The following is a 72,089-nucleotide window of genomic DNA, read 5'->3' on the forward strand; positions in this document are numbered from 1 at the left end:
TCTTTCTATATTTGATTTACGCTGAAGCTCTTCTTATAACTGTTATGGATCACAGAAGTCTCAATTCAACAATTGACTCCCTGCATGGTAACGCCATTACATCTAAGGTTCATCATTTTGAACGGGCACGCTTGCAGGTCTCAAAGTTGAAAACAGATCTAGCTTTTCTAAAGAGGTGCAGAGATTCAGTAGTTATCCCGTTCTTCGCGCAGATCAACCATCGCCTTCACACTCCTTCTAACCATGGGGTGTTCGTAAAAGCCATCCTTGCGCTTTTGAGGTCTGAAATTAACAGGGTCAGGAGAGACCTCAATCGTTTCTCTCATGATCTTCTGGGTTTGCACTTGGAGCTTTCGAACTTGATCTCCCCCTCCCTGTGGGCCAGAATAGACGCCTGTTCTGCATTAAAATCGGTGCGTTTGGAGGAGATCAGGGGACAAAAACAAGCTGCAAAGTTTCAGAGTTTAGCTCGGAAATCTGCTAGTGGTGAATCAGCGAATGATTTTTCCTTGAGCCGCATTTCTGCTGGTCAAAAATCAGCCCTCCGTTCTTGGGTGTCTTTCTCCTCTCCCGTAGCAGGTCAAGGGACCTCTGGGGAGCGCTCTGCAATTCCTTCGCCTCTTCCTAGGCAGCCTGCTCATTCCGTTTCGTATCGCTCTCCTTCGGTTGGCAGTGTTGGGCCTGCCCCTTCTTCAGTTTGCGAAGCGGATCCTTCTTGCGTTTCTCGTGTGGCTTATCCACCTGTTTCTCTGGATCAACCTGTCATCCAGAAATCTGGCTCGTCTGAGACTGTTCGTTCGACGGTTCAGGTTTCCATGGCGGCAAGCGAGTTGGTTGGCACTTTGGTTCCTGTGTGCATGGCTCCCTCAGGTTCTCCAGTTCTTCATGAACGCAAGGGTGGTGCTGCAGACCGAGAAGGTTTTCCCTCTCAAAATCAGGGTTTGTTGAGCTTAGCCCGCTGCTCTCCGATTGCTCGGAGGATTATCGCTGCTGACCGAAGTGATTTGTCGGTTGTGCCTTCATTGGATCTGCCTCATTGCTCGATTACCCAGAATGGTGGCGTGGCTGACCAGAGGGATGGTTCTGTCTCGCCTTCGAGTGAGTATGATCCACCTCATTGCTCGGGTAACAAGTGCAGTGACGCCTGCAAGTGGCCGTCTGTCAACAAGAGCTCCATTGACTGGTGCTGCGGCGTTGCCAACCGTAATGATGGTTCACCTTCGATCTTGCCTGGTCGTGCGCATTTTTCCGCATGCAAGAAGCAGTCGATCGGAAGGGTTAATCCTTCCAGTGACTGTAATATTCCTACGGATAATAGTTATAACCTATTTGATACTAACGATAACAGATTTGGTAGTATGAATAATAACGATTTATCGAACAATGGTAGCGTAAATAGATATGGTAGTATGAATAATAACGATTTATCGAATAGTGGTAGCATAAATAGATATGGTAGTATGAATAATAACGAATTATCGAATAGTGGTAGCATAAATAGATATGGTAGTATGAATAATAACGGTTTATCGAATCGTGGTAGCGTAAATATGAATTATTCTATGAGCATGGATGATAGGAATATTAACATTAGTATAGGGGTTAAGAATAATGACCCATATAATTATAGCGTTAACAATAATATGAAACATTTATATAATGATAATAATGAGGTATTGAATCATAACATTAATGAATATAATAACATTATTAATGGTAATTGTAATATCATTCATGAGGATATTAAGGTGGATCTTATTAACAATAACAATAAAAATGTTATTAATTATTCATATAAGGTTAATAACAATAAAAATGTTATTAATTATTCATATAAGGATAATATCAATAAGAATATTATTAATTATTCATATAAGGATAATACCAATAAAAATATTATTAATTATTCATATAAGGATAATAACAATAAGAATAATAATAGTAGGAATTATAATAGTTGTAATGTTATACATGAGAATAATAATAGTATGAATAATATTTGTTCTATTAGTAGTATGAATAATATTGGTTCGGATAACAGTTTTAGTGATTCTAATAATAATATTTTATTCCATGATGATAAAGATTTTCTTAACAATATCAAGGATAAGGTCTCGGTTATTCCTCCCCCTTCTTCTCGGAATAATAAGGTTGTTAACCTTTCTAGTTTTTCTTTCTCCCCTTCTGTTTTTAGCCTTTTAAGCAAGGGTTTAAATTTTGCCCTTGCCCCTAGAAGCATCCCGGTGGATGACATTATTTGCGACGTAGAATACGGGATTAGGGATCTTCCGGATAATATCAAGGACACTATTAGGCAGGATTGTGCTGTCGTCCTTAGAAAGGCTAAGCCCCCTCGGAAGAACCTCAGCAATGAGGAATTCTCTGCCCTGAAATCCTTAAATCAGAACGAAGATATTGTCGTTCTAAAGGCTGATAAAGGAGGGGCTACGGTTATCCTTAACAAGGATGATTACCGTAAGAAGATGTTAGATCATCTTCACAATAGTGGCAGTTATAAAAAACTGCCCAAGAACCCTCTGAAGAAGATTTCTAGGACAGTGGCTCTCGCCATCAAGTCTAGTAGCTCGGTGAGTTCCCTTTGCCACAAACTCATTGAGAGCAGTCCCATTGCTCCTAGGATCTATGGGTTACCTAAGATACACAAGGAAGGGGCCCCTCTGAGGCCTATCGTCAACACCATTGGTGGCCCAACCTACCTTCTTGCTAAGTTCCTTGCTCTCAAACTTAAACCCCTTGTCGGCTGCAATGAGTCCTTCGTTAAAGACTCTACTTCCTTCATTAAGGAGCTTAAGGATATTAGGCTGGACCCCGAGGACATTCTTGTCAGCTTTGATGTGGTCTCTCTTTATACTTGCATCCCTATAAAGGAGGCCTTGGAAGTGATCTATCGCCTAACAGATCCCGATACCGCGCATCTGGTTGAGATCTGTCTCACTTCCACTTTCTTCTGTTTCAAGGGTGAATTCTTTGAACAGACTTGTGGTGTTGCCATGGGCTCCCCCCTTTCCCCAATTGTTGCGAATCTTTTTATGGAAGATTTCGAAGCCAAAGCTTTAGCCTCGGCTTGTCTCCTTCCGAAGCTTTGGAAAAGGTATGTGGATGACACTAACGTCATCTGGTACCATGGCCAAGAGGAGTTGGATCACTTCTTCAATCACCTCAACAGTCAGTCCACTGCCATTAAGTTCACCATGGAGAAAGAGGTCAATGGTTGCCTCCCTTTCCTAGATATTCTTATTTATAGGAATAAGGACGGCTATCTCTCCCACTCTGTGTTCTGGAAGAAAACACATACTGAACAGTATCTTCATGTTGATTCCCATCATTTCCCTGCTCAGAAGATGGGTGTCCTTAACACCCTCACTACTCGTGCCCTTAAGATTTCTGATAATGAGAGCTTTGATAAGGAGAAATCCCATCTCCTTGATGTCTTTTTGGAAAATGGATATAGTAGGCGGCTAGGTCAGAAGGCTTTCCTTAAAGCATCTAGAAATGCAGTTATTAAGAAGGAGCCTAAAGAGCGCCGACTAGGTGTCCACCTTCCATATGTCCAAGGAACCACGGACAAGATTGCCCGGATCCTTAAGAGGTATGATATTCCCTCTTCATTTAGACCCCTCAAAACTATTCACAATTCCCTCTGATCGGTTAAAGACCCTGTTAACCCCAAGGACATGAAGGGTGTCTACTTGATCCCTTGTTCGTGTGGGACCCCCTACATTGGGGAAACAGGGCGCTCCATCCATCAGAGGATTAGCGAACATGCAGCTGACCTAAGACATGGGCGAACCAAGTCTTCAGCACTAGCAGAGCATGTGGATAAGACCAAGCATCACGTTAGTATTGAGGATGCTAAGGTTGTTGCCAAAGTTGCCATGTTCCATCATCATAAACTCAGGGAAGCTATTGAGATCGAAAGAAGGCCTAACAATCTCAATAGAGATGACGGCTGGAAGATCAGTAGATGTTGGATCCCTGCCCTTTCATCTTAGTCTCCCCCCCCCTCTTTCATCTTTTTCGCTTTCGTCGTTCCCCTGGAGCCTTCCTACCTCCTATGGTTCATCCTTCTTGCTCTGGACTCTTTTCAATCCTTCTCCTGTGTATTTTGTGTCGCTCCGTTTTCCCTGATTGATATTGGTATTTATTATCATAAATAATAATTTCTTTTACTTATTATTATTATTATTATTATTTATTTATTTTTATTTATTTTATTTTATTTATTTATTTATTTATTTTTTAATTTTTTTTTTCCTATTAACGAAGATATATTATTATTATTTATTTGATTTAACTAACCTCTTTCATTTACCTTGTTTGTAAAAAAGTTAGGTCCTCAATTTAACTAATTCCCACCTAACTTTTATCTTAATAACCTAATATTATTTCTTTAATATATATATATATATATATTAGTAAATAATTTAAATAAATAAACTAAATTAAAGTTTTTAAAACTAACCACTAAAATTATTTTATTTACCTATATATTTCTACCTAATTTAACTTATTTCCATAAATAAGAATAATAATAATAATATTAAACTAATAAATAATAATTTGACTATTAATATTATTAATATATTAATATCAAGACTATATTACCAATATAATATTAATTATACTTAATAAATAATTTAATTAAAAAAAATTACCTATATTAAGACTATATTATTAATATATAGTAATAAATAATTTAATTACTTAAATAAATTACCTTTCTAACTAACCATTTAAATTATTTAACCCTAACTTTATATATATATATATATATTACTTGAAATTATTCTCTTCCTTAACAACATATTATTATATAATAATTTAAATAAATAAGTAAATTATCTTCTTAAACTAACCTCTAAAAGTATTTTATTTATTTATTTATTATTTTTATTTTTTTTTATTTTTTAACCTAATTTTATAACTTTTATATATATATATATATATATATATATATATATATATATATATATATATAGATATATAAAATTATTAATTAATTTTTTTTAAAAACTAACCAGTAAAAATATTTTTTTGTATTAATATTAAACATAATAATAATATTAAATTAATGAATAATAATTTGACCTGGGTCCTAAGGTCAAAAGTAGCCGTTGTTCGATTTAGCCGTTGGAGTCTCTGCTCATACTATTTAACATGCTAAGCTGGATCTGTTTCTTCAACTTGTCCTGACGATGAACCACACTTGTTGGTTCGAAACGCGTCGACAAAGGTCTTTCTATATTTGATTTATGCCGAAGTTCTTCTTATAACTGTTATGGATCACAGAAGTCTCAATTCAACAATCATTTTTCAATTTTTTTTGGGTTTTGGAACAATTGGTTCTACTTAATATATGAAAGTAGAGAGGAGAAGCATTCATTCTTTTTAGAACAGAATGCTGAGAGACAAAGGATTCATTGGGAGTAGTAGTTGATTAAGGGTTTGAGGATGACCAACTACAAAAATATTTTGTGGAGAGTCATCCTAAAAACATTGTTGCGGTCAGTCGAAATGGGATAGTACAACCATTCTAAATTATCCAATAAGAAATATTATCACTTACAAGTAAGTCTTTTCATTTAATTATCTCTTAAATTATGTGCTAGTTAGATGACTATTTATGTGTTGATATTTTTATAACATAGATTGATGTAAACTCTTTATGTTTAATTCTGAGTCATTACATCACTACTTTTGTCTACCCAGACCTTTCAACTTAGTGTCCATTTTTCCCACAAGGTAGTCTAAAATACATTGAGAAATCTTGTGTCCATGTCTACAACAATTCTTCTTGGTATCTCAAAATGCACGAAGATCTATCCAAAGAAAAAATTTACCTCTTCTTGCCCACTAATGGTATTTTCACAAGGCACCAAACACACATTTTATTGAACCTATCAACTACCACAAATAGCTAGTCATATCCCTTCCTTGTTGTTGGAAACTCTCCCATAAATTACAGGGAAATGTTTTTCAAAAGATGAGATGTTTTTCAAAAGATGAGTGAATATAGGTAAGGGATGATATAAACCATATTTCTTGTTCTTAGGCTTGTTGGTACATCAAAACATGCATCGTCTTATAAACTTAGCTGCATCTTCTTACATCTTGAGCCAATACACATACCTTTGTATCTTCCCTACACTAAAGTGCCCTACAACTTTGGAGGTGTGAGACTTCTAATCAACCATACTCACTCACCTTTAGGAACACATAACTTATCCATCATTTAGAGTAACTCCTCGTGAAGATGGTAGTCAACAATGTCGTGGCCATAGTGCATAGGACTTTGACATTGCCATTATACTTTACTTTCACCTTTGATATGCTAATTAGCGTATAAAAATGACATAAATCTATATTTATCAACCATATATAGTAATATGGTTGTGCTAGTTATACATATTACCGAAATTTCTAACTCTCTAATACTTGTATAATTACAAATTTTATTTTGATCCATCTACATTCTCCATTGTTTGTAATTTCCACTAATAAATCTCTAGCTAATTTATATTATTATTGTCTTTTCAACTAACAAGTATTTTTAATTCTATTATATCTTTCTATTTTCTTATTTATATTTTATAGAACCTTGAGAGATGAAAATTCATATGGTTAAGATCCTTAAACTTAAAATCTTACAACTTAAAGGTGAAATTTATGTATTGTGTTATACAATGAACTCATGGTATTAGCTCAACGTTTCTCTTATGGCTAATATCACTCGAGATGTAACATGAAATTTATATTTCAAGTAAGAATTACATTGGAACGGTGTTTGATATCGTTTGAATTCGTTCGCTATGATACCTTAGTTTATCGAGAGAAGAAACGTGATGCTCACGAGGGTTATTTTCTTCTTTATATTGTACATTTTATATTTTCAAAGATGGAAACTGTGGTCTCCTCTCTTATATCAATGGGTCTAGTATTGGATCATATTTGAAAAATGAAGATTCCACATATCTAAGATATCCTATGACTTTATTGAACCAGTTTTAGGAGCAAGGCATGAGTGTCCATCTGGTGATGATGTGGCCTATTCTATGAAACTATTTATTTCCATTGATTTTTATTTGCCGTGGTATTTTTGAACCGACTAATAATTTGTTGATTCCTAGGTTAAACAATAATCTTCAACCCTCAATGATTGATTGTAGAATAATAGTGCACTATCAATGATTCTAATCTAACTTGTATGACAATGTTGACTTGAACAACAGGATAGGGGTTGCCTTTATCAATGTGATTTGCTATTAAAAGGCACGTATACATTCTAGTGGGAGGTTGGAAAAGTCTTGTAACTTCGAAGATGAAAATGAATGATGAGACATCATGGAGATGATCTCCAAAACTATTTTGATTTTAGTGATTGATTCTAGGTGTACCTGATGGAAATATTATAGTGTGCAAGGACAAGTTTATTAAATTCTCTTGGACTTAAATAGTAACCATTGACATATTTCATGTTACTTCTTAGGTTGTTATAGGTTTTGAGCTAAATGAAAGGGATACTTATGTTCATTAAGTTTTCTGTTATATCATTCCATACAGTAACACCATCATAACCAATTAAAATAAATTGTTTATGAAGTCTATAAATTCTACACAACATTATTAATTAAAGGTGTTTGAACATTGAATTTGGACATTGAGAATATCTATCTCTAATTGGTTGATACTAAATTAGTTCTTACATTTACGTTGGAGTCCAAGAGAATAGAGAGAGCGCAGTACTCTGCTGCAGTAAATAATTGGCACTGGGTAGATAAAAACAACTGTATATTCGAATTAACAACGATACTAAGTGGTTAAAATTTGATGATAGTTTACATGCAGATTTTGCGTTATGAATGATAACAGGTTACAAATAACTAATATTCCTACAAATGGGAAGAAACACTAACATGATATTGGTTTACTTATTAGCGTAAGGGACATGAATCCAATACATCCAATGATCAGTGGTGATCCAAAAAATAAGTGATGAGAAGAAAACAATCTGAAAGCACTAACGAATCGTGACGATGGCACTCGCTCAATATTGAAGTGAGAAGGTATCTGTGTATGCCTACAGCGAGGCCATGGCGAATAAAAGAGATCCTCCAAGGAGGACAGCACCCATGCGGTATGAAGGGGAGGCTGTGCTCGTCCCGTTTGTCGACGACGATGGTATTTGCACTGCAGTCGGCGTAGCTGAGGATGATGGGGAAGGCGTTCCAACAGTTGGCGTTGTGGGAGCGGTTGATGACGGGGAAGGCGATCCAACAGTTGGTGCGGTGGGAGCGGCTGATGATGGGGACGGCGATTGAACAGTTGTTGTAGTGGGAGGGGCGGATGATGATGGAGAACGGGCGGGCGAGGGGGATGGCGCTGTTCCGTTCTTTGAAGCGGAGGCGGCACCAACGGTGATAGTGACCTTCATGCCGGCAGAGCAGTGACCTGTGATTCCGCAGATGTAATACTTGGCACCCGTGCTGTCCAATGTAATGCTATCGTTTCCACTGGTGTGTGTTGCCAACGGATTACTAGTGGTGCAGGAATCGTACCCCGCCTTGTTCACCACCAGCACAGTGTGCGTGCCGGGCGTGTATTTGAACACTGCAATATATTCAACCATCACTCGTTAATATATATCTTCAGTTGCAACAGTATCATCAAATATTTATTTTGGGTCTTGCTATAATTTGTGATTTTACATACCGAGTTTGTCGCCTACAACAAATGTTTTGCCAGAAGCCCAGGTCTTATAGTTGACGCCGAGATTCCACTGTGCACTGTCGCCGACGGTGTAGTCAGTAGCCAAACAATTAAATGGCAAAACCATCATCGCCATTGCCATCACAACTACAATCCACAGTCTCTGCTGCTCCATATCTCCCGCTAAAATTACTGCCAATATCCGCAATGCGAACAAACAAATTAAAAAGCCATACACGAGAATTTCTAAGAAGATACATCAGAAGGTCACTGCGTTCTACCATCAAAAGTAACAGGTTATGCAACAATACAGATGGGCATATGTAAACAAGAGACCATGGCAATATCATTGAAGAAAGATCAAAGACCATACGATATATTGCAAAGAATTGTCGAAGCGATTTTGATGGTGCAGCCGCTGCTGGTTCCCAGATAGCTCTTTCGATGAACTAAACGCTTCATCAACTTATTGAATGGGAAGATTGGATATATAGCACTCCCGACGCGTTTGGTAGCCGGCTTAAAGTCTTCCTTCCAAAGGCAACCATATCAATGGTCAAAAGTTGGCATTTTAATATAATGGATATCGCACAGCCCTCCCACAAAATCTCTGGAACATACCCATGAGGTTCCTGGCTTATGATTCCCACGAGGAAAGCTCCAATTATCTTCCCACCCAACCAAGTTTAACCGCGAAAGGAGTCCACCAAAAACACGTGTAAGCATTTTGGTTTGAATACGTCTTCCTGTGGTCATTCATTTACCGGAATAGTTTAGGGAGGTTCCTTTATATGTTTCGCCAGAATAGTTTAGTGTGCTATCTATCTTATAATATTACAAGGAAAATGTCAACAAATGGCGACCACCCATGCGTTGCCAAGAAATGGTGATTGCTCTCTATTGCAAATGGCTACCCGAGTAGCTTAGGGCGTAGTCAACAACATTTTCCCTTTGAATCTTTCTGGTTACACAATCATTATAGAACACGTATTCATCTTACGTCTTCCCATCTAACTTATGTAAATGCTATTCTATATTTTGTCAATGGGTAAATGGTGTGTAAATGCTCTTCTATATTTTGTCAATGGGTAAATGATGTAAATGTTATTCTATATTTTGTCAATGGGTAAATGGTGTTTGGGGTTTTAATTTGATTCCTTGGGAGTATGGTTGGTTTACTTTTCTATTTGTCCAAAGGTAAAGTGATACGTTGATCCTTTATAAGAAACGGTATATAGATTGCTTTTCTCTCTGCCTTTTTCCAACTAGATTCGATGTGGCAAAACACGAATTTGAAAAAACCTTTGTTTGGGAAAATGAATATAATTTAATTTCCTTTCCATTTAAGAATATTATATCTAATATAAATTATTAAATTTAATATATATATATATATATATATATATATATATATATTTAAGTGAATTATATATGAATAAAGATTTTTGTGAGTAGCAATATTTAAAAAGAAGTATTTTGAATCTATTACATAATTGAACAAGTGCTGCATGCAGACGGTAGTCCGTGCCTTAAGAGAATGTTTTTTTTTTGCATTTGTGCATCATTTCTGGTGCTTTTGCCAAAAAGCTCGCTGACATCAATTCATGTGGGTGTTGTATCATAGTGAGTTTTAATTTCAAATTCGTTTAGAGAGGAGCATTCGTAGGTTGATTCCTCAACTCCTCTCTGCGTTACATTACTAATGAAGAACGTCAAACAAGCCAAGCCAAGCCAAAACCACAATGTTAAAGAAGCTGAGATGAAATCGCTGCAGTGCTTGTTTGCTTTTGGGAAGGGCTTTAAATAAGCTCAATTTCCAACTGTCACCAACTCCACACATTTAAATTAATCTAAATTTTTTTGTGGGGCCGCATTTTTCCTTGCTGAAATCCAGATTAATTTTTTTAGTAAATTATGTTGTTATTTAGCAGAGAAAACATTTATGTCACCATTCACAAATTTTTACCAAGTTTAATTTAGTAAATTATGTTGTTATTTAGCAGAGAAAACATTTATGTCACGATTCACAAAATTTTACCAAGTTTAAATTTAGTTGTTCAAGATTAAATTTAAATTGTTGCACTAAGAGGACCACATTTAAATTAATCTAAATCTTTTTGTGGCGCTGCATTTTTCCTTGCTGAAATCCAAATTAAAATTTTTAGTAAATTATGTCGTTATTTAGCACAGAAAACATTTATGTCACGATTTACAAATTTTTACCAAGTTTAATTCAGTAAATTATGTTGTTATTTAGCAGAGAAAACATTTATGTCACGATGCACAAATTTTTCCAAGTTTAAATTTATTTGTTCAAGATTAAATTTAAATTGTTACACTAAAAAAATGTAAAGTTCGCTAAATATGGGTTTATTAACTCCACACATTTAAATTAATTTAAAGCTTTTTGTGGGACCGCTTTTTCCTTGGATCAAAATTTATATTAAATTATGTTGTGTGGCCGTAAAAAATATTTAGCCGAGAAAACAATAATGCCATTCAATTTAGTGCATTAACCATAGCATTACACAAAAGCGAACAAAACCCACGAGTCTTCATGGATTACACATGGATTACACTTGCAAGGGAAGCCAAGAAAATTCATAAGTGGAATATGAGTCCACTTGGAAGGGAGTGCCGAGAATCTTCGTTTTTGTTGTGAAACAAAATCATTCGGCTGATGTGAGATTAGTTTAATCCACTTCTAGGGGAAAAGCCACGTTGACCCAATTTTGTGCATGCACTGAGCTCTGTTTTATTTCAGCCAAAAATAAAAGAGGCAGGGAAGAGCACCTACGGTATGAGATAATCCCTGATTTGGCCGTTCTATCAGCAGAGTTACAACATGAAAATATTGCTACTGCTCTATTCCCCCAAAAAAAAATGGTGATCACCCCGTGGAGGCTGCATCTTTATCCTCGATTAGGGTTTTGATTGTGCAGAGTTTGTCCGATTAAAAAAATAGTGGAGGAAGTGGGAGACCGGTCTGTCGGAAGATGATCGCAGTGATGAAACGTTGTTGAGACAGTTCAGCAAGTGAAGAGAAGTACGATGGTAAAGTTGAAGAATATTTTGACCTCGGACCGAGTCTTCCCCATAAAGAACAGGTCGGATAGCTTCTGCCCCTCAAGAAACATCTCGAGAAAGACCAGGTATAATAATTTTCTTTTCTCCTTTTTTCCGGACATTGTGGCTCTGAGATTGTGGATTTTTACTACTTAATATCTGAAAATTGTTCAGAGATTGCGGATTTTCGAATGTGAGGATTTTCCAAACAAAATTTATGAATTTTTTTTTAAAAATTGTAGATTTTTGTCATTATATCATATAAATTTTCTATCAGATAAATTTTCCTATACAAGTATGTGTCAATGTCTTGTATATGTCAATGTCAACTAGCGTTATTTAATACGGAAATGGTAAGTTAGGAAACCTATACGTGCTCATCTCCGCTAATTTCAGTCAACAAAGCTACCAAATCTTTTAATCCCTATGTTTAGCCTCTGGCGCTTAGTGAAATCAGTAATTTTGACTTAATCATGACAAGGCTTACTGATCACGCAAATAAATTTCAATTCATATTCTTTGTGATATCTTACTAAAGACCGGTTATAAATTTCAGCGCATATTCTTTGTAATATCTTATTAAAGAGCAGTTATGTCTGATATTACTGTAAGAATCAGGTCCAGTAACTAAAAAGTTACGATTCGATACCATGATCCGCGGATGGATAAAAGCAATTTCTCCCTTTATAAACAAATCTTGGCCAGAGTCGATTAGCTTACTTTAGTACGTAAAGGACACGTTAGGAATGATATGTAGGAAACAAGATAACATATATAGTAAGTTGTTAATGGGGAAAGAACAAAATTCTCACTTCAATATTGCAGCACGCAAACATATAATATAGTTGAGGGTTAAACAATACTCTATTCAATCAAATTAAAATATCAGTCGCGGTAAAAACTGTAGAATGTCATGAGAATCTGTAGCAGAAATAACTCTTTTTCTTCAAAAATAAAACAAGAATTCAATGTATGTTCACAATTAATAAACAATATACAAAGTCATGTTACACAGTATGAACAAAATCACATATACTGTTAAACGAAACCCTTCGCTTTAATGGCCACAGGATCAAAGTTAAAAGTTATATAACAACACTTTATTTAAAATTATTTTCGACAGAACAATGGGAAAAAACAGAAAGAAACAAACTTTTAATAGTATGAAACCCTAACAATTCGACAACCCATGAACTGGGTTTTGGTCATGGTTACAAAACCCTCAAAAAGAAAAAAAAATAGTCTATTGAGAATCTGGAATTCGACGAATAAAAGTCATGAGATAGAAAAAAAACCCTCGATGACAGATTTTGTAGAAGTTATTCCTTCCCAAAGAACACTAACCAATGTTGAACATCACTGCATAGCTCAGAGTTAGTGGTCAATCGAAAACATAATAGTCATAAAGTGAATCACAGGTTATAAGAGACAACCGTAAGGTCAGATTATACCTTTAAAGGTTATTGAAATCAAGCGAAGTCAAATTATTGTCGTGGAATTCGCAGTAGGAAGATAGGAAAATTAGGAACAACATGAAATTGTAAAACAGTAGGCAGCCCCAAAATCCTTAGCTTGCAAAATCGGATAGCCAGAGACCGCTTGGTACGTATCGAACCTTGGATAAACTTTACCTACATCAAGAGCCATTACAAAGAAAAAGTCATTAAATTATCACTCTGTGACCAGAAAGAGGGATTAATTCCCAAACAAACATACGCAATATTAACCCTTGTTACAACTTTACCTACATCAAGAGCCATTACAAAGAAAAAATCATTAAATTATCACTCTGTGACCAGAAAGAGGGATTAATTCCCAAACAAACATACGCAATATTAACCCTTGTTACAGAAAACAGAATTACCTGACCTGAGCTATCCAATTTACCTGACCTGAGCTATCCAATTTGGCCCTCTGGGCTGGTGTTCTCATTGTAAGCCTCAATATTAATAACTGTGCACGATGCGGTCATATTACATAAAACATAAAAGAAACCATTGTGATGCCAAAACACTTGAAACATGAACTATAGAACCTTGTTTTTTGTGGTGCGGGTGCCTCGGTGTAGATTAAAAGAACTCACGAGAGACGAGTACACAGAGGTGAAAGGCTCCTCGCAGGGTTTTCTCTGCTTGTGATATAAGCTTTGACAGAGTTCCATACGCTGGGTAAGCTTGGGTGGTAAACACGGGCTCTGACAGGTGGCCAACATGCAAATTAGGTGCTGGCTTAACGTGGAACCTTTGCTTCCACAACCTACCACAACGTACTTTGGATAACATAAGATTGCCTCAATATTTTTGCATCGGGCAACGTGAAGGCTGCAATAAGACCTCAATTGTTTGCGGAACCAAAAACTTTGGGTAAAATTTTGTTAAATAAAATTGGGAGCATCAAACTTAGGTTAAAATGCGAAAACACCGAAAAAAAACCATTCAAAGTATCCGATAATGGTAATTCAACGATCGATCGATCGCTATTAGTCCCAGGCAGGGACTAATAAATTGTGCATGCTTTTGTGGTTTATCATTATGATGATTTAGAATAAATAAAAGCTTATAATTATAAATGATAAAAATATAAAATATAAAATAAATAAAAGCTTATAATTATAAACGATAAAAGTCAAAAATATAAAATAAATAGATTAAAAACCAAAATATAAATAATTAATTAAAAATAAATAATAATAATAATATAAGAAATTTATTCCAATAAAATAAAATAAAAAACTATGAAGAATTTTTGGATAATTATATATGTATTTAATTTCTAATTCGATTCTAAATTAGTATGATTATTGATCCCTATGTATATAATTTTTATTTATTCTATATTTTATTTACCTTATAATTCCTTATAATTTTATTTTATTTAGAATAAAATCTTTCTTTTATTATTACTATTTTAATTTTTTGCCTGTATCTTTGACCTCTAATTTGTGTTATATAATTATTGATTTATTATTTATGTAATTATATTACTTAATTATTTAGTTTTAATATTTAATTATTTACTTTATCTTTAATTTATTTATTTTATATTTGTTAGTTTTTATTATTTACATAATTATAATTATAAGGTTTTTTCTCATTCATGATTTAGAATATTTTTAGTCTTTAATTTTCTTATTACTTAAACTAATTGATTTATTGTTTTCTAATAATTTTATTATTATTATTATTATTTTATTTTATTATTTTCTGCGATTACTTTCTAAATTTAATTTTAATAGCTACTTACTTTAAATTTTAACTTTACTTTTTTTCTTTTATACCTTGTTAAATATTTTTTTTTACATATTTCAATTAGCGATTAAAAACTTAATGACATGTAAATAAAATAATCTCACGTTTATCAATATTTCGATGAACGAGATCATTCTCCTCGTTACATAGTTACGAGATCATTCCCCTTGTTACATAGTTATGTGAAAAATGTTCATAATTTTTTTTTTTATCGGTAAAACTAGCTACTTATATATTAATATGTACAGCAAAATAATTTACATCTTGATATGTTGGCTGCCCATGGCCACAGGCGTAACCATGGGTGACATTGACCGTTTCATGGAATTGCCGCGCAGGGCAATGTTAACAAAAGAAACAAAATACTTGACCCTGAGAGCTATTCTAAAAACACTTTGATGGCCTGCCCAGGGGCATCTAACACCATATTTATAGCTCGAGACACACTGTGACAGAAATTGACAAAGACTCGAAACATTACCACGCGCCTGCTGCGTTAGTGGAAACCGCCCGCAGGACTTGGCTCCTAGACACAAGATTAACATAACAGAAACATGAGATTGAAAATTAACCTGACACCCGAACCCAGCATGAAAGGACTCGACCTGAGCAAAGAAGACAAGAACAGGAGAGCGATGGTGTGATTTAATCCTCGGTCTCTTCCTCCATACTTCTGCTACCTCCGTCTCCTTCAGCCTCGCTATCTCCCGTGGCTGGTGTGCTTTGCGAAGGGGATGACAGAATGTGATATGGAGATTGGGGGTGAGGCGGCAGATATGCACCTCCAGAAGTGCCCACAGCAGTGGATGACTCCCCCAACACAGCTTTTCCTTTACCCTTCTCAGAGGGGGCTCCCATCGTTGACGACTCCCCCAGGGGGAGTTTCCCCTTCTCTTGCCCTGCGACTTCCCCCATAAGAACCAGCGAAGACCCATCATCATCCACCTCAGGAGATTTGGTGAAAAGCACAGAGATGTGTGCGTTGACCCCTGCAGAGCCCTCAGAGCTGCCCAGTGAAAACACAACCGAACCAAAAGCTGGAAGACTGGGTGCCATCTCAACAGAATTACCAACTTCCAGAATTTGCCTTGCAGGAATTGGGTTGGCACCCCCCCGGCGATGGCAATAAACACAACAGCAGTGATGGTGTAAGTTTGCTGTGGGTGGGCGGGGGAATTGGCCATTCCCACTTCCCCTCCTGCACGGCATTCTTTCCCGAACCATCGTGACTCCGGCTCCCCTAAACAGTAGGCGAACACCCTCCGTCTCTTGCCACTTCCTCGATACAGCCAGACAGAGCTCCGGAGAGCGTAGACACAGGCAAAGGTGCTCAGGGGGGGACCTGTTTTCACCCCTGCACTTCGCCACTCTAATGAAACATGAACAATAAACATTCCCTGAACCACAATGCAATTCCTTTGCCGGCCAGCATTCATATTTATTCTCTTGCCCATTTCTTGATAAGATAACCACATTGAATGCCTTACGCAGGCCTGCCATCGTCCTCAGCTGCTCCATTAAGGATGCTCTGGGGCGGCTCGCTTGAACCAGAAATCCGCCGGCTTGAGTATTTAATACCCCCGTCCTCTTCACGTGGCATCGAGTGCTTGTCATGTGGCACCATGCCGTCAACCTTCGAGGCACCCGCATCCGGGAAAAAATGTTCATAAATTATTATTATGGTCATTATAATTAATATTTTATTAAATAGTTTAATGTAAGAATAATGTTTCTAAATATACGAGATCATTCCCCTTGTTACATAGTTATGTGGAAAATGTTCATAAATTATTATTATGGTCATCCTAATTAATATTTTATTAAATAGTTTAATGTAAGAATAATGTTTCTAAATATATATTTAATTTTTAAAATAAAAATAAATATTTAAAATAAAAATAAATATTTATAAATATAAAGATGTATATGGAATTTATTGAATTTGAAGATTTAGATGACTATTTATTTATTTTACTAGTTTAAAATAATTTTATATATAGTAAATTGTTAAATTGTTTTTATATATTCATATTATTAAATTGAAAAATGTTCAGTATCTTTTATGTTTTTTTGTGTGTTAATTTTGAAATTTTTGATACTACGGCTTAGCAAAATCCTAAAGTGTGGATTATGTTTTGTAACACTTTAATAAGCATTGTAAAAAGAATGTGTATGTAAAAGTTGTGGCTAAATGAAGTTGACAAATTAATGAGTCTTTTAGGTGCACTTTTTTTTTATATCAATTAATAAGGTTAGGGTTTTGGATTTTTATGATTTTATAATATAGGAAATCATATTTTATGTTAGAAAAATGTTTTAATTTTGTAATTTTTTCTTGTTAATATAATATAGGATCACATTTCATTAGATAAGTTATGCTCATTCTAGCTGGGATATATTTCCTTGTAATTGTTTTATTTTTAAATAAAATTTGGGTTTCAATGTATTATTTTGCTTTATACAATATCTATAACTTTTCTATTTATATTTATTTCTTTAGTTCATTCTCTAAACAATTTAGATTAGTATTATTATAGCAACCTTTTGTTTCTCATTTCTTTGCCCATGTCACAAACAAGGTAGGGTATACAAATTGGGTTCTTTAGTTAATTAAACTTGGGGAATATTACTCTCCTCATGCAAAGTGGCATTTGATGATGTAAGAAAAAATAATTAGTGGTTTAATAGATTCTATCAAGTTGCTACTCACGAAAGCCCTTTGCGTGACATAAAGAGATAATGAATAAGTTCAGAGGGCTACCAATAGTGGTAGAGAAACCTTCAACAAGAAATCATCTTAGAGGTGTTACACCTCTCAAGGTACATGTTAATATTGACCTTCCTTTATTTGAAGTCTAAATAGACACATATGCTTTGTGTATTTGGTTAAATTTCTTAGTTGGTTATTCGTCAGCATGGTCATCTTTAGTTACCTATCATAATCCATAATCAATAATGGTCAAGTTTAGTTAGCCTTCATCAGCCATAATCAATAATGATCAATGATAATCAACCATAACCAACCATGGCCATTTTTGGTTTACCATACTCAAACTTAAAAAAAGAAGGTCAACTGTGCTCAACATGGAAACCATGGTCAACACAATGGTTAGAATGGTAAAACATACTCAATTATGCTCACTATGGTCGAAAATGGTCAACTACGACCATCCATTATGAATATGGTCCACCATAATCTATGACAGAAAACTATGGTCAACCATGGTCAACCATGGTCTACCATGATCAAACATGAAAAACCATGGTCAGCTATAGTTAATCATAATCTATCATAGTCAACATATGAAAATAACAAACAATCACCTCTATCAACCATATTTACTAATCGGGTTGAGCTAATTATAAATATTACTGAAATTTCTAACCCTTTAATAATTGTGTAATTACAAATTTTATTTTCACCCATGTACATTTTTTATTGTTTGTAATTTCCCATACTAAAAATCTTTCTAATTTTTGTTACTATTGTCTTTACAACTAACAAGTTTTTTCAGTTCTATTATATCCCTTGTAAGATGTCGAGGTTGAAACTTATTGAAACACATAAAGCTTGTCAACAAACTTGTTAAGGATTCAAATATTATCCATTGCTTCTATTTTCTTGTTTATATTTTATAAAATCCTTCAGGATGAAAATCCATATGACTAGCCCCCAGGGGGTAGGCGAGCTGGTAATCACAATGCGGTGAAATTCGTTAGAAAGGTGGGCTCCGTACTAAAGGTCAAGAGTTAAAATCCCCCGGACTTATCCTAGAGCTGTATAGAGGGGCGGGCGCAGCTCCGAGTGGTTATAGAGGTAGGGGTCAGAATCGACCCCGTGTAATGCGAGTCACGAGATTGCCCTGTTGTCGATTCCACTATAATAAAAAAAAAATCCATATGACTAAGATCCTAGAACTTAAAGGTGAAATTTAGGTATTGTATTATACTATGCAATCCAATCATGGTGTAAGAGGTTACTCTTATGGCTAATATCACTCTAGACGTAACAGGAAATTTGTATAGAGGTAACAGGGAATCCATATTTCAACTAAGAATTAACCTGGAATGGTGCTTGACATCGTTTGAATTTGTTCGCTATGATAACGTAGGTTACTTGGGAGAAGAAACTTGCTGCTCACAAGGGTTATTTTCTTCTTGATATTGTACATTGTATATTTTCAAAGATGGAAACTTTGGCATCTTCTCTATATCATTGAGTGTAGTATTGGGTCATATTTTATAAATGAAAATTCCACACATCTGATGTATCATAGGTCTTTATTAAACAAGTTTTAGTAGCAGCCATGATTTCCTATCTTATGAAACTATATATGACTATTTATTTCCTTTTTTTCGATGCCTTCAAGTGATATTTTTGAGCTCAGTAATATTTTGTTTATTCCTAGGTTGAAGAATAATTTCCCTTTACTATCTTATATATTGTATGATAAATGTGAAATGGAGAATTGTTTTTAATAATAGTGCACAATCAATGATTGCAATCTAGCTCATATGACAACTTTGAATGGAACAATAAGAGAGTGTAGCCTTTATCAATGCGATTTGCTATCAGAGGGTAACTTATACAATCTAGTGGGAGGTGGGAAAACTCTTCTACTTTTGAAGATGAAAATGAATGATGAGATATTATGGAGATAGATTCCAAAAGATTGATTCCATGTGTAGTTGATGGAGATATTATATAGTGCAAGGACAAGTTTATTAGATTCTCTTTTATTCAAATAGCCAACCTTGATCGAATTGATGTATTTCATGTTATTTCTTCAGTTTCTATAGGTTTAGAGGTCAATGAAAGTGATTCTCATGTTCATTAAATTTTCTAATAAATGATTACATTTAATAACACCATCATAATCATATAAAATATATTATTTGTCACACTACTACATGAAGGGCACTTTTAAGACAATAAATTTTTTGTCTTAAAAAGTCACTTTTTATTTTAGTTATTTTCCATTAAACTTTAATATCAACTAAATTGTCTTAAAAATATAATTTAGGACAAAAACAGTTTGAGACAACAACATTTTAAGACAAAACTTTATTTTTAAGACAAAAACAGTTTGAGGCAAAAATATTTTAAGACACAACTTTATATTTAAGACAAAAATAGTTTGAGACAAAAATATTTTAAGAAAAAACTCAATATTTAAGACAATGACCACTTAAGACAATTTCAATTAAGACAAAACCCATTTAAGACAGTGAACAATTGACGTAAAAATCATATCAATTTAAGACAACATTATCTGTGATATCCCTCCGCTGCTGTAATGTTGTTTTTATTTAGACTGAATTATGTTAGTAAGAATGGCGAAAAAGTCATGAAGTACATTGAAATATTTATGTAAATAAATATTTTTATTAATAAATAAATAAATGGAATTTAAGTACTTGGGAAAAAGAAACACCTGAATATGAGATTCTTGCCAAAGAAAGAAACAAATCTCATTGGCAAATAAGATTGGGATAATTGTTTGATGACAAAGATTTTAGATAAGTTTTAATGGATAGGAGAGAAAATCCACTAAATTGCTTAGTTGGGGAAAGATCCTAAGCCTGGATAAGCCTAAAAGCATCACAAAAGAGAAAGGAGTGCTTTCAAGGAAGACCCTAGGCAAGTGGGCATTAAAGACCAAAAAAGCGGGATGCCGCAAAAGGAAAGAATTATCATGGAAGGAAGGTATAAAATACCTATTGAAGGGATCAATAGAGGTTGTTGATTGTTGAGAAACACAAACAAGAAATTCCAGTTTAATTTGTCCTTGAATTCAACTGAGAATTAAAATTGAATTGTATTCTGATAACAACTTGTAAATAGTTAATTAAGTTTAATTAACTTAATTAGGTTAGAAATTTCGAGTTGGAAGTCTTTCTGAAGTCATATATATGTTCTCTCTAAGTTTTAGGGGTCCAATATGAGTTTAATTGTGAGTTGTAATTATATCACTCAGTTTACTGCTTTATGTTCATTTAAATTAGTTTCAAATTGTTTGTGGAACTAATAGAGAGTTAAAAGTCAATTGGTGCACTAGTGCATCCACATGTGTCACTCTAGTTAACTAAATATTCCCTCATCAGAGGCTCATCCATGTCGATTCTGAGAAATACCTAGTTGATACTAGAGTGCAGGGACAATGTATCATCATTTGTATGATTTACCAAGTTGTAAATATCATGCAGGCAATCAAAGAAAAACCTATGTTTGGATTGCGCGGATTTGGAAGCATGAATTCCCTTTAAATATGGGTTATTCATCCTAGGAATTACGCAATAAATTAGGGGCTTGGAGAGCTACTAAATAGGTCAAGGATTTGGCTTGAGCTAGCTTGTGAGCTAAGAGGTTTGGGCATACTTATGCAGAATTTTTCTAGTGAGAAAAAACTTTGCATTATGATATATGCAATAGAGATAGCGGGGTTTTGAGCAGTTGCTTTCCATGGATACATCTTGTGTTATGTGTCATTGATTTATCTTCTTCATTTTCTTACCGTCTTCATTAATCTATTGGCTTCCACTGGTTGAAAGTAGTAGATTCTTCTCCTGTGCTTTAGTACATTGTATGAGCTTGTGAATCTACATCATTTTCTACATGGTATCAGAGCTGAGAATAGTATACTCAAGGATATTTCGAAGTTTTGAGTTCTGGGTTAGAGGTGAAATTTGAATTTGCAATACATACTTCAGGATTGATAGATGGCATTCTATGGTTTGCAGCTCGAGTATGCCTTGGAAGGCAGCGCAAATTTTATAGCTTGGAGGGTCAAAATAGAGGTTGTGCTAGAGGATAATGGCTCGAAGGAATTTGTTGATCAAGAAATTCCTAAGCCAGCATCATTGTATGCATAGAATTTGGCCTACTTATGCAAAATGTTTCTAGTGAGAAAAAACTTTGCATTATGATATATGCAATAGAGATAGTGGGGTTTTGAGCAGTGGTTTTCCATAGATACATCTTGTGTTATGTGCCATTGATTTATCTTCTTCTTTTTCTTATTGTCTTCATTAATCTATTGGCTTCCACTGGTTGAAGGTAGAAGTAGATTCTTCTCCTGTGCTTTAGTACATTGTATGAGCTTGTGAATCTACATCATTTTCTACATGGTATCAGAGCTGAGAATAGTATACTCAAGGATATTTCGAAGTTTTGAGTTCTAGGTTAGAGGTGAAATTTGAATTTGCAATACATACTTCAGGATTGACAGATGGCATTCTATGGTTTGCAGCTCAAGTATGCCTTGGAAGGCAGCACAAATTTTATAGCTTGGAGGGTCAAAATAGAGGTTGTGCTAGAGGATAATGGCTCGAAGGAATTTGTTGATCAAGAAATTCCTAAGCCAACGTCATTGGATGCATAGAATTTGGCCAAATGGAAGAAGTGTGTGCCGAAGGCGAGGCAGATAATCATTGAGGGAGTTCGAGACCACATTGTCTTGAGTCTCCATGGTAAGGAAACACCATATGCTATGTGGAAACCATTGACGAACTTGTATCAGGGTAGCAGTGACTAAAGGAAATTGGCATTGAATGAAAAACTTCAAAAAATCAAAATGGAGAAATGCGAGACAATTCCAAAATACTTGACCAAGTTCACTCAGTGTCATGATGAACTTGGAAGTGTTGGAATTAATGTTGCCAAGGGTGATATGGTGAGTGTTTCTCTTCTAGGACTCCCAAAGAGTTGGAATAGCTATCAGGACTCTGTCAATGGTCAGGAGAAGCTGCCAAATTGGGAACGATTGTGGTCAGATTTGATGCAGGAGGAGATCATGAGGAACATTAGGGATGGATCTTCATCAAAGATTGATGATGAAGAGAACCGTGCCTTAGCAATTAAGGCGAAGAAGGAGAAAGGGAAATCTTCCCATTCCGAATCATATTCTTATCATGGAGGTAAGAAGAAATACATGATGAAAGTTAAGTGCTTTCATTGTCATGAGCTAGGCCACTTTTCTAAAAATTGTCCACTCAATAATTCCAAGAAGAAGTCCTCAAGAGGAATGGCAGGTGTGGATTCGGCCTCTCAATTCGAATTGGACTTTTACCTCATTGCATGCATGGTGTCATCAATGATGGGAAGTGTATGGTACTTGGATAGTGGAGCTTCATTTCACATGACTGGCAACAACGAGCTATTTAGTGACCTGGAGGAGAAAGATCTCTAGATGCATATCGAGATGGGTTGCGATGGGAAGTATAATGTTGCTGGATTGGGCATGATTACTTTTCAGAGTGAGCATGGGACTCCACCCACCTTGAATAATGTTATGTATGTGCCCAGGATGAAGAAGAACTTGGTATCCATTGTCATGCTTGAAGATAAAGCCTATGATATTATATTCTCAAAAGGAAAGGCGTTCCTTCGAAACATAACCACGGGTCAAGTAAATAAGATAGGGATTCACGTGAAGAATATCTATAAGCTAGAGGTAGAGGAGTGTGCTAGTTTGAGCTCAAAATACGAAAGGGTGTAGATCCGAGACATTGGCGAGTTGTGGCACATGCGATTGGGCCACTTGCATCATGGGGATTTGAAGATATTGCACCAGATCTCTATCGGTCTTCCCAAAGGTATGCTTGATCAAGTTGATACATGCAAGGGGTGTAATTTGGGAAAATACGTGAAGTCTTCCTTTCACGTCAGAGAAAAGCGTGCAGAATTTATTCTAGAGCGAGCCCATTCAGATGCGTGTGGACCATTCTCGACAGCATCCATGACCAAACACAGGTATTATGTTATATTTTTTGATGACTTTCTCGTAAATGCAAGATATTTTTCATGCAAAAAAAGGATCAAACCTTCACAAAGTTTTGTGAGCTTAAAGAATTGGTGGAGAAAGAGTTGGGAAAGAAGGTTAAAGCTCTACGGAGTGATAACGAAGGTGAGTATGTCTCAAACAATTTTAAGAACTTGTGTGTAGTGGAAGGGATTAAACGAGAGTTTGCGACACCCCATAATCCTTAGCAGAATGGGGTGGCCGAGAGGAAGAAAACAAGCATAGTAGGGGTAGCGAGGGCGATGTTACGTGATTAGGGCCTACCACTACACTTGTAGGCTGAGGCACACAACATAGCAGTGTATGTTGAGAACCGTAGCCCACATCAGATACTTGAGATCAAGACACTAGAGGAGGCGTACTCTGGTAAGAGGCCAAATGTTGGTCACTTCGATATTTTTGGGTCATATGTATATTGCAATGTGACGAAAGATGCACGGAAGAATATTGAGCCTACAATAAATAGTTGGGTATATTTTTCGGGTACACTGATACACCTCACAACTATCAAGTCTACTTGCCGACCAGGAAGATGACAGTGGTTCAAAGGAATGTTAGATTCGATGAAGAGAAGGCCATGCGACTTTCCCTTGAGAGGGAGATTGAGCTACATGTGGATGAGGAGCTTTTAGCTCCTAAGGTTGACGAGCCTCAAATTGATGTGGAGCAGCCACATGTAAAGGATCCGAAAGTGGAGACATCCACTCAGGTAGAGTCTTCCAAAGAGGGAAGAAAGTGCACCAGAGAGGCTAAGAGATTGTTGGATGATGCACGGGAGAATGTGGGAGCACCCACTTCCCAGCATAGGCAGAAGGGGTCACCTAAGAGGTACACTAGATACATGGATCTTATGGGCAAATGTGTTGTGACAAAGCCATCTTCCTTTAAGGAGGTAGTGCAACAGCTGGTTTGGGTTGAGACCATGGTGGAGGAGTATGACTCCATATTTCATAACAATGTTTGGGATGTGGTCTCAAGGCCGTAGGAAACGTTAGTGGTGTGCTCCTGTTGGCTTTACAAGGTAAAACATGTTGCAGATGGTAGTGTGGAGAATCATAAGGCTATATTTATGGCCTATGGATTTTGAGAGGTAGAGGGGATTGAATATGATGAGAACTTTGCTTCTATTGTAAGGTACTCGTCAATAAAATCTATATTGGCACTATAAGGACAGATGGGTTGGAAGATACATCGGATAGATGTAAAGACAACCTTTCTTAATGGAACGATTGAGGAAGAGGTGTACATAGAGCAACCTGAATGTTTTAAAACCTTTGATCGTGAGTTGCATGTCTGCCGACTCAAGAGAGTGTTGTATGGGATGAAGCAAGCACCCCGTGCTTGTTACACCGGGATAGATATCTACTTCAACGGGTTGGGCTTCATTATGAGTGAAGCGGATGTGAACCTGTACCACATAGTGGTGGAAGGTAAACTATTGATCATTGTACTTTATGTTGATAACCTCATACTGACAAGTGATGATAAACTGATCAAATCTTGTAAGGAGGACCTTGCAAGAGAGTTTGAGATGAAGGACATGGGTCTCATTCATTACTTTCTTGGCATGGAGGTATGGTAGGGAGATGGGGAATTTTTTGTGTCTCATGGAAAGTATGCCAACAAGATACTCAAGAGATTCCTCATGGAAAGGAGCAAAACCAGGGAGACTCCCTGGTAGGTAATTGAAGGAAGGAGGATGCTACTTCAGGGAAGTGGTGGAATATATTGTTTACAAGAAGCTTGCGTATTCACTCATGTACTTGGTGAACACACAACCGGATATGTGATATGCAGTTTACTTACTTAAGCAATGGTTAGGCCTACCAAGTTGCATTGGAAGACAACAAAGCATGTGTTGAGATACCTCGGGGGAACTTCTCAGTATGGATTATAGTATAGATGGTCAGAGGGAGTGAAGCTTCAAGGCTTCACTGATGAATATTGGGTAGGGATTCCATCCGACCGAAATACCACATCAGGAGGGAACTTCAACATTCGCTAAATGACAATTTCTTGATACATTAGGAAAAAAAGATCGGTTGCACTTAGTTCAGCAGAGGCATAGTACATGGTTTTGATTAAGGAAATGTGTGAGGCCATCTGGATGAGAAAGGTCATGTTTAGTTTGTTGGTCAGAAAATGGATCCAACTTTGATTTACTACGATAATCAGAGTTGTATCAAACTCTCTGAAAATTGAGTTTTTCATGATCGGTCCAAGCATATTGATATCCGATATCATCATCTCAAAGATTGTGTATTGAGGCAGATTATGTTGTTAAAGTATATTCCCATAGAGGAGAAATACGCATACATTTTGACAAAGGCATTATCAAGATGTAAATTCTAGGTTCACAGAGAAAGGACTTGGGTAGATGATAATCCCTTTCTTGTTGAGAGGGAGTGTTGAGAAATGGCAACACCAAATACCAGTTGAGATACCTCGGGGGCACTTCTCAATATGGATTATAGTATAGATGGTCAGAGGGAGTGAAGCTTCAAGGCTTCACTGATGAAGATTGGGTAGGGATTCCATCCGACCGAAATGCCACATCAGGAGGGAACTTCAACATTCGTTCAATGACAATTTCTTGATACATTAGGAAAAAAATATCAGTTGCACTCAGTTCAGCAGAGGCATAGTACATGGTTTTGATTCAGGAAATGTGTGAGGCCATCTGGATGAGAAAGGTCATGTTTGGTTTGTTGGTCAGCAAATGGATCCAACTTTGATTTACTACGATAATCAGAATTGTATCAAACTCTCTGAAAATTGAGTTTTTCATGATCGGTCCAAGCATATTGATATCCGATATCATCATCTCAAAGATTGTGTATTGAGGCAGATTATGTTGTTAAAGTATATTCCCATAGAGGAGAAATACGCATACATTTTGACAAAGGCATTATCAAGATGTAAATTCGAGGTTCATAGAGAAAGGACTTGGGTAGATGATAATCCCTTTCTTGTTGAGAGGGAGTGTTGAGAAATGGCAGCACCAAATACCAATTTAATTTGCCCTTGAATTAAACTAAGAATTAAAATCGAATTCTATTCTCATAGAAACTTGTAAATAGTTAGTTAAGTTTAATTAACGTAATTAGCTTAGGAATTTGGATTTGGAAGTCTTTCTGAAGTCATATATATGTTCTCCCTAATTTTTAGGGGTCCAGGATGAGTTTAATTGTGAGTTGCAATTAGATCACTCAGTGTACTGAGTTATGTTGAGTAAAATTAGTTCCAAACTATTTGTGGAACTAATAGAGAGGTAATAGTCAGTTGGTGCACTAGTGCATCTGCAAGTGTCACCCTATTTCACTGAAGTTTCCCTCATCGGAAACTCATGCATGTCAATTATGAGAAAGACCTAGTTGAGACTAGAGTGCATGGAGAATGTACTATCAGTTGTGTGATTTACGGAGTCGTAAATATCATGCATGCAATTAGAGAAGAACTTTTGTTTGGATTGCGCAATTTTGGTGGTGTGAATTCCTTTAAATATGGGCTATTCATCCTAGGAATTATGCAAGAGATTAGGGGCTTGGAGAACTGCTGAATATGATAAGGATTTGGCTTGAGCTAGCTTGTGAGCTAAGAGATTCGAGCATACTTGTGTGGAATTGTTCTAGTGAGAAAAAGCTTTATATGTTCGCTCATATTTCTGATATATGCGATATAGATAGAGAGGTTTTGAGTAGTGGATTTCCTTAGATACATCTTGTGTTATGTGCCATTGATTTATATTATACTTGTTCCTATTATCGTCATTGATCTATTGGATTTCTCTGGTTGAAAGTAGAAGTAGATTCTTGTCCTGTGCTTTAGTACATTGCATGAGCTTGTGAATCTAGAGGAAATTATGCATTGATGCCCTTGTAAGTTCATCTCAGCTCGGGGGTGAACTGGAGGAATTACAATTCTAGGTTGGGTGGAAAAATGTGTGGAGTTCCCAAGTATCCCTAATGATGCTATTTGAATTATCTGTTAATTTATCTTCCCATTCTTTTATTTAGAACAACCAGACACTGATGCTTTGTTGAGAATAGTCATAAGTGGATGTTGTATTTTTGAGTTGTTCGTAGTGTATAAATTTAGTTTCATATAATTGAATGTATTGTAAAGATGTAGGTGTTTAACAAATTGAATTATAAACTTGTAGTTGGAATTGAGATTCAGCGTGGAGACTGATTTTACTACATTGTTGAAGCACATATATTCTGTTATACTAGATTTAGTGGCATGAAACTAAATTCTATTACTATGACGTGTAATTTACTGTAATTTATTATTAGATATTTTATTTGTACACAAGGAAAATAAATAAACTATAGATTAGACTTGTTTACACAAGTACACCAACTTCGTAATTGAGAGGTACGAATATAGATCGAGTGCACCGATTTCAACAACTACATGATTAGGTTTCCACCTTTTACAAAAGATATGCTTTAGAGATAACAATTCCTTGTATCAGTGATAAGATATTGACAAGCACACATAAAGGAACATGTTTAAAGCCTCGAAAATTTCATCTTAGTATTACTGATTTGTTAAGGTGTAAAGTACTAACATGCACGTGATGTGTTAGTAACGAAAACCTTCAAGAGAACAAAAACAAAAAACAAAAAAAACTTTGTATGTAGATAGCTAAAATCTTGAATGAGTTATTATCTATAGCATCGACAGTATCATCAAACTAACCTCTAAACTATTCAAAGTAGCATTGGTTACTTGCTGTCAGATGAAACATGCATGGGTTGTAAAGAGAGACTAGTAATTATACGAGATGCAAGGATACCAAGAAGAAATGAAGGGATCTACTTCTTTTATATAATTATACAAACTCAAATAGCAAAAAGAAAGGAAGAATGAATATGAAAGAAAATTAATTCCTTTTTCATTCACTTGGCAACAATGACATATATTAACTATTGTGACTGATAATAAAAACAGATTATGGATCCAATAATTTAACCATTGTAACCCAGAACTTGAGAATTATATATATATATCTATATATATATATATATATATATATATATATATATATATATATATATATATATATATATATATATATATATATATATATATATATATATATATATAATGGAAACCTTTGACTATAAATTACATCATTGTTACATGGAAGACTACCTGAGAAGGTCATAATGAGATACATTTGTAAAGAAAACATCGAGCTAGCCATAGTACGATACCATCAACAGGTAACACATTGTGGGAAACCAACAATCCCTATTACAAGGCTACATAAAAATTTATTATGATTATGATAAATCATGTTGGAAAACACGATAATACAAGGTTTGCATCCACATCATGAAGGAGTGCCCTTATAATGAGCTTGGAAAAAAATTAGAATAGGCACACTGTATAACTATTACTGATCCGATAACTAAGAGCTAAGGGGAAAAAATGAGTTAAAAAAATCCATTCAACTCTTAACATTCATATTGTGCATCAGAGAGGCACACTTTATCACCATTGCATAGGGAATTGTACTGGAACTTTGACAATAAACATGAACCTTGAGAAGGGAGGTGAACCAAAGTGAAATCCATATGGATAGCATATCAACCTTGACGGCATCATACCGATCGTGATCAAGGAATATTGTTACAAAAGGCAACAAGCACCTATACAATAGGAGAGGAAGAACATTAACGTTATGCATCAGAATCCAAAACCTTACAGAACAGAAAATGTGCCCTAACTAGAAAGGAAAAAAGAAAAAAAACCAGGAAGTAGTTAAAAGCATTACATGTGTATGGAAGACATGCCAGAGTGCAAAGTGTGAACCTTTGTGCTTAGACCTTTCCAATGAAGTAGCTTACAAACAAGAGCGAAAAAGTCAACACTCGTACTCACTTTAAGGAGACAAAAATTAGAGGGCGAGTGAATTCTTAATTCACTGAAAAGTAAAAGGAAATATAAGGTTTCTGCGAGGATAAATTCAAGGACATTAATGCTAACCATGTACTTAGAGAGGGGTCATGACTACCCAAACCCATCGAAGACACATTGTTTCGAACATTGAAAGTACCAGGCATTAACCATTGGATGAAGTAGAATTATCTTTGGCACCCCCTGTATACAAAAATGAGGGAAAATAGGAGTATAGGCAAGGACGAGTAAATGTGAATACAATGCCTAAAAAAAAAAAAAAAAAAAAGTTATAGGGAAATCTCTGTTGATTCATTAGGAAAAAAACAAATTGTAGAAGGATCCATACTGTAATTAGACGGAAGAAAAAAAAAAAAAAAAGTTATAGGGAAATCTCTGTTGATTCATTAGGAAAAAACCAAATTGTAGAAGGATCCATACTGTAATTAGGTGGAATTCGCCGCTAAAGGAAACTTGGAAGAATATTAATGCTTAATATAAACCGTATAGTCAATGTATTGTTGGGTTGTGTTATATTCTTTCCACGACTAGCCCAAGTAGCTAACCGGGGGGTTAGAGGGGGGGCGAAGCCCCCTTCGTTGCAAAAATTATGTAGGGGGGGGGGAGGGGTCACAAGGGGTTTGAGGCGTACCCGTAACCCCACTATATGGGGTCCAGGGTAGCGCCCTGGAAAATTTTGGTTTTGGACCCTATGTTAGCTTAGGTGGACCCACCTATGGTTTTGTGCATGATTTTTGCACATGTTGTTTGACGTGATTGTTTTTGGTCCATGGGATGCTTCGGCATGTATAAATATGTATTATAACATTGAAAAGAACATAATGAAAATCAAGCTGGTAGTCCCAATTTTGGGATCCAGGGGAAAATCTTTGTGTATATGTGTTCGATGTGTTATGCTCTCGCATTGTTTATTTTTCTGTGTTTTTAGAATTCGTATGCAGGCAATTTATGTACGGAGTTAAAACCTACATTTGGTATCAGAGTAGATTTGGCTTCAAGGGGACACCATTGTTGTTGAGGGGTTTCGCTCAGGCCTATGGTAGACCCTGTTCAGTGGGAGATCTGCGAGATCGATTCTGGTGGTAAAAGAAAATGACGAGCAGTGAAAAGATAGAGATCGAGAAATTTAATGATCAAAGTTTTGAGTTGTGGAAACTCAAGATGGAGGATCTGCTGGTGGATAAAGATCAGTGAATCGTGGTAGATCCGGGTACTAAACCAACGGGAGTGTCCGATGAAGAATAGAAGAAGTTGGATTGGAAGGCAAAGAGCACAATATGATTGTGTGTCTCAGGTTTAGTATTGCTAAATGTATCAGGGGAAGCTACGGCAAAGGCTTTGTGGGACAAGTTAGAGACTTTGTACCAATCTAAGTCTCTGGTGAATAAATTGTTCCTACAGAAAAAGCTATATAAACTGAATATGAAAGATGGAGACTCGGTGACAGAGCACTGAACGCATTTAATACTGTGGTAAGTCAATTAGCATCTGTTGATATTACAATTTCAAATGAAGATAAGTGCATCAGTTTGTTGTGTTCTCTACCAGATTCGTGGGATAGTCTGATTATTGCAATAGGTAGCAATGCAACTGCCTTTTAGTTTGATGAAATAGTCTCATCCTTGCTGACGGAGGAGATGAGACAGAAAAATATGGAGAACCGGAATGGTGATGCCTTGTTTGTACGAGGACAGTCCCAGAACAGAAACAAAAATAATTCATCAAGTGGGAGATCTAAATCTCCACGAAAGCCTGTAAATGTGGTGAATTAGAAATGCGGAAAGGAAGGGCACTACAAAAGGCACTGTAAAACTAAAGCTCCTGATAAAGGAAAGGGATCCGATGATACTCCTTCTGCAAAAGCGAAAACCACCTCAGATGAAGGTGGGGATCTGTACTTGGCTTCTTCATGTACACATGTAGATCATGAGGCATGGTTGTTTGACTCAGGTGCATCCTTTCACTTCACTCCCATAGAGAGTGGTTTTGCGAGTATCAAGAATACGATGGTGGTGATGTCTTCTTAGGGGATGATAGGAAGGCTAGAATCATTGGTCGCCGAAACGTAAAGTTGAAGTTGCAAGGTGGAAGGGTTAGAACGCTTCCAGGTGTTCTACAGATTCCTGCATTAGCCGGAAATCTGATTTTTGTAAGCAAGTTGGATGATGCAAGTATAAAAAAAGTGTTCGAGAAAGATACCTACAAAATGGTTCAGGAAGCACTGGTATTGATGCAGGGAGTTTGAATTGGAACTCTGTACAAGCTGCAAAGTAGCATTGTTGTTGATGGGTGCAACAGTTTTGTGGTTCCTAAAAGTCTAGAAGAAAATCTAGTGGTCTCTAGAGAGAAGACCATGTTGTGGCATCAAAGGCTTGGACATATTGCAGAGAAGGGCCTTTGAATACTTCATGGTAAAGGTATGGTAGAAGGTATGAGTAATAGCTCTCTGGATTTTGATTTCTGTGAAAATTGTGTATATGGAAAGCAGAATCGGGTGAGTTTCCCCTCTGCTAGTAAGAAGGTGAAACACATATTAGAGCTTGTGCACAGTGATGTGTTTGGACCTCTGAAGGTTCCATCACTGGGTAAGTTTGTGTACTATGTATCATTTATAGATGACTTCTCAAGGAATACATGGATATATTTCCTTAAGAAGGAATCTAAAGTCTTTGACAGGTTTAAGAAATTTAAGGCTCTCGTGGAAAATTAGACAGAGAAAAAGATAAAGGTGCTGAGGACAAATAATGGTGGAGAGTTTTGCAATAAGGAATTTGAAGAATTCTGTAAGAAGTGTGGTATAGCATGACAAAAGATTACTCCATATACACCTCATCAAAATGGAGTTGTAGAAAGAATGAATAAGACGTTGATGGAAAGGGCAACAAGCATGCTCAGTGGTGTTAGGTTAGAATAGGAATTCTAGGCAGAAACGATGGATACTGCATATTACCTGGTCAACAGGTCACCTTTATCAGCGTTAGAGGATAAGACTCCATAAGAGGTATGGACTGGTAAGAAACCCTCTCTTTTACATCTGAGGGTATTTGGATGTGATGCATATGTACATGTTCCAAAGGAGAAACGAACCAAGTTGGATAGCAAATTTGAAAAATGCATCTTTATTGGGTATAAGGATGGTTTAAAGGGTTATAAGCTTTGAAACCAAGTAACAAAGAAGGTTGTGTACAGCTGAGATGTGGTGTTCAGAGAGGTGAAAGATGTTATTAAACATGAAGTCCAACAAAAGGAACTTGAGAAGATAAAATTTGAGCTAAAGGAGGAAGATTCAGACTCTACAGTAAAAGAGGAATCAGAAGATGAAGAGCCACAAACTCCAAGTGTGAGAAGATCAGTTCGAGAAAGAAGGCAACCAAAAAGGTATATTCCATCTGCTTTCTGTTCAAATTTTGCTTTATCTATTACTGATGATGATCTCAGAACTGTGAAGGAAGCAGTAGATTTAGAGGATGGAAAACTCTGGAAAGAGGCCATGGTTGATGAAATGGCATCTTTGCACAAAAATGAGGCTTGGGATCTGGTGGAGTTGCCGGCTGGAAGGAAGCCCATTGGCAGCAAAAGGGTGTTCAAGAAGAAGAAAAATGTAGAAGGAAAGGTGGAGAAATACAAAGCTCGGTTGGTAGCAAAAGGTTATTCCCAGGTGCCAGGAATTTATTTTTGTGATATTTTTTCTCCTGTTACCAAGGTAAATTCTATTAGATTACTTTTATCTATTGTTGTTGCTTTCAATTTTGAGGTAGAACAAATGGATGTGAAGACAACATTTCTTCATGGGGATCTGGAAGAGGAGATCTACATGAAGCACCCTAAAGGCTTTGCGATGAAAGGTATGAAAACACTGGTATGAAAGTTAAAGAAATCTTTGTATGGGTTAAAACAGTCACCAAGGATGTGGTATCAGAAATTTGATACATTTATATGGGGACTGGGCTTCACCAGAAGCAAAGCAGATCGTTGTGTATTTTAAATTAATTGGTGACCATGTTATTTATCTGGTCTTGTATGTGGATGATATGTTGCTGGTTGAAAATGACAAAGAAATTATCCAGGATTTGAAGACCCAATTTTCCTCCAAATTCGACATGAAAGATCTTGGTGTTACAAACTATATTTTGGGCAGGGAAATTAAAAGAGATCGGGCAAAGAGGAAGCTCTGGTTAAACCAGAGGAAGTATGTTGAGAAAATACTGCAGAGGTTTAATATGTAGGAAGGTTCCTGTTTTCACCCCAAAAAACTCTCCTAGGTTGTATATCAGAGATGCTCGGGAACATTACAAACTCAACAAAAATGTTGGATAAATGGTGGATGAATGAAACAAATGCTGCATATTCAAGCCAAATAACCACTTCTACTATGCTTAACCCCAAACATGGGTGAACACCCCCATACTACAAGGCTTTTAACCACCAATTACTCATAGCTTTAAAGAAAATGCGATGATGGAGACTGCTAATCACACCAGCAGATGCACAGGACCCTGTGATGGCCAGCTGCAACTAGTTAAGAGGTCTGTAAATATATTCTCTAATGCATAGATAGGATGACAGCGCTCTGGAATTAAAACAACAGAAACCTGCATATAAATTCAATGATAAATGCTAAATTCACACACAGAAGTGGGATGACAGCCCCTCTAATGCTAAACATCAATAGCACATGAATAAATACATAGCAGGCACAGCTTGGAATAAGAAAAAGAAGTGGAAAGTGAACAATTGACAACAAAAGAAGCTTGCATTGGCTGAAAATGAAGACTAGAAGCTGCAGGTCTCACAGTAGTTGCAATCTCCAGAAGTTGAAGCTGAGTATATATAGAATCTGTTTACAAAAAATCTCTGCTGCTAAGTGTGGAGGGGTCATAATGGACCACCAACCAAATTTACAGTTAGATATGGGTCTCTGATAACAGTTTGATTGTTTTCAATGAACAAAATGGCTCTTTCTGATAACCTGATGTCCTTCTCTGGAAGCTGGAGTAAATTATGGATTTAATTCCATGCCTGATAAATGCTCTTCACTGCTCGAGGTTGTCATGTTTGTCCTCGGCCATGCTGCTCCTTAAATGCAGTCGCTGAGATATTACTGTGCAGGTACAGGGTAGCTGAAACAATGGCCGCCTTCTTCTTTTGAAAACACAGAACAGGCTGCGGGTGAGAACAGGATGGTGGAAGCAGACTTGAATCGGAGGAATGAATCTCAGCTGTCGGATTATACAAACCAACGACGGAGATCACGAGATGAGGGCTATCGGAAGCAAAGAGGAACGAATGAATGCTGACCGTCGGATCAGAGAGATCGACGACAGAGATTGAATTATGCAAGCCATCGGGAAGAAATGCGAATGGAGGATCGAGGACCGTTGGATCGTGATCGGGGAGATCCGACGGCTGATGGGCAGCGGAGTTGAACACGAGTTAACGAGTGGGGAACCGTACCGGAAGGGTGGTAAGCGGTTTCCCCGCACCGCTCTTCGGGAATGGCAGTTTACGTATAGGTGGGTGCGATCCGGTTAAATTGCGACATGTGGCAGGTGGGAAACCACTTACCCGCAGGTTATCGGCCGTGCAGGTTATGGGAGAGGGGAAAGCGTATGGAGTTGGATCAATAGGCAGAGGATCAAGCGGACAGGATTTAACGCACATGTCTCAGGGTGATGTGACAGGTAAGGGCCCAACAATATTAAATTTCTTTGTATGTGCGAGGTGTGAAATGATCATAGTCTTATAGTTAATCTTTGCGCTCGAGAATAAACAGAAATAGGTTTAAACAGGATTTAAATGGGTTAATGGGGTTTTAAAAGGTTAATATGGGGTTTTAAAGGTTTTAAACAAAAGAAGCCCAGGAGCCCAAAAAAGGGTTTATGAGGGATTTTGAGACGAAAACAGGGATAAAAGGAGTTTAAAGGGAAATAAGGGAGATTTATGAGGAATGGAGGAAATAGAGGTGGCGGGAGCTATAAAGGAATAATGCAAATGAAGGGGAAGGAATCAAATAAACTACTGTTAGCCCCTCTTTTTCAGAAAACACCAGGGCCAAGCTGTCCTTGACTCTAAAAAATGCTCAAACATGTAGCAGAGCTAACAGTTCCTATTCCTGTAGGTGTAAAGTTATCTGCTGAACAATGTCCCAAGACACAAGAAGAGGAAGAGAATATGTCCTGTGTTCCATATGCAAGTGCAGTTGGCAGTCTGGTGTATGCAATGGTCTATACTAGACCAGACATTGCACATGTAGTGGGAGTATTAAGTAGGTTTATATCAAAACCAGGGAAGGAGCACTGGACAGCAGTGAAGTGGTTTTCAAGTATTTGCATGGCACTAGTGATTATGGTTTGTGCTACCAAGGAAGACCAAGATTGGATAGAGTGTTGGATATTCATGTCTTTGTTGATGCAGACTGGGCTGTAGATCTGGATCAGAGAAGATCTACAAGTGGGTATGTGTTTAACATATTTGGAGGTGCAATCAGTTGGATGAGTAAGAAACAATCTTTCATGGCACTATCAACTACAGAGACAGAATACATGGCAGCCACTTATGCAAGCAAGGAAGCAGTTTGGTTGCAAAGATTATGTTCAAGTATGGGGTTAGTACAGGAAGCTATAAGGATAGACTGTGACAACCAAAGTGCAATTTTCTTGGCAAAGAACCCTGCATACCATTCAAAGACAAGGCACATTGATGTTTAGTATCACTTTGTGAGGGATATGATAAAAGAAAAAAAGGTGTTGCTGGTAAAGGTGGACACTTTAAAAAATACTGCATATGAATTGACAAAATCTGTGAGCTTTGAGAAGTTCTCTTGGTGTAGAGAGACAATGGGCATTTCAGGGCTATAAAAATGACTAAGCTCTCTTGTCACCCCCTGTTGAAAGAAAACAACAAGTGGGAGAATGTTGGGTTGTGTTATATTCTTTCCACAACTAGCCCACGTAACTAATCGGGGGTTTAGAGGGGGTGGCAGAGCCCCCCTTCATTGTGCCAATTGTGTAGCTAGGGGCGGGGGGGGGGTCATAGGGGGTTTGAGGCATACTCGTAACCCCACTTTATGGGGTTCGGGGCAGTGCCCTAGAAAATTTTGGTTTTGGACCCTATGTTAGGTTGGGCAAACCCACCTATGGTTTTGTGCATGATTTTCGCACATGTTTTTGGACGCGATGGTGTTTGGTCCATGGTATTGGATGCTTTATCATGTATACATATGTATTATAACATTGAAAGGAACATAATGAAAAATCAAGCTGGTAGTCCCGGTTTTGGGATCCAGGGGAAAATACTTTTGTATGTGTTTTATGTGTTATGCTCTCGCATTGTTTATATTATGTGTATTAGAATTCATATGCAGGTAATTTCTGTATGGGGTTAAAACCTACATGTATGAATGGAAAAATGACCAAAGAGTTACCTGGTGATGAATATTGTCCACAGGGAAGCTACACTTCGAGAAAGCAAGACCATCTTTCTAACTTGTAGTCACGCACACCGATAGGCTGGTTGAATGGGCATTTTGACAAAGCAAAAGAACACAAATAACAAACAGAGGGAAAGTCAGAGGTAATTCACAGATGAAATGTGAAAGAAAGCCTAGAATACAAATCCGATTCAATACTGAGGAGGGGAAACCATTACCTTCAATGGATGAGGGGAAACATTGCCACGACTGAGAACAAACGTTGTTGTTGTCCTTAAGAGCGAAATTCTAGCATGCTAAGCATAATTGATAGTCGACATGAGAAAAATCCAAATGGAATAGAGACCTTGGTGAGAGAACATGTTTAAGGTTCGAAGGAGAGCCATTCATCGCTAGATTTCCCTAATGCTCATCCGACCGTCCACGTGAAGGTGCCTAACATATCATGTCAATATCACATGGGAAGAGCGTGCATGGCTAGAGCACATTCAACATTATTTTCACAAGGCATAAGCACGACACACGTTAGGGTTAATTCTAGTATGATGGGTGACAAACCTTAATAAAACCATCATCCTATTACTATTAAAATACCTCTATGAGGATTAATATTACAACTAAGGGGGGGGTTAGGTTATATAGTAGATATTTTATAATATTAAAGGTTCACACCATGTGGGTATAGTAAATAACACCATATTTAGAGTCACCTCGAACAAGGTGATAAGGAAGCATGAGAGGAATAATTGAAAAATGATGCATTGTTACTATAGAGTATATACATACATGTTGTAGGTCATAAAGACGGAATAAATAAAGAAACACACAACGACTAGCTTATCCAAAGTATTTAAATAAGAAAAGGAAGTTAGTTTGAATAACTATGGGTATGTTGAATGTTTATTAGTAAACAAAGAAAGTTTTATTTTTTTGTGGTTAGGGAGTTGTGATAGATGGTGTCAAAGCCCAAGTTCACCACTTAGGACTTAAGAAACCACTACAAAACCTAATAACCAGGAGAGATAATGATAAGTTTGTTTGAATTGTAAGCTAAAAAGGTGACCTAGCTACAATAGAGATGGAAAACGAGGCTCCAACCGTCACTGGAGATGAAGACTTGTATGCTAAATTGGGAAACAGGGCCACTCCATCAACTACTCAATTCATGGATGTCATTAGAAATCTTCAGCAAGAATTGACCTACCTGAGGAACAACAACGAGCGCCTGTTAAATGCGAGTGAGTAATTGAAAATGATTATTAGGGGGCTAACTAAAAGGTCTAGCCATACAACAGTGGAACCTTAAATACTGAAAAGAAACAAAAGGGGCACAAAATCAGAGAAATATGAAAGTGGGAGGGAATCTCATAGAACATATCCAAGAATATCAAAGAAAAAGAGACAAATGGAGTTAGAAGGGGGATTTAGGAAAATCAAGCACCCTACTTTTGATGGAAAAAAAGAGGAGGATGAAAAAGCATGGCTACTTAACATGAATAAGTATTTTCAATTCTATGAGTATGAGATAAACTTAAAGGCTAGATTGGCCATTTATCAGTTGCAAGGCAAAGTTTCCCTTTCGTGGGAAGAAGGTAAAAGTGTGCATCTGTTAAGAGGAGAAGACAGTGTCTGGGTAAGAGTTTTGGAAGCTTTTTAAGAACTCATACTTAGGTGAACGCTATTATGATAACCAAGCAAGAGAGTTCCATGACTTGAGATTGGGATAGTTAACTATGGATGAATTTGTGGCAAAGTTTACCAACTTACTATAATATGTGCCTTATATTAAAGAAGAAAAAACAAGGTTCAATGGTTTATGAACTTTTTACCCATTATCTACAAGGAACAAATTGATTTCAATAATCCAACGACCATGGACGAAGTGGTTAGGAAGGTGAGGATGTGTTACCAAAAATTTAGGAGTAAGGGTGAAGGCCCCAAGTTTTGGTAGAATAAGGACAAAGCTAAACATGCAATTGGAGAAAAATGATAGAAACTTAGTTATCTCAAGAACTTTGGAAAGGACCATCAATGGAAAAAGTTCAGGAAGTGGAATGTGAACCAATCGGCCCAATCTCAAGTTGGATCAAAACCTATGCATCTGAACATCAAAACAATTAGTGGCGGTAAAGAAAAAGAACCACTGAAGCATTTGGGGTATGATGAACCTGATTTATAGAGGGATTGTCCGCAAAATCCTATATCTATTCAGAATATCCACGTTGTCCATGAAGCCACCAAAGTGAATGATATTTCCATAAATATTCCCAGAATAAGCACAACCTTGGAGCATATATAAGTAGAACTTCAATCAACAATGATTGAGATTGAGGGTACTATTTCCAACCAACTTGTTTCTGTTTTAATTAATCTAGGAGCTAGTTTAAGATAGATTCGACCACAAGTGGTATAAAAATGTAAACTAAAAGAAAAAAAATATAAAATTGCCTAGATGGTACAGTTAGAAACTGGCACCAAAAGAAGAGTAACCAGGCAAGTAAAACATTTCTCTATTGATTTAAATGGCTATTGTACAATGGTAAACTTAAATGTAATTCCCCTAAGATCATATGGTATACTAATAGGTATGGACCGGTTGGAAAAGCAAGGGGCCATTATAAATTGTTTAGGAAAAAAGGTGACTTTTGTGAATAAGCAAGGACAAACTCAAACAATCCAGGGCATACTAAAACCTATATCACTTAGAGAAATATCAAATTTACAAAAGAAAAATAATGCATGGAAGGGGTGTCAATTATTTATGGTTCATGTATAAGTAAGTAACTAAGAAGGAGAAGAATCAAAATTAGATACATTGACGGTTATTAAGGAGTTTCGTGATGTCTTTCCAAAGGACAGTCCAGGTTTACCCCCTCATAGACACATATATTTTTCCATTGACCTCGTACCCGACGAAACTCCAGTACCTAGAGCCCCTTATCGAATGAGTCCACTTGAATTACTGGAGTTGAAAATACAACTACAAGAAATGTTGGACAAAGGCTATATTAGGCCTAGTGTATCACCATGGGGGACTCCTATGTTGTTTGTCAAAAGTAAGGATGGAACATTTAGAATGTACATCAATTGCCGACAACTAAACAAACTAACCATTAAAAATAAGTATCCATTGCCCTGTATTGATGATCTATTTGATCAAGTGAGGGGGGAAACCATTTTTTCAAAAAATCACTTAAGGAAAATATATCATCAATAGATAATTACAAATGAAAATATTCATAAGAAAACATTTAGGGCCATATATGGACACTGTGAGTTTGTGGTGTTACCATTCGACCTTACTAATTCCCCAACAAATTTTATGTACTTGATGAATAGTATATTTATCTAATATTTGGCCAAATTTGTGTTGGTATTTATCGATGATACACTGATATATTCCAAAGTTGAAGAGGAACATAAGGAACACTTAAATTTGGTTCTGAAAAATTTAAGAGAACATCATCTATATGCAAAGTTTAGTAAATATGAGTTCTACAAAAACAAAATACAATACTTGGGCCACATCATCTATAGGGAAGGACTAGAACTAGATCTTGAGAAGGTTAAGGCTATGGTAAATTGGCCCATACCAAAGGATATATCTATTTTCCGTTCATTTATGGGAATCACGGTATACTACCGAAGATTTATAGAGGGAATCTCAAAGCTATCTTATCCTATCACCTGCTTACAAAAAAAGGGAGAAAAATTTGAATGGACTACCGAATGTCGGGAGTGTTTTGATAAGTTGAAATATATACTCACAGTACATCCTATCCTACAACTTGCATATGAAAATAAATAATTTACATTTTATACCGATGCTTTTATCGAGGCATTAGAGGGAGTTTTAATGCAAGATAATTCTATGATATCTTACGAGTTCAGAAAGTTGAAAATACATGAAAAGAATGATGTTGTATATGATTTAGAGCTAGCTGCTATCATACATGCCTTAAAGATGTGGAGGCATTGTTTCTTAGGAAATAAATTCACTTTGGTAACCAATCATATCAGTCTAAAATATCTCCTCAGTTAATCCGATCTCAATACTAGCAAAGATAGGTGGATGATGTTTCTTAGTGAATTTGACTTTGACATTAGATACATAAACGAGAAAGAAAACAACACAGTAGATGCTTTGAGTAGACATGCTTACACTTTAATGTAATTTTATGTTATCAATACTAATACAAATTTGATAGAGAAAATTAGGAATTTCATAACTAGTGACCCAAAATACTTGGAAATTCAACAAAAATTACAGCAGATTAACATTTCTGGTTATGCAGAAAATTCTGAAAAGTTGTTGATTTACAGGAAAAGATTGTATGTTCCCAATGTAAATTTCTTGAAACAAATGATACTTGATGAAGATCATAAGAAACTGTGTAGGACATCTTGGCTGCCAAAATATGATCACAACATTAAGTAAGAATTTCTTTTGTCCAGGAGAGGAAGAACATTAACGTTATGCATCAGAATCCAAAACCTTACAGAACAGAAAATGTGCCCTAACTAGAAAGGAAAAAAGAAAAAAAACCAGGAAGTAGTTAAAAGCATTACATGTGTATGGAAGACATGCCAGAGTGCAAAGTGTGAACCTTTGTGCTTAAACCTTTCCAATGAAGTAGCTTACAAACAAGAGCGAAAAAGTCAACACTCGTACTCACTTTAAGGAGACAAAAATTAGAGGGCGAGTGAATTCTTAATTCACTGAAAAGTAAAAGGAAATATAAGGTTTCTGCGAGGATAAATTCAAGGACATTAATGCTAACCATGTACTTAGAGAGGGGTCATGACTACCCAAACCCATCGAAGACACATTGTTTCGAACATTGAAAGTACCAGGCATTAACCATTGGATGAAGTAGAATTATCTTTGGCACCCCCTGTATACAAAAATGAGGGAAAATAGGAGTATAGGCAAGGACGAGTAAATGTGAATACAATGCCTAAAAAAAAAAAAAAAAAAAAGTTATAGGGAAATCTCTGTTGATTCATTGGAAAAAAACAAATTGTAGAAGGATCCATACTGTAATTAGACGGAAGAAAAAAAAAAAAAAAGTTATAGGGAAATCTCTGTTGATTCATTAGGAAAAAACCAAATTGTAGAAGGATCCATACTGTAATTAGGTGGAATTCGCCGCTAAAGGAAACTTGGAAGAATATTAATGCTTAATATAAACCGTATAGTCAATGTATTGTTGGGTTGTGTTATATTCTTTCCACGACTAGCCCAAGTAGCTAACCGGGGGGTTAGAGGGGGGGCGGAGCCCCCCTTCGTTGCAAAAATTATGTAGGGGGGGGGGGGGGGGGGGGGGAGGGGTCACAAGGGGTTTGAGGCGTACCCGTAACCCCACTATATGGGGTCCAGGGTAGCGCCCTGGAAAATTTTGGTTTTGGACCCTATGTTAGCTTAGGTGGACCCACCTATGGTTTTGTGCATGATTTTTGCACATGTTTTTTGACGTGATTGTTTTTGGTCCATGGGATGCTTCGGCATGTATAAATATGTATTATAACATTGAAAAGAACATAATGAAAATCAAGCTGGTAGTCCCAATTTTGGGATCCAGGGGAAAATCTTTGTGTATATGTGTTCAATGTGTTATGCTCTTGCATTGTTTATTTTTCTGTGTTTTTAGAATTCGTATGCAGGCAATTTATGTACGGAGTTAAAACCTACATTTGGTATCAGAGTAGATTTGGCTTCAAGGGGACACCATTGTTGTTGAGGGGTTTCGCTCAGGCCTATGGTAGACCCTGTTCAGTGGGAGATCTGCGAGATCGATTCTGGTGGTAAAAGAAAATGACGAGCAGTGAAAAGATAGAGATCGAGAAATTTAATGATCAAAGTTTTGAGTTGTGGAAACTCAAGATGGAGGATCTGCTGGTGGATAAAGATCAGTGAATCGTGGTAGATCCGGGTACTAAACCAACGGGAGTGTCCGATGAAGAATAGAAGAAGTTGGATTGGAAGGCAAAGAGCACAATATGATTGTGTGTCTCAGGTTTAGTATTGCTAAATGTATCAGGGGAAGCTACGGAAAAGGCTTTGTGGGACAAGTTAGAGACTTTGTACCAATCTAAGTCTCTGGTGAATAAATTGTTCCTACAGAAAAAGCTATATAAACTGAATATGAAAGATGGAGACTCGGTGACAGAGCACTGGACGCATTTAATACTGTGGTAAGTCAATTATCATCTGTTGATATTACAATTTCAAATGAAGATAAGTGCATCAGTTTGTTGTGTTCTCTACCAGATTCGTGGGATAGTCTGATTATTGCAATAGGTAGCAATGCAACTGCCTTTTAGTTTGATGAAATAGTCTCATCCTTGCTGACGGAGGAGATGAGACGGAAAAATATGGAGAACCGGAATGGTGATGCCTTGTTTGTACGAGGACGGTCCCAGAACAGAAACAAAAATAAGTCATCAAGTGGGAGATCTAAATCTCCACGAAAGCCTGTAAATGTGGTGAATTAGAAATGCGGAAAGGAAGGGCACTACAAAAGGCACTGTAAAACTAAAGCTCCTGATAAAGGAAAGGGATCCGATGATACTCCTTCTGTAAAAGCGAAAACCACCTCAGATGAAGGTGGGGATCTGTACTTGGCTTCTTCATGTACACATGTAGATCATGAGGCATGGTTGTTTGACTCAGGTGCATCCTTTCACTTCACTCCCATAGAGAGCGGTTTTGCGAGTATCAGGAATACGATGGTGGTGATGTCTTCTTAGGGGATGATAGGAAGGCTAGAATCATTGGTCGCCGAAAAGTAAAGTTGAAGTTGCAAGGTGGAAGGGTTAGAATGCTTCCAGGTGTTCTACAGATTCCTGCATTAGCCGGAAATCTGATTTTTGTAAGCAAGTTGGATGATGCAAGTATAAAAAAAGTGTTCGAGAAAGATACCTACAAAATGGTTCAGGAAGCACTGGTATTGATGCAGGGAGTTTGAATTGGAACTCTGTACAAGCTGCAAAGTAGCATTGTTGTTGATGGGTGCAACAGTTTTGTGGTTCCTAAAAGTCTAGAAGAAAATCTAGTGGTCTCTAGAGAGAAGACCATGTTGTGGCATCAAAGGCTTGGACATATTGCAGAGAAGGGCCTTTGAATACTTCATGGTAAAGGTATGGTAGAAGGTATGAGTAATAGCTCTCTGGATTTTGATTTCTGTAAAAATTGTGTATATGGAAAGCAGAATCGGGTGAGTTTCCCCTCTGCTAGTAAGAAGGTGAAACAAATATTAGAGCTTGTGCACAGTGATGTGTTTGGACCTATGAAGGTTCCATCACTGGGTAAGTTTGTGTACTATGTATCATTTATAGATGACTTCTCAAGGAATACATGGATATATTTCCTTAAGAAGGAATCTAAAGTCTTTGACAGGTTTAAGAAATTTAAGGCTCTAGTGGAAAATTAGACAGAGAAAAAGATAAAGGTGCTGAGGACAAATAATGGTGGAGAGTTTTGCAATAAGGAATTTGAAGAATTCTGTAAGAAGTGTGGTATAGCATGACAAAAGATTACTCCATATACACCTCATCAAAATGGAGTTGTAGAAAGAATGAATAAGACGTTGATGGAAAGGGCAACAAGCATGCTCAGTGGTGTTAGGTTAGAATAGGAATTCTAGGCAGAAACGATGGATACTGCATATTACCTGGTCAACAGGTCACCTTTATCAGCGTTAGAGGATAAGACTCCATAAGAGGTATGGACTGGTAAGAAACCCTCTCTTTTACATCTGAGGGTATTTGGATGTGATGCATATGTACATGTTCCAAAGGAGAAACGAACCAAGTTGGATAGCAAATTTGAAAAATGCATCTTTATTGGGTATAAGGATGGTTTAAAGGGTTATAAGCTTTGAAACCAAGTAACAAAGAAGGTTGTGTACAGCTGAGATGTGGTGTTCAGAGAGGTGAAAGATGTTATTAAACATGAAGTCCAACAAAAGGAACTTGAGAAGATAAAATTTGAGCTAAAGGAGGAAGATTCAGACTCTACAGTAAAAGAGGAATCAGAAGATGAAGAGCCACAAACTCCAAGTGTGAGAAGATCAGTTCGAGAAAGAAGGCAACCAAAAAGGTATATTCCATCTGCTTTCTGTTCAAATTTTGCTTTATCTATTACTGATGATGATCTCAGAACTGTGAAGGAAGCAGTAGATTTAGAGGATGGAAAACTCTGGAAAGAGGCCATGGTTGATGAAATGGCATCTTTGCACAAAAATGAGGCTTGGGATCTGGTGGAGTTGCCGACTGGAAGGAAGCCCATTGGCAGCAAAAGGGTGTTCAAGAAGAAGAAAAATGTAGAAGGAAAGGTGGAGAAATACAAAGCTCGGTTGGTAGCAAAAGGTTATTCCCAGGTGCCAGGAATTTATTTTTGTGATATTTTTTCTCCTGTTACCAAGGTAAATTCTATTAGATTACTTTTATCTATTGTTGTTGCTTTCAATTTTGAGGTAGAACAAATGGATGTGAAGACAACATTTCTTCACGAGGATCTGGAAGAGGAGATCTACATGAAGTACCCTAAAGGCTTTGCGATGAAAGGTATGAAAACACTGGTATGAAAGTTAAAGAAATCTTTGTATGGGTTAAAATAGTCACCAAGGATGTGGTATCAGAAATTTGATACATTTATATGGGGACTGGGCTTCACCAGAAGCAAAGCAGATCATTGTGTATTTTAAATTAATTGGTGACCATGTTATTTATCTGGTCTTGTATGTGGATGATATGTTGCTGGTTGAAAATGACAAAGAAATTATCCAGGATTTGAAGACCCAATTTTCCTCCAAATTCGACATGAAAGATCTTGGTGTTACAAACTATATTTTGGGCAGGGAAATTAAAAGAGATCGGGCAAAGAGGAAGCTCTGGTTAAACCAGAGGAAGTATGTTGAGAAAATACTGCAGAGGTTTAATATGTAGGAAGGTTCCTGTTTTCACCCCAAAAAACTCTCCTAGGTTGTATATCAGAGATGCTCGGGAACATTACAAACTCAACAAAAATGTTGGATAAATGCTGGATGAATGAAACAAATGCTGCATATTCAAGCCAAATAACCACTTCTACTATGCTTAACCCCAAACATGGGTGAACACCCCCATACTACAAGGCTTTTAACCACCAATTACTCATAGCTTTAAAGAAAATGCGATGATGGAGACTGCTAATCACACCAGCAGATGCACAGGACCCTGTGATGGCCAGCTGCAACTAGTTAAGAGGTCTGTAAATATATTCTCTAATGCATAGATAGGATGACATCGCTCTAGAATTAAAACAACAGAAACCTGCATATAAATTCAATGATAAATGCTAAATTCACACACAGAAGTGGGATGACAGCCCCTCTAACGCTAAACATCAATAGCACATGAATAAATACATAGCAGGCACAGCTTGGAATAAGAAAAAGAAGTGGAAAGTGAACAATTGACAACAAAAGAAGCTTGCATTGGCTGAAAATGAAGACTAGAAGCTGCAGGTCTCACAATAGTTGCAATCTCCAGAAGTTGAAGCTTACAACAGAATAACACTCATCAAACTCATTACATTGTTTTTCTGAGTATATATAGAATCTGTTTACAAAAATTGCTCTGCTGCTAAGCGTGGAGGGGTCATAATGGACCACCAACCACATTTACAGTTAGATATGGGTCTCTGATAACAGTTTGATTGTTTTCAATGAACAAAATGGCTCTTTCTGATAGTCTGATGTCCTTCTCTGGCAGCTGGAGTGAATTATGGATTAAATTCCATGCCTGATAAATGCTCTTCACTGCTCGAGGTCGTCCTGTTTGTCCTCGGCCATGCTGCTCCTTAAATGCAGTCGCTGAGATATTACTGTGCAGGTACAGGGTAGCTGAAACAATGGCCGCCTTCTTCTTTTGAAAACACAGAACAGGCTGCGGGTGAGAACAGGATGGTGGAAGCAGACTTGAATCGGAGGAATGAATCTCAGCCGTTGGATTATACAAACCAACGGCGGAGATCACGAGATGAGGGCTATCGGAAGCAAAGAGGAATGGATGAATGCTGACCGTCGGATCAGAGAGATCGACGACAGAGATTGAATTATGCAAGCCATCGGGAAGAAATGCGAATGGAGGATCGAGGACCGTCGGATCGTGATCGGGGAGATCCGACGGCTGATGGGCAGCGGAGTTGAACACGAGTTAACGAGTGGGGAACCGTACCGGAAGGGTGGTAAGCGGTTTCCCCGCACCGCTCTTCGGGAATGGCAGTTTGAGTATAGGCGGGTGCGATCCGGTTAAATTGCGACATGTGGCAGGTGGGAAACCACTTACCTGCAGGTTATCGGCCGTGCAGGTTATGGGAGAGGGGAAAGCGTATGGCGTTGGATCAATAGGCAGAGGATCAAGCGGACAGGATTTAACGCACATGTCTCAGGGTGATGTGACAGGTAAGGGCCCAACAATATTAAATTTCTTTGTATGTGCGAGGTGTGAAATGATCATAGTCTTATAGTTAATCTTTGCACTCGAGAATAAACAGAAATAGGTTTAAACAGGATTTAAATGGGTTAATGGGGTTTTAAAAGGTTAATATGGGGTTTAAAAGGTTTTAAACAAAAGAAGCCCAGGAGCCCAAAAAAGGGTTTATGAGGGATTTTGAGACGAAAACAGGGATAAAAGGAGTTTAAAGGGAAATAAGGGAGATTTATGAGGAATGGAGGAAATAGAGGTGGCGGGAGCTATAAAGGAATAATGCAAATGAAGGGGAAGGAATCAAATAAACTACTGTTAGCCCCTCTTTTTCAGAAAACACCAGGGCCAAGCTGTCCTTGACTCTAAAAAATGCTCAAACATGTAGCAGAGCTAACAGTTCCTATTCCTGTAGGTGTAAAGTTATCTGCTGAACAATGTCCCAAGACACAAGAAGAGGAAGAGAATATGTCCTGTGTTCCATATGCAAGTGCAGTTGGCAGTCTGGTGTATGCAATGGTCTATACTAGACCAGACATTGCACATGTAGTGGGAGTATTAAGTAGGTTTATATCAAAACCAGGGAAGGAGCACTGGACAGCAGTGAAGTGGTTTTCAAGTATTTGCATGGCACTAGTGATTATGGTTTGTGCTACCAAGGAAGACCAAGATTGGATAGAGTGTTGGGTATTCATGTCTTTGTTGATGCAGACTGGGCTGTAGATCTGGATCAGAGAAGATCTACAAGTGGGTATGTGTTTAACATATTTGGAGGTGCAATCAGTTGGATGAGTAAGAAACAATATGTCATGGCACTATCAACTACAGAGACAGAATACATGGAAGCCACTTATGCAAGCAAGGAAGCAGTTTGGTTGCAAAGATTATGTTCAAGTATGGGGTTAGTACAGGAAGCAATAAGGATAGACTGTGACAACCAAAGTGCAATTTTCTTGGCAAAGAACCCTGCATACCATTCAAAGACAAGGCACATTGATGTTTAGTATCACTTTGTGAGGGATATGATAAAAGAAAAAAAGGTGTTGCTGGTAAAGGTGGACACTTTAAAAAATACTGCATATGAATTGACAAAATCTGTGAGCTTTGAGAAGTTCTCTTGGTGTAGAGAGACAATGGGCATTTCAGGGCTATAAAAATGACTAAGCTCTCTTGTCACCCCCTGTTTAAAGAAAACAACAAGTGGGAGAATGTTGGGTTGTGTTATATTCTTTCCACAACTAGCCCACGTAACTAATCGGGGGTTTAGAGGGGGTGGCAGAGCCCCCCTTCATTGTGCCAATTGTGTAGCTGGGGGCAGGGGGGGGGGGGTCATAGGGGGTTTGAGGCATACTCGTAACCCCACTTTATGGGGTCCGGGGCAGTGCCCCAGAAAATTTTGGTTTTGGACCCTATGTTAGGTTGGGCAAACCCACCTATGGTTTTGTGTATGATTTTCGCACATGTTTTTGGACGCGATGGTGTTTGGTCCATGGTATTGGATGCTTTAGCATGTATACATATGTATTATAACATTGAAAGGAACATAATGAAAAATCAAGCTGGTAGTCCCGGTTTTGGGATCCAGGGGAAAATACTTTTGTATGTGTTTTATGTGTTATGCTCTCGCATTGTTTATATTATGTGTATTAGAATTCATATGCAGGTAATTTCTGTATGGGGTTAAAACCTACATGTATGAATGGAAAAATGACCAAAGAGTTACCTGGTGATGAATATTGTCCACAGGGAAGCTACACTTCGAGAAAGCAAGACCATCTTTCTAACTTGTAGTCACGCACACCGATAGGCTGGTTGAATGGGCATTTTGACAAAGCAAAAGAACACAAATAACAAACAGAGGGAAAGTCAGAGGTAATTCACAGAGGAAATGTGAAAGAAAGCCCAGAATACAAATCTGATTCAATACTGAGGAGGGGAAACCATTACCTTCAATGGATGAGGGGAAACATTGCCACGACTGAGAACAAACGTTGTTGTTGTCCTTAAGAGCGAAATTCTAGCATGCTAAGCATAATTGATAGTCGACATGAGAAAAATCCAAATGGAATAGAGACCTTGGTGAGAGAACATGTTTAAGGTTCGAAGGAGAGCCATTCATCGCTAGATTTCCCTAATGCTCATCCGACCGTCCACGTGAAGGTGCCTAACATATCATGTCAATATCACATGGGAAGAGCGTGCATGACTAGAGCACATTCCACATTATTTTCACAAGGCATAAGCACGACACACGTTAGGGTTAATTCTAGTATGATGGGTGACAAACCTTAATAAAACCATCATCCTATTACTATTAAAATACCTCTATGAGGATCAATATTACAACTAAGGGGGGGGGGGGTTAGGTTATATAGTAGATATTTTATAATATTAAAGGTTCACACCATGTGGGTATAGTAAATAACACCATATTTAGAGTCACCTCGAACAAGGTGATAAGGAAGCATGAGAGGAATAATTGAAAAATGATGCATTGTTACTATAGAGTATATACATACATGTTGTAGGTCATAAAGACGGAATAAATAAAGAAACACACAACGACTAGCTTATCCAAAGTATTTAAATAAGAAAAGGAAGTTAGTTTGAATAACTATGGGTATGTTGAATGTTTATTAGTAAACAAAGAAAGTTTTATTTTTTTGTGGTTAGGGAGTTGTGATAGATGGTGTCAAAGCCCAAGTTCACCACTTAGGACTTAAGAAACCACTACAAAACCTAATAACCAGGAGAGATAATGATAAGTTTGTTTGAATTGTAAGCTAAAAAGGTGACCTAGCTACAATAGAGATGGAAAACGAGGCTCCAACCATCACTGGAGATGAAGACTTGTATGCTAAATTGGGAAACAGGGCCACTCCATCAACTACTCAATTCATGGATGTCATTAGAAATCTTCAGCAAGAATTGACCTACCTGAGGAACAACAACGAGCGCCTGTTAAATGCGAGTGAGTAATTGAAAATGATGATTAGGGGGCTAACTAAAAGGTCTAGCCATACAACAGTGGAACCTTAAATACTGAAAAGAAACAAAAGGGGCACAAAATCAGAGAAATATGAAAGTGGGAGGGAATCTCATAGAACATATCCAAGAATATCAAAGAAAAAGAGACAAATGGAGTTAGAAGGGGGATTTAGGAAAATCAAGCACCCTACTTTTGATGGAAAAAAAGAGGAGGATGAAAAAGCATGGCTACTTAACATGAATAAGTATTTTCAAGTCTATGAGTATGAGATAAACTTAAAGGCTAGATTGGCCATTTATCAGTTGCAAGGCAAAGTTTCCCTTTCGTGGGAAGAAGGTAAAAGTGTGCATCTGTTAAGAGGAGAAGATAGTGTCTGGGTAAGAGTTTTGGAAGCAGTTTAAGAACTCATACTTAGGTGAACGCTATTATGATAACCAAGCAAGAGAGTTCCATGACTTGAGATTGGGATAGTTAACTATGGATGAATTTGTGGCAAAGTTTACCAACTTACTATAGTATGTGCCTTATATTAAAGAAGAAAAAACAAGGTTCAATGGTTTATGAACTTTTTACCCACTATCTACAAGGAACAAATTGATTTCAATAATCCAATGACCATGGACGAAGTGGTTAGGAAGGTGAGGATGTGTTACCAAAAATTTAGGAGTAAGGGTGAAGGCCCCAAGTTTTGGTAGAATAAGGACAAAGCTAAACATGCAATTGGAGAAAAATGATAGAAACTTAGTTATCTCAAGAACTTTGGAAAGGACCATCAATGGAAAAAGTTCCGGAAGTGGAATGTGAACCAATCGGCCCAATCTCAAGTTGGATCAAAACCTATGCATCTGAACATCAAAACAATTAGTGGCGGTAAAGAAAAAGAACCACTGAAGCATTTGGGGTATGATGAACCTGATTTATAAAGGGATTGTCCGCAAAATCCTATATCTATTCAGAATATCCACGTTGTCCATGAAGCCACCAAAGTGAATGATATTTCCATAAATATTCCCAGAATAAGCACAACCTTGGAGCATATATAAGTAGAACTTCAATCAACAATGATTGAGATTGAGGGTACTATTTCCAACCAACTTGTTTCTGTTTTAATTAATCTAGGAGCTAGTTTAAGATAGATTCGACCACAAGTGGTATAAAAATGTAAACTAAAAGAAAAAAAATATAAAATTGCCTAGATGGTACAGTTAGAAACTGGCACCAAAAGAAGAGTAACCAGGCAAGTAAAACATTTCTCTATTGATTTAAATGGCTATTATACAATTGTAAACTTAAATGTAATTCCCCTAAGATCATATGGTATACTAATAGGTATGGACCGGTTGGAAAAGCAAGGGGCCATTATAAATTGTTTAGGAAAAAAGGTGACTTTTGTGAATAAGCAAGGACAAACTCAAACAATCCAGGGCATACTAAAACCTATATCACTTAGACAAATATCAAATTTACAAATGAAAAATAATGCATGGAAGGGGTGTCAATTATTTATGGTTCATGTAGAAGTAAGTAACTAAGAAGGAGAAGAATCAAAATTAGATACATTGACGGTTATTAAGGAGTTTTGTGATGTCTTTCCAAAGGACAGTCCAGGTTTACCCCCTCATAGACACATATATTTTTCCATTGACCTCGTACCCGACGAAACTCCAGTACCTAGAGCCCCTTATCGAATGAGTCCACTTGAATTACTGGAGTTGAAAATACAACTACAAGAAATGTTGGACAAAGGCTATATTAGGCCTAGTGTATCACCATGGGGGACTCCTATGTTGTTTGTCAAAAGTAAGGATGGAACATTTAGAATGTACATCAATTGCCGACAACTAAACAAACTAACCATTAAAAATAAGTATCCATTGCCCTGTATTGATGATCTATTTGATCAAGTGAGGGGGGGAACCATTTTTTCAAAAAATCACTTAAGGACAATATATCATCAATAGATAATTACAAATGAAAATATTCATAAGAAAACATTTAGGGCCATATATGGACACTGTGAGTTTGTGGTGTTACCATTCGACCTTACTAATTCCCCAACAAATTTTATGTACTTGATGAATAGTATATTTATCTAATATTTGGCCAAATTTGTGTTGGTATTTATCGATGATATACTGATATATTCCAAAGTTGAAGAGGAACATAAGGAACACTTAAATTTGGTTCTGAAAAATTTAAGAGAACATCATCTATATGCAAAGTTTAGTAAATATGAGTTCTACAAAAACAAAATACAATACTTGGGCCACATCATCTATAGGGAAGGACTAGAACTAGATCTTGAGAAGGTTAAGGCTATGGTAAATTGGCCCATACCAAATGATATATCTATTTTCCGTTCATTTATGGGAATCACGGTATACTACCGAAGATTTATAGAGGGAATCTCAAAGCTATCTTATCCTATCACCTGCTTACAAAAAAAGGGAGAAAAATTTGAATGGACTACCGAATGTCGGGAGTGTTTTGATAAGTTGAAATATATACTCACAGTACATCCTATCCTACAACTTGCATATGCAAATAAATAATTTACATTTTATACCAATGCTTTTATCGAGGCATTAGAGGGAGTTTTAATGCAAGATAATTCTATGATATCTTACGAGTTCAGAAAGTTGAAAATACATGAAAAGAATGATGTTGTATACGATTTAGAGCTAGCTGCTATCATACATGCCTTAAAGATGTGGAGGCATTGTTTCTTAGGAAATAAATTCACTTTGGTAACCAATCATATCAGTCTAAAATATCTCCTCAGTTAATCTGATCTCAATACTAGCAAAGATAGGTGGATGATGTTTCTTAGTGAATTTGACTTTGACATTAGATACATAAACGGGAAAGAAAACAACACAGTAGATGCTTTGAGTAGACATGCTTACACTTTAATGTAATTTTATTTTATCAATACTAATACAAATTTGATAGAGAAAATTAGGAATTCCATAACTAGTGACCCAAAATACTTGGAAATTCAACAAAAATTACAGCAGATTAACATTTTTGGTTATGCAGAAAATTCTGAAAAGTTGTTGATTTACAGGAAAAGATTGTATGTTCCCAATGTAAATTTCTTGAAACAAATGATACTTGATGAAGATCATAAGAAACTGTGTAGGACATCTTGGCTGCCAAAATATGATCACAACATTAAGTAAGAATTTCTTTTGTCCAGGTATGAAGAAAGAGGTGGCTGGTTTTTTATGAAATTGCTTAGAAGTGGGAAATAATTTCTTTAGATTTCATCACAAGACTACCAAGGACAAATAGGAAACATGACTCCAGCATAGTGGTGGTGGATACCTTAAGTAACGAAACCCATTTCATATCGGTACAATCTACTTATCACATGGCACAAATTGCTAATATCTCATAACAGATATTTTTTGGGTCATGGAGTACCGAAGATGATAGTGCCAAATAGGGATGCCAAATTCACCTCAAACTTTTGGAAGGTATTTTTTAGTGGCATGGGCACTCAACTAAATTTCAAAGCAACATATCATCCTCAAACGGTTGGAAAAACAAAGAGAACCAACCATATTTTGGAGGAGATGCTGAGAATGTCTGTCATGGACAAACGTACAAAATGGGAGGATTTTCTATATTTAGCAAAGTTTTCCTACAACAAGATTTATCAAACATATATAAAAACTAGCCATTTTGAATCCATATACGGCAAAAAATTCCATACACCGCTCAGTTGGAGTGAGCCAAAGGATAGATTGATACTCAGGATGGATGCCTTGCAGGAAATGGAGAAAATAGTTTGGAAGATTCAACGGAAAATTAAAACCCTAAAGGACAGACAAAAAATCTATGCAGACAAGACGAGAATGCACAAGGAGTTAAAAATTGGAGATCATGTCTATTTGAGGGTGAAACCAAGGAAAATTACGTTAAGAACAAGAACCTATCCAAAATTGGCACCAAGGTTTTGTGGACCATTTGAACTTCTGGACAGAATTGGACTTGTAGATTATCAATTTACATTACCCAGACACATTAAAGTGTAGAATTTCCATGACCTTAGGTCTAGGTTAGAATCTTAAAATCATTGATGCTACCAAACCAAGAATCTCAAGCATAAACTACTTTGCATAATGGAAATATAAATAAGTAAATCACATATGCATAAATATACATGGTTTTTAACAAAATTATACAATATTGTACAATCCCAATCTTCGTTATATTACACCAAATCTAAATAATACAATAGTCTATGTTATACAAGATGTAATGACAAACTTCATTGCACAACTTCGATGTCATATCTTGTCCTGCTGGTCCTTCGCTCCCATATTGCTCACTAATAGTGCCTTTGTCAATCAAGGCCACTACACATCGATGCTACAAAAGGGATGCCTCCTAACAGTGCTCAAAGTTAATTCTGCTACATATACACGAGCTCATCAAACATCTTTCTAGGCTAGTCAATACCTGAGCTTCGATCTTCCTTCTAATAGCCTATTTCATCCATCAAAGAGCTACAAAAAGTGCTGCACTACTTCACCAAATCACGCACCAACAACATGCTTCTTGTCTCTTACTCTAGGGATACTTTAAGTAGCCAACACACCACTCTCTAATCATATCAATGGTACCCAATCATGTCACTTCAAGATCTACTCCGATGAAGACACACGATCACCCAATCTCATCTTCAAATTGGCTCCCACAAGCTTCAACTCAATCTAATCCAAACCGGTCACTTCTTGAGCCAACGTTACTCCAGAAAACAATGTTATCCTCCATTGTTTTTTCTTATTCCTGCATGTCTAGTTAAGGCACAAACTTCATCCCTTAACCCTCCACACAATCAGCAACAAAATCCTTCAAGGGTTGAAGTTTTCCAAGGATACGCTCCTCCACCCCCACGCTACCTCAAGGAGGCTTTGTTAACCCAACACTGCCCTTGAAACAAACTTAGTTTTTGGCTATGGCCTGTGTCCTAGCACAATAGGAAGCTGTGTATCTTGGCCTCCCTCAAATCAACCTAATGATGCCCTTACCACAATTATGTAATCTCCTCTACTCCTCGGCTTAGAAACTCAACATCTTAGCCCTAGAAAAATTGTTGTTTTATCCCTTAAACAACCTTTAAAAGTTCCACAATCATTCCAAAAACTAGGCCTCCAAACGAACCTCTCCCATGCTACTCCTCGGCCTCCAATTCAAACTTATACTCATGTTGTTCCTTGACCCTTTCTTGTCGCGGCTAGGGCATATAAATTTCAAAGCTATCTTGGATGAATGTTGCACAATATGGATGCCTAAATGAATCCAATACACCTCATATTTATACACAAAATTAGGGTTCAACAAATTCATGAAGAGACCCATCTATTGGAAAATTTTTACATCAAGCCAAATGACTTGAAAACTAATAATTACTAGTCAATTTTAAAAATTCATAACTTTGTTTCTAGAGCTCTGATTTGAGAGATGTTTTGAGAGTTAGAATTAACTCACTAAGATCGATCACCAAAAAATTTTCCAAGCTCAAATACATCAAATTTTTTACCAAAACATCGATGGGTGCAAAACCCCATAATTGGGCTCTAAACCCACAAGCTTCCCTTGTAGTGCTTTTCCCTCCAAACCTTGAACAATAAGGCTTGTAGTACCCCCCAAGCTACAAAAATTAACACTCCCTCCTAGCGAGGGAGGTACTTCCAAGACTAGGAAGTCTCTCATCATCATCATCACTGCTCGCAACACTTGCCCAACTTGTGGCGCTCACAATCGCAACAATCCCTGTAAGGTGAACTACGCCCTTCTCGGAAGTGTCAATAACACTGTTGGAAGCACCCTACATCTTCTTCTTATCCTATAATTTCTTCCACTCTGTCCATGATTCTGTCTTTCCAGTTGTAGAATCACACTTTCTCCCCACTGACCATGTACTCTTCTTGGGCTACAGAGTCTCCCTCTGAATTTGCAAGTTCCCTCTCGAACTAGACTCCTTCTAAGTCTCTAGAACCCGAACCTTATCAGGAAGGTGTACCTTCTTCTTAGGAACGTGTACCTACTCCTCTGAAGCCTGCACCTATACCTGCACCTTCTCCTCCTTCTCTGGAACCTACACCTACTCCACCTTCTTCTTTCCATAATCCACTTGCTTGCCTGTCAACCTATAGAGACCATTATCTCCAACTCCAAGCACAATTTGATTAAAGCTAGAGCCTCTAGCCTCGATTCTTGCCTTCCCATCCTTGAACAAGACCTCAAACCACTTCCTCTCGATCATCAAGTCAGAAATGACACTATATTTGAGTCCTGGTACAAACACTACATCCTCGACGCACATCACATCTTGTCTCCATCTTGAATGGCACAACACTCTATCCTTAGATCTCCAACTGACTCTTGTCACCCAACCTCATGTTAAAATTCGAGTCCCATTCAGCTAGAGTCTCAAAAACCCCCTGTGACCCTATCGTATGCTTCATCACAAAACTGTCCATGTACCATCCATCCTCAATGATAATACCCTACAAGAAATTAGAAATCATAGCAAATTCCTCCTCTTCCAATCTCTTGGAGAGATCATCTACCTCAGCTACAGTGGCAACACCAACGGTCTACTTCCCTTTCCTTTTCTCAGCATTTCCCTCCTCCTTCATCGGACATGTCGATGAAAAATGACCCATCTTGCCACAACCTATCCCAGTTTGGAAGCTTCTCTCTAGCAATGATCCCTTTAATGAAGGGCTTCCAATCCTCAACGAATCCTTTCAAGGAAATCCTTACCATATCTCCATCTGAGGTAGACACACCAATGGCAGCAAGATCATCTTTGACTTGAGGAAATCTCGTCAGGTACCAGGTCATGCATTCACCCTTTATCATCTTGATATACTTTAACTTATCCTTCAATACCAATACCCAATTTTCACTCTTATTATGGAAAAATTCTGAAGACCCACCCATATCTCATGTGCATTATTCTTCGAACACAAATGTGATATCAGGGCATCCTTCGCACTATCTAGGATGATCAATCTCATCCTCAAATTCAAATCTTCATATACTTCCAGCTCCTTAGGGTCGGTTTGATTCTTAATCTCTTTCTTGACAAAGTCTAGAGCTTATTGACCTGTAAGACCAAATTGATCCTTTCCTTCAAAGGATTATAGTTGGACAACCCCTCCAACCTGTACTCATACCAGAGACCTAACTGAAACTACGACATTGCAGTGAACCCTTCACTCACAATGTGGCCAACTCCCTCTCATGTTATACTTCGTTGCGCAAAACTTTAATTTACTTACTTCAAAAATAGCTTAGACACGCTTTGATATCATGTTGAATTTCCACGACCTTGGGTCTAGGTTAGAGTATTAAAATCATTGACACTACCAAACCAATAATCTCAACCATAAACTACTTTGCACAACAGAAATATAAAGTAGTAAATCACATATGCATAAATATACATTGTTTTTAACAAAATTGTACAATCCCAATCTTTGTTATATTAAATCAAATCTGAATAATACAAAAGTCTATGGTATACAATATACAATAAAAATGTTTGTTGCTCAACTTTGATTTCATATCTTATTGTGTTGGTCCTTCACTTCTGTACTTCTCACTAGTAGTGCCTTAGTCCAATAAGGCCATTACACATCGAGACTCCAAGAGGGTTACCTCCTAACAATGGTGCAAGTCACTTTTGTTACATGTACATGGGCTCATCAAACTTGTCCCTAGGCTAGCCAATACTTGAGTTCTAATCTACCTTCTAGTAGCCTCTTTAGTCCATCAAAGAACTACACATAGCATTGTAATACTTCACCTAATCACGCACCAACAACGTCCTTCTTGTTTGCTACTCTAGGGCTACTTTGGGTAGCTAACACACTTCCCTCCAATCAGATCAATGGTACCCAATCACATCACTACAAGATATCCTCTGACGAAGACACATGATCACCTAGCGAGGGAGGTACTTCCATGACTAGGAAATCTCTCATCATCATCATCACTGCTCACAACACTTGCCCAACTCATGCTGCTCACGATCGCAGCAATCCCTATAATGTGAACTACACCCTTCTCAGAAGTGTTAATGTCACTATTGGAAGCACCCTGCTTCTTCTTCTTATCCTATAATTTCTTCCACTCTCTCCATGATTCCCTCTTTCTAGTTGTAGAAGCACCCTTTCTCCCCACTGACCTTGTGCTCTTCTTGGGCTACAGAGTCTCCATCTGAATCTGCAAGTTCCCTCTCGAACTAGACTCCTTCTAAGTCTCTAGAACCTAAACCTTCTCTGGAAGGTGTACCTTCTTCTCAGGAATGTGTACCTACTCCTCGAAAACCTACACCTACACCTTTACCTTCTCCTTCTCAGGAACTTGCACCTGCTCCACCTTCTTCTTTCCATGATCCAGGTGCATGCCTGTCAACCTATAGAAACCATTCTCTCAAACTCCAAGCATAATCCCATTAGAGCAAGAGTCTCTAGCCTCTATTTTTACCTTCCCATCTTGGAACAAGACCTCCAACCGCTTGCTCTTGATCATCAAGTCCGAAATCACGCTATACCCAAGTCCTGGTACAAACACTACATCCTCTACCCACATCAACCCACATCACATGTCATGTCTCCATCTTGAACGACACAACACCCAATCCTCGGATCTCCAATTGACTCTTGTCACCCAACACCATGTGCAAATTTGAGTCCCATTTAGCTAGAGTCTCAAAAATCTCCTGTGACCCTATCATATGCTTCGCCACAAAATTGTCCATGTACCATCCATCCTCAATGATAATACCCTGCGAGAAATGAGAAATCATAGCAAAGTCATCCTCTTCTAATCTCTTTGAGGGATCATCTATCTCAGCTGCAGTGGCAACACCGACGGCCTACTTCCCTTTCCTTTTCTCATCATTTCCCTTCTTCTTCATCGGACATGTCGATGAAAAATGACCCATCTCGCCACAATTGAAACACTTGAATTTACTCAAGTCCTCATTTTTCTTACCCTTCATTTGTGATGAAAGTTCCAAGTCATCATCTAAAGCCTTCTTCTTTGGATGAAGATCCTTGTCTTGTAACTCTCCCTGAATGAATTCATCCCACAACCTATCCTAGTCTGGAAGCTTCTCTCTAGCAACGATCCCTTTAATGAAGAGCTGCCAATCCTCAATGAACCTGTTGGACACCTAATCCTAAATGGGTTAGTGTGGAAGTTAAATGGACAAAAGCAGTCCAAGAGACCTTGGGATCTGAAACCCAAGAGTCACATAATGTACTATAAATGTAAATCTCTTGTATTGCATGATTTATCTTTCACATTGTCTTTGTTGTCCATGTGTGTTTAACATGGTATCAGAGCCATGATGTGTGGCCTGTGTAGTTTTCTCACGGTTTAGCAACTGGTCTAAGCTGCCTTGAATAATGCTGGCCTAGTCTTCATTACCTGACCATTTATTTTAGCTGAGCGCATCAGATCTGCAACTAGGCATTGTATTCCTACCTGCGGCCTATCACAGTCTGCGCACTGGTATAACAGTGCTGCGATTTACCATGAGTGTTCTCCCTCATATTCGTATCTATCATCTCTGCACCTCATTATAACCTGTTAGTGAGCAGAGCAACGGTTATTTCTTAGATTCTGAGTTGCATCACCTGAAATCTCCACTCGAATTGCGCATTCTTTTGTGAAGTACGTTGGAGGTCACAATCAAGGTTCGAATTTGATTCGTTGGGTCAGAGAGAGAGCATGTGTGCTGGTCCAGTAGCTATTTGACGTGTGAATCTGAGTCACAATAGCAGTTGTGATTGCCTCCATTGGAGCTTTTTTGGAATCTCCTCGCACGGTTGTTATAAATAACGGTTGTCATAAATAACTGCGGTTCAGTTGAATGTCATTCTAGAAAACGCTTCTGCGCCACTGTGTAGTAACGCCTATTCTCTTCGGTTTTTTGATACCATTGTGTGCGTTATTCTTTGCATTTCTTTGAATACTCGGCCGTATATTTTCCATCAAACATTTTGATATATCCTTGAGGTTCACACAGCTCCGGATTTTGTTTGTAAAAGGGTTTGTATCCATCGCCCAGGAGAAACACATGAGGGTAATCTCTGTTCGGATATCTTGGAAAATTCCTTTGCGCGTCAGCTTCCAGAAATAATCGCATCATTTTAGGCGCTCTGTCGGTGGAATGGTCGCAGTAAAAAATAAATATTGTAGAGTGTCTGTTTTCCCTGTTGTCTAAGGAAAATCTCACTAACTCAGCCGGATCGGCTATATTAATTGCTCCCTAGGGATGTTTCTTGTAATCTGGAACCTTTAAATAGTCCGAAGAAACAAGAAGTATATTCTCTGGCTTCAGATCTGTGTGTATCAGACGTAATTCATGCATATATGCTACAGATTTCAAAAGTTGCCGACCAAACTCCCGGACTAGATCAACAGGAAATGGGCGATATTTGTTTTTGCGTAGAAAATCGAATAAGCTTGGTCCAAGCTTCTCACATACAATACAAATGTGGTTCCGAGACAATTTTCTCAGCTGAAGGATGCATTGAGTACTGAAGCCCATACGTCGTCGGTTTCTGCAAGATATAAAGCCCATACGTCGTCGGTTCGTTTCTGCAAGATATCACCGTGAAATTTCACTTTTCCTGAACGCAGACGTGAGCCCATACGTCGTCGGTTCGAATCACAAGAAAATTTTCCTTTTTTGTAAGTCGTTAATTCGAATCTCCGCATTGCTCCTCATTTCTCCAAACGGGATCGGATTCGAAAAGCAAAACGTGTCAAGCAATTCACTGCGTGATTGCACCGTGAACAACAATATTTCATTATCACGTTTCTGAGAGGGAAATACAACTGAAGGCATGCTCAGACCACTGCAACAGCAATTGAATCGACATTACCATTGCATTATTTTCCAATCTAAGAGTGATTAAAACGTCAGAAAAGAAAGGCAAAGACCCCATTGGATTACGCACTGGAGTCGAGCATTTGCTGGGATTCATAATTGCTGGGAGAGAAACCAAGCGTCAAAGACATCCAGCTTGCGCTGTAGCTTGATTTGCGCATCAACACTCCATAGCTGGAAACGAACAATGCACTAGCAATTGCAAAGGGAGGCTTCGAAATCTACAGGATGATCAATACTTCATGGCGTCAGGCTCATATAAATTGGTAACACATGAAGTCATGTATTAATGGTGTTAATGGTGTATTAATGGTGTTTATGTATTGTTGTATTCTGTTTATGATATTTAGTGACTTGATAGCATCCAAAAAACTTACCGCAGGTAAGAATGGTTTGCCACTTAACAGACAGAAAGCTGGCAAGACTGCATAGCAGAACGTCACCACTGACCAGATTCCCCATAGGTTGAAATAAACATACATCATCCTCTGGCGTACCAGAATTTTTCTGTGAATGCCCAGGAATGGGCAAAATTTACTTACAAATATTTCAAGCAGCCCAGAGGCCCATCTCTTCTGCTGGATAAGCCTGTCTATACTATTATCACTGTGGTGTTTTCTCTGTAATGATGGAGCTTCTTTGATGTTATAACACTTATCTACAGCCACTGTTCTTCCTAACATTTGCTGGTATATTCTACTTCAGATCTCTACTATTATTTGAGTTGATATATCAGAGGTATATGTAATCCATTCCTGTAGTTGAAGTTCGAATTTCAAAGAAGGAAGAAGTCATTTAGCTGTGCATCCATACAAAGCGTATCTTGGTATACCTGAGCATTTTAAGGGTGAAACATATCTATTGTATCTGTGTTGGAAAGACTTTGAGCCTCTCATTCTTGAAGGAAGAGGTTGAGATTCTTGGGTTTATTATTGAAGGAAGAGGTCGAGCTACCCTTATGTATATTCGTGGAGTTTGAGCCATGTCTACATTGCTGGTATTCGCGGATTTTTTATTCTTTTTGCATTCCTAAGCTTCCAGAAGGGATATAGAGGCAAGTTCTATAAAGTTTGAAGGAATCATCTACGTAACTTAAAAATTTCTACAGAATTTAAAGAACAGAATCTCTGAAAGTCTGGTATTGGACAATGTATTTTTCAAACTGATATTCTTAACTTTTGAAATCTTCAATAACTGGGGTTTGTCTAGACTTGCTAGGATTGTTGAGTGTTCATTTCTTTGTTGAGACAATGGCTAGATTTGATGATGTATTAGAGTTACTGAATACACTAATACACTCCACTATTGGTGGGAAGGTAAATGTTAGCAAAGACACTCTTTGTGACATTCAGACCTGCCTACATGATGCACAAGAAAAGATTGATTTTTCGCAACTAGAATCTCAGTTCCAGCAAGATGAGCTTCAACAGATTTGTCATTCCAAATTGTTTTCTGCTCAAAACAATATGTTGTTCAAGGTTAAACCAGCAAGTGGTGAAATTAGTAAGATTGAGGTTGAATCAGATCCAAAATCCAATAAAGCAGCAGCTGTACATGCAAATGCAGAAACTCAGTCTGCACTTCCCAAGCCCATCATCAGACCTTGGGAACAGCTTGTCCACAACAAGCACAGAACTGGTCTTGGATATGACAAGGACTTGTCCTTTCATATTCCAGACTATGCCAAGCCCATTCAGTTTCAGAGTGTTGGATTCATTCATGACAGTTCAACTGCTCCTCATGACAGTTCAGCTTCAGCTGTTCCAGACTCTGCCCCTCTTCCACAACAACAACAACAACAGATTGCGAAATGCCAACACTGTGACCGAGTTGGCCATCTGAAAGATCACTGTTTTGATCTTCATCCATGTAAGCACTGTCATAAAACCAGCCATTCTTCACACAGATGCTTCAGAAACAAACGTCCTGCAAGAACAAAGATTCATCTTGGATGAATCACTTCTTGGCAATGGGCATCAACAGCCAAGAAGGTATTCCAAACGCATGTTAGAACTTGTTCTAGAGTATTGAACAGTCTTGCAGTTGAGTTTTCTCCATCATCTCACCTTGTATCTGACGGGGGGGGAAATGATGGTCATCTACAAGCTTCAAAGTCACATCAAGCGAGCCTGAGCCACAACCTACCACACCAATTTCAGAGTTGTAGCCAGCGACAAAGATGCCCGTGAACATGCCTTCAGTTGGCAATCTGGGACACTTCCTCTAGCAGAAGACTTCAACTTCTTGCCAGTTTTGGAAGAGTTCCAGGAACAAAATTGAGAACACTTCCTCTAGTAGAAGACACCAGCTTCTTGCCAGCTTTGGAAGAGTTCAAGGAATTGCATTAAGCATTCCAGAGTTGTTGGTCATCCTTAAACCATCACAGGTTGAGACTTCCCTTTCCAGGTTGAAGTTTTACCTTTTATGTGGGGTGAGACCTCCCTTTTATGGTTGAAGGTTTCCCTCTTTAAAACAATAGGATCACTTCCTCTAGCAGAAAACTTCAGTTTCTTGCCAGTTTTGGAAGAGTTCCGGGAACTGCACTAAGCGTTCCAGTGTTGGTGGTCATCCTTAAACCACCGCCCTTTTTATACCAACATTTCATAGAGCACATTCAGCCTAGTGCTGCCATGCATTTTTTGCACATTTTGTATTACAACTCTCTTCTTGGACTCATACATAACCCTTCGGATTAAGGGGGGAATGTTGGACACCTAATCCTAAATGGGTTAGTGTAGAAGTTAAATGGACAAAAGCAGTCCAAGAGACCTTGGGATCTGAAACCCAAGAGTCACATAATGTACTATAAATGTAAATCTCTTGTTAATAAAATTGTATTGCATGATTTATCTTTCACATTGTCTTTGTTGTCCATGTGTGTTTAACAGAACCCTTTCAAGGAAATCCTTACCATATCTCATCTACGGTAGACACACCAATGGCAGCAAGATCATCTTTAACTTGAGGCAATCTCGTCAGGTACAAGGTCATGCTTTCACCCTTTATCATCTTGGTATACTAACTTATCCTTCAATACCAATACCCAGATTTTATTCTTATTCTGGAACAAATTCTGAAGAGCCACGCATATCTCATGTGCATTATTCTTCCAACACAAATGAGATATCAGGGCATCCTTCACACCATCTAGGATGATCAATCTCATCCTCACATCCAAATCTTCATATATTTCCAGCTCCTTAGGGTCGGTTGGCTTCTTAATCTCTTTCTTGGCAAAGTCCTAGAGCTTATTGACCTGTAAGACCAAATTGATCCTTTCCTTCCAAGGACTATAGTTGGAAAACCCCTCCAACTTGTCCTCATATCGGAGACCTGCCTGCAACTACGACATTGTAGTGAACCCTTCACTCACAATTTGGCCAACTCCCTCTCACGTTGTACTTCGTTGCACAAAACTTTAATTTATTTACTTCAAAAATAGCTTATACACACTTTGATATCATGTTGAATTTCCACGACCTTGGGTCTAGGTTAGAGTCTTAAAATCACTGACAATACCAAACCAATAATCTTAACCATAAACTACTTTACACAGTAGAAATATAAAGCAGTAAATCACATATGCATAAATATACACTGTTTTTAACAAAATTTTATAATCCGAATCTTTGTCATATTAAACAAAATTTGAATAATACAAAATTCTATGGTATACAATATACAATAAAAATATTTGTTGCACAACTTTGATGTCATATCTTGTCATGTCAGTCCTTCACTCCTGTACTTCTCACTAATAGTGCCTTAGTCCAATAAGGCCACTACACATCAAGACTCCAAGAGGGTTGCCTCCTAACAATGGTGCAAGTCACTTTTGCTATGTGTACATGGGCTCATCAAACTTCTCTCTAGGCTGGTCAATACTTGAGTTCTAATCTACCTTCTAGTAGCCTCTTTCGTCCATCAAAGAGCTACACATAGCATTGCAATACTTCACCCAATCACACACCAACAACGTCCTTCTCATTTGCTACTCTAGGGCTACTTTGGGTAGCTAACACACTTCCCTCCAATCAAATCAATGGTACCCAATCACGTCATTGCAAGATATGCTCCGACGAAGACACATGATCACCCAATCTTGTCTTCAAATTGGCTCACATAGTCTTCAAGTAAATCTGATCCAAGCTGGTCATTTCTTGACCAAACATTCCTCCAAAAAACACTGTTGTCCTCCATTATGTTTTGTTCTTCCTGCAACTATAGTTAGAGAACAAACTTTAGCCCTTAACCCTTCATGAAATCAACAACAAAATCCTTCAAGGGTTGCGGTTCTCCAAGGATAGGCTCTTCCACCCCCACTCTACCTCAAGGAGTATTTTTAAACCCAATTCTACCCTTGAAACAACCTTAGTTGTTGGCTATGGCATGCAGCCTAACACAACAAGAAGTTGTGGCTCTCAGCCTCCGTCAAATCAACCCAACACTTCCCTTAACATAGTTGCATAACTTCCTCTGCTCCTCAGTTGCGAAGCCCAACATCTCAGCCCTAGAAAAAATGTCCTTTTAGCCCTTAAACAACCCTTAGAAGGGCTGCAATCATGCCCAGAACTCAGCCTCCAAACCGAATTCTCCCACACTGCTCCTCGGCCTTCAATTCAAACTTATCCTCACGCTGTCCCTTGACCCTTCTTGTTGCGGCTAGGGCATCCAAATTTTAGAGATATCTTGGACGAATGTTTCACAAGATGGATGCCTAAATTACTCCAATACACCTCATATTTATACACAAAATGAGGGCTCCATGAATTCATGAAGAGACCCATCTATTGGATGAATTTTACTTCAAGCCTACACTACTTGAAAACCAATAATTACTAGTCAACTTAAAAAATTCATAGTTTCTTTTCTAGAGATAGGATTTGAGTGATCTTCATAGTGTTGGAATCGGCTCACCAAGCTCTATTACCTCAAATTTTCCCAAGATAAAATTCATCATATATTTTACCCAAACATCGATGGGTACAAAACCCCATACTTGGGTTCCAAGCCCACAAGCTTCCCTTGTGGTGCTTTTCCCTCCAAACCCTGAACCTTAGGGCTTGGAGTGCCTCCCAAGCTACACAAATCAACATAAAGTTCATAATGTTTTTCATGTGTCTTTACCTAAGAAATATGTACATGATAGTTATCACATTATTGATTGGAAAATGCTACAGGTGGAAAACGAAGTATACTTTCTTGCAAAACCTCTATATATCCTAGACCAGAAAGACTTCTAGCTTTGGAATCGAGCTGTCATTTGGGTTAAAGTGTAATGGAATAATTTTACTCCCGAAGAGGCTACATCGGAGCGGGAAGTTGAAATGCAGAAAAATCATCCAACACCATTTTAGAAGAAAGCAATTGCAAAATAAACACTGAGGACAATGTGAATAAAATGAGGAGAAGAATGTGATATCCCTCTGCTATTGTAATGTTGTTTTTATTTAGTTTGAATTATGTTAGTAAGAATGGTGGAAAATCCATGAAGTACCTTGAAATTTTTATGTAGATAAATATTTTTATTAATAAAAAAATAAATGGAATTTAAATACTTGGGAATGATACACTTGAATATGATATTCTTGCCAATAAAGAGGAAAAAAAATATCATTGGCAAATGAGATTGGGAAAAAAATTTCATGATAAATATTCCACATAATATTCTAGATAAGTTTTAATGGATAGGAGATAAAGTCCATTAAATGGCTTACCTTGTGAAAAATTCTAATCCTGGAGAAGGTTCAAAGCATCGTGGAAGAAAAAGACATGATTTTAAGGAAAAGCCTGGGCAAGTGGACTTTAAGGACCACAAAAGGGGGATGCCGCAAAAGGAAAGAATTATCATGGAAATTAATAACTACTAGTAATCTGAAAATTAAGAACTAAGGGATAAAAATGAGTTAAAATAATCCATTTAACTCTTAACATTCATACTATGCATTAGAGGCACACTTTATCACCATCACGTAGGGAATTTCCCTAGCACTTTGACAATAAACCTGAACCCTGAGAAGGGAGGTAAACCAACCTGGAATACATACGGATAGCATATCAACCTTGATGGTATCATATTGATCGTGCTCAAGGAAGATTATTGTGAAAGGAAACAAGCACCTGCACAACAGGGGAGGAAGAACATTAACATTATGCATCAAAATCCAAAACCTTACAGAACAGAAATTGTGCCCTAGTTGGAAAGGAAAATAAATAGAAAAAAATTACCAGGAAGTAGTTAAACCCTTAACTGTGTATGGAAGACATTCAAAAGTGCAGAGTGCGTGCATTTGTGCTTATATCTTTCCAATGGAGTACCTTACAAACAAGAGTGAAATTGTGAGCACTTGTACTCACTGTAAGGAGACAAAAATTAAATGCCATGTGAATTAAGGAAATACAAGGTTTCCGCTAGGATAAATTCACGGACAAGAGTGCTACCCAAGTACTCAGAGCGGGGTCATGACTACCTAAACCCATCGAAGATGCATACTTTAGAACATTGAAAGAACCTGGCATTGACCATCATCAGATGTGATCATTGGACGAAGGAGAACTATCTCTCGCACCCCCCTGTATACAAAAAAGAGGGAAATAAGGAGCATAGGCAGACATGAAGAAATCTGAGTACAACGCTGTAAGCAAAAAAAAAGCAAGAATAACCTATAGGGAAATCCCTGTTCATTCATAAAAAGAAACCCAAATTGTAATAAGAGCCATACTGTAAATAGGCAGAATTCTGCGCTAAAGGAAACTATGAAGAATATTAACACCTAATATAAGACCTACAATCAATGTATGACTGGAAAAGCAACCAGAAAGTTACTTGGTGATGAATACTATCCTCAGGGAAGTCGCACTTCCATAAAGCAAGCCCGTCCTTCTAAATTGTAGTTGTGCATGCTAGTAGGCTAATTGAACATGTATTTCGACAAAGCAGAAGAACACAAATACCAAACAGAGGGAAATTCAGAGGTAATTCACAGAGAAAATGTGCAAGAAAGACCAGAACAAAAATCTGATTTAATAATGAGGATGGGAAAACATTATCATCAACGGATGAGGCGAAACATTTCCATTAATGAGAAAAAACCTTGTTGCTATCCTTCGGAGCTAAATTCCAGCGCGCTAAGTAAAACTGATAGTCCATATGCAAAAACGCCTATTCTGTGGCGCCCTTATGCATTGGGATTTCAACTTTGAATCTCATTCTTTTACATAATACTTCATAACAAGGTAATTGTCATTTTAGTTACACTCCATGAGCTATTTTTTTTTTTTTTTAAACATGTGAAAAATTTTAAATCACTTCAACTAAAACTTTGACATAAATTTGCAAAAAATTAGATACAATATAATGATAACAAAATGAATTATTTTCTCAATTTATATATATATATATATATATATATATATATATATATTTCACATAAAGAAATCTAAAATAATTAAAATACAAATTCATCTACATATGCATTTTAAACCTTCATTTTTTCTTTCTAAATGAAAAGTCAAATTTTTTATTCTTGCATATGTCTTATACTCACATCTCAATTTTCTCTTCACTATTGAACAAATATATCAAAGAGATAAATAAAAATAATTTAATTATTTTTTAGATAATATTTTAGTATTTAAATTTTTTCTTATTGTAAAAAACTTTCAACCAATATTGTAAAAAAAAATATACAAAATTCAATTTAGTATTTGTTAAAATTAATATATTGTTAGGTGTTAAGATTTTGGTAAATATTTTCATCTATTAATTAGAAAACCATGAATGGATTATTAAGAAACCAAGTAATATTAGTAATTGATATCATTTCAAACTAGGGAATAACTACTATGTGATTTATCTTCCTCACTTAATAGAGATATATATAAATAAATTATGAAGGAGGTTGAAAGAGTACCTCTAGCATAAACTTTAATTTAACCTAAAAATCCATTTTCATGACCCTATAGTCACTCACATCAGAGGCTAACTTAGTGCACCCAGATGGCCCATCACTATAGGTTTGTGGTGCATCGTGACTCATTTCATCTCATTGATTTTCTAAATATCAAACTACAAGATTATATACTACACATCACTTTTTAGATTTCACGATTACTAAAAATCACAAGTTTAACACTTATTAAAGTGTGTAGATAATCATTCCATACAATTATGCCTTAACATAACCAATATGAAAATTATATTCAAATGAAAGTAATCTTTTAGACTCATCAACCCAAATGGCCTAACAATTGTCAAATATTCAAATGTATTACAACCAAGTGAACTCTAGTATCGTATAGAAATTTAAAAATTATAAGCGCACACAATTCATACAAACCTATCCCCAACTTTCCTATTTGATTTACTAGCATCGATCGCAACTTTGTCATAGATCAAAATCGTTTCACTTGATTAAAATAGTAAGTACTCTTGTATGGATGCAATGTATGAAGAGTTAAGTTAAGTGAAGGAAAGAAAGTTAAGACTAATATTAGATCAAGGGAGACAGAGTTAAAAATCTAATGCCTTGTCAAGAAAAGTTAACTTAAGGAAAATAAAAATATCGATTTATGTTAAAGTGAAGCTAGAAAAGTTTAGTTAAAGTGTCAAGCCATAGTTTGGATGAGGAAAAGAAAGTTAGAGTTTGCATGATTCCATATTTAGAAAGTTTAGTGATTATATACTCATGTTTGGGTCATTGTAATGTGAAGTAAGAAGAGAGAATAACAACAAATCGGTGGATGTATATGAGAGAATAATTAATGAATATAATTTATTTATTCAAGAAAAAGCTTGTGTACTTATTTGTCTTGTGTTTGCATGTTTATCTCTTCCTTTAAATAACAAGTGGTATTATAGAAAGGTTTAGCAAGTTTTCAAAGAACCAAAGGAGTTAAGAAGGTCATGATATGCTTCCACTAAGAGCCTTGTGTTTGGAACAAGATCTCCCAAGGATAGTTTTGGGGCTAAAAGCCCCTGTTTTGTGTCAAATTTTGTAGTAAACTTGTAAAGACTTCAAATTTTGTGGTCGCAGAGTGCGAAGGTGTCATGTGTCATAAAGGGTTTTCTGCCCTTAGTTTTGTAAAGTAAAGTCTGCTGTAAAAGATTTACCCATGGTCCGCGGACCATGGGATTGTATAAATAGAGCTAAGCTCTAAGTAGTTTTAGAGTCATGTCATGTAACGAAGAAGATAATCATAGCTCTGAAGTAAGAAGTCTAAGTTTCAGGTCGTAGCATAGGTAGAGGCTCTACAGCTGAGTGCGCAGAGGCCTAGGGTGGAAGTCTGTAGCTGAGCGTGTGGACCCCTGCAACTATGTGCGCAAAGGTGGATAGAGTCTGTAATCGCTTGAGAATATCAATAAAGAGAAGTATTCTGCAATTTCTGTGCCTTCGTTCTGTTTAATGTATCTTGTCATTTTATCTATGAATTTCCTTTATAATGCTTACATGATGCACGAATAAATGCAACTACGCTGGGTAACTGAACGCAAATAAGAACATCTATTTACACTGTGCTAACTGTAATTAGCTAATAAGATAAGTAAGATTTGTAAGGTAACTTGAAAATCTGTGGAATACGCTGCCTTAGAAATGCGAAAGTATCTGAATCTAAGGTCAAGGTTGCATAAAGGCTAGCAGTACCCTTTCACAGAGGTACTGAAGGGTGGAATAGAGGGCTATTCTGGCGAGCCCTAGAACTAGGTGACCTGCACGAAAGCAGGAATATAAGGAATAAAACAACATTCACAACCATCTCGGGGTGTAGAAAATTGGTTCCAACATCCCCCCATACTGCTTCGGGTGAGACTTCGGTCCATGCTCTACGGTCTAATGCCGAAAAGGCCAGTACTGTAGGGATTTGTTTGGCTAACTAATGCTAAACCTGGGTCAGGCCCCCACGAGACAACACCTTGATTATGTGATTAGCCCAAAAATCAACGTTTGCATCAATTGGTCCATAAGTAGAGACTAGGGCTTGTTGAGAGTTTCTGAACCCAACTACTAAAAGTTTAGGGTGAGTATCCTATAGATCCACCACCATATCAAGAGGAAAGAGACACCACCACTGACCAAAGAAGGAGTCTCCACAGTAATTTGTAGCCATTGGCCACCATAAAAATCTGCGTAGAAGAGATTAACAAAGTTTCTAGTAGTTGTTGGGAGCCACTATTAATGTGAATGTTAAAATGTTTAATTTTAAAAATAATCAAGTGTATGTGATGTTCATATCTAGAAGGTTGACACAATAATGAAATAAGACAAAAGACAAAAGAAAGACGACAGTCATGAGTCACAAAGCAAGACTGAAGAAAGCTGAGAAAAAAATCGAAAGGAAGAGCCAAAGTATTTCGAAGAGATCATAGAGCTTCTCACCAAATTTGAGGAATCTAAAAGACAAGTATATGAAGTAGAACATTTCAAGGATGAATGGATTAGGATAGATCTAGTAACACTTCCAAAATTTATTGGTAAAAATTTTGATTTTTGGGAACTATGAAAAT

General features: G+C 37.3%; 1 protein-coding gene across 1 annotated transcript; it reads right to left on the reverse strand.

Annotated features, from left to right (window-relative positions):
* Nucleotides 1–8,026: 8,026 nt before the first annotated feature.
* On the reverse strand, nt 8,027–9,176 carry LOC149266674 (uncharacterized). The gene is made up of 3 exons (XM_089397189.1): nt 9,101–9,176; nt 8,731–8,919; nt 8,027–8,628 (listed from the first exon to the last, which is right to left on the reverse strand). The coding sequence occupies exons 2-3, from the start codon at nt 8,900–8,902 to the stop codon at nt 8,099–8,101; spliced, it is 702 nt and encodes a 233-aa protein (XP_089253315.1). The 5' UTR covers nt 8,903–8,919; nt 9,101–9,176; the 3' UTR covers nt 8,027–8,098.
* Nucleotides 9,177–72,089: the final 62,913 nt, after the last annotated feature.

This window comes from Pinus tabuliformis, chromosome 6 (assembly GCF_031772625.1).
Source record: "Pinus tabuliformis cultivar Carrire ecotype Pingquan chromosome 6, CPIR1, whole genome shotgun sequence".
NCBI classification, from domain to species: Eukaryota; Viridiplantae; Streptophyta; class Pinopsida; order Pinales; family Pinaceae; genus Pinus; species Pinus tabuliformis.

Bases quoted from the DNA above. Each gene is read 5' to 3' on its own strand.
- LOC149266674 (XM_089397189.1), bottom strand. From the start codon at position 8,902: ATGGAGCAGCAGAGACTGTGGATTGTAGTTGTGATGGCAATGGCGATG. The intron at 8,629-8,730 runs GTATGTAAAATC...AATATATTGCAG, and splicing joins TGTTGTAGGCGACAAACTCG to TGTTCAAATACACGCCCGGC.